The sequence below is a fragment of the Hylobates moloch genome, unplaced genomic scaffold (genome assembly GCF_009828535.3).
Source record: "Hylobates moloch isolate HMO894 unplaced genomic scaffold, HMol_V3 SCAFFOLD_9, whole genome shotgun sequence".
NCBI lineage: Eukaryota > Metazoa > Chordata > Mammalia > Primates > Hylobatidae > Hylobates > Hylobates moloch.
Genome location: NW_026652284.1, coordinates 61814284 through 61870611, shown reverse-complemented (window position 1 = coordinate 61870611; position 56328 = coordinate 61814284). Strand labels below are relative to the sequence as shown.

The window sequence follows — 56328 nt, the reverse complement described above, 5'->3', positions numbered from 1 at the left end:
CAAAAAAAACAAACAAAAGAGTTACCCAACCTCTCAGTCTCCTAAACACTCTGTAAGTACTTCCTGGCCTCTAAGCCATTCGCCATAAAATCTCTTCCTGGAATTACACAATATCATTTTAAAATCAGGGTTTCCACTCAGTAAACTCTTCTTTGATCCTGAAGAAAATTACTTTTACCTCTCATTGGGCTTCCATTATACTTAAGATATTTTTCTATTTTAGCACTTGAACAGGTCACTGCAGTTATTTTGATTAAATGCTTCTTTCTCCCACCAGACCACATGAGGTCTGGGATTGGGTCTTATTCATGTTTGTATTTACTCTGGGAGAAAAGAGTGCCAAGTGCATTTGGAGAAAGGTATGTTACCCAAAATTAAGCAGGTCTTTCTTTTTTCTTTTTAACTGCAGAACTTCTCATTGCCTGACTCATACAAAGATATTAAGAGACCTTCTTCCCCATAGTTCTCACAATTGTCTGATCACTCTCCCTCAGTAATAGATTGAATGGTAACCCTCAAAAAAATATGTCCATACTCTAATGGGAGAAACCTAGGGGTGTGATTTAAGCCCTAAATCTAATGACAAGTTTCCTTATAAGAAATCAAAGAGGAGAAAGCAATGTTAAGATGGAGGCAGAGGTTGACATGATCCAACCACAAGCGGGGGAACCTGGAACCACCAGAAGCTGGAAAAGGCAAGGCCAAATTTTCCCCTAGAAACTTCAGCGGGAGCATGTCCCTGCCAACATCTTGTTTTCAGACTTCTACCCTCCAGAACGTCGAGTACCCTCCAGAGCTTCTAGAGAACACATTTCTGTTGTGATAAGCCACCCAGTTAACGGTAATTTGTTACAACAGCCCTAGGAATCTAATAAACTCCTCCCTTTTCAGTTGCCTCCATTATTTGTTATTCTGATGCCTCCTTATATGATAGTTTTCCCCATAGTTCTGTACCTGCTCCTCTTACTTTACACTGTAACCTGGAGTGAACTTACCTACTCCAGACCACCACATATTTTTCTGATCCAGATCTTTATTTCCTGTGCTCTATATCTGTTTAGCCAACTTCTTGTTAGACACTGTAAATGTACTAACCTGTAGGTTATTCAAAATACACTCATCTCTTTGTCTCTCTCTCTCTCTCTCTCTTTCCTATAAAACTCCTTTTGGATGGCCTATTTTCTGCCTGGTACCATTGGGAGGGCACTTTACAATAATTTCTGATATGAACTCTTAATCCTATCAGCATCACAAGTCCTTGTTGAACATATTTTTTAAGACAGAATTTATTCTTCTAACTATAGAACAATTTTAGATAAATTGAAATTATTGAAAAATAGAAAGAAAAACAACTTACTCATAACCTCACCATCTAAGACAATCACCATTAACCACTGAGTGCACTTTATTCCAGTCATTTTGTTATATAATTTTTTCATATTTGTGATCAGGGTATACATACTTTTACATACTTATAGATTGATGAGAACATCTCACTTGTTTTCAGAATTGTCAGTATTTGTTTTAGACATCTCTGAAACATAACTTCTCATCTATTACCAATAATCTCCTAAATTAATTTTAAAATAGTGCTTGCTCATCATCTTCACTTTGACTTGAACCAGAGCCCAGGCGCTAAACTAGTTTTCCACCTTGTGTTACTTTCCAGTAGAGCCATAATCATTAAAATAGCGTGAGATGATGTAGTCTGTCATGAAATCTACTCTACATTGCCCAAACCTGCTGAAGAATTATCATATGCAATTGTTTCTGGAATGTCATCATTCAGTTTAGATTTCACAGTTGATGTTAATATGGGAGGGATAAATTGCTCACATACTGCCTAGCCTGAAGCTGATTAGTTTCGTAAGTACATGTATGATCACAAAGCCAGAGATGGAAGTGCTCTGCCTTCAATGACAATGTCTTTTACAACTGGATATTTCATTGTAATTTTTAGACTCCAAAGTGTGAAAATGTTAAGCTTAAAAGTCCTAAATGGAGATTATATCAGAATATTTTATAAAGCTTTTGACAGAACAGTGGATTTTCTTCCCACAGTTTTCGCTGAAGTCAACTTTTAGAGCACAAGTTGCCTCTTCCACAGCAGCAAGGGGTCAATGCTCTCAGGTATCCTTTGTCCTCATCACCTCCCAACCTTGCCAGCTATCCTGACTCACCAAATTTTGTAACTGTTTTAATCACTGATGTTGTGAAAGATATTAATCTCATCTCTATTCTGCTCAAAATGTGGGAAAATCTTTTCTCAGTTCATCAGCAACAAGATTAGACCTTTTCAAAAGAGGAGATTAGAAATCAGACACATAAAAGTTAGAAATGGGTGCATGCGTAAATATGGATTAGTGACCCAATGGCTTGTCTGCAGATCACTGCAACTTGAGTACACTCTGCACTCCCAGAGAGTTGCATATTGGTTGTCCATGACCTATCCCCAACCTGTAGACTTGTGGGAATATCCAGCCCCATCCAGAGCTCATTCATCACTCAGAGAGATGTGGAATCCCATAAGCTTCTCCCTATGTCCTCTCACCAGGTTGGTTCTAGCTTTTGGGTCCTTGTAGGGCTGCCTCAATTACCTCCAAGTCATTTGACTGCTGGTCTTCCTGTTCCCTTAAAAATCCCTGTGCCATGGTCCCATTCAGACCACATTTCCCAAAGATGATAGTTGCCAAGATGCCCCAAGGTGAGTGCCCAGTGTTACCCTATATAAAGCAAGAACCCCCAGGCTCCCTTATGACAGACTGAGTCAGGAACATTTTTAAGGAGTAATTCTCCTGATTTTTAAGAGTAAGTTCTCCTGATGTTTAACTTTCAGCATTTCACTTCATTCCCTTTCCCCAAGAGAAGAAGGTCAAGACCAGTAGCTCCCGGGAAGTTTCCATTTTCTCCATACTGGCTGGGATTTTATAACACTCCATCAGCAAATTGTCTTTACAGAGTCAGTAGGTTCTTGTTTTTGAGACTTCACTGACACAAAAGTAAAGAAAGTCTGGCCCTGGAGGAAATTGTTTACCTTTCTAGTTTTATTCCCAGGACTCTGGTGGCTCCTAGACATCACCTCTAGGCTCAGATCCTGTTGAAAGATTTTCTTTGTCTTTTTTTTTTTTTTTTTTAAACACTGGGGCTCCTGGAAGTCCAGTCCTATTTGTTGAACTGTTGATTGGGAAGTATTTTCTACATGCTGTCCTATCTCTGGATACTTCCAAGTCATGGTTGGATCTGGCAAGTAAAGCACAACATCTGAGGTTATAGTAACAATGATAAAAATACAAGTACTAGTCAGCATGGGAGACACATGGAGACTTCTAGAAGGCAGTACTTAAAATACCAGGCAGGTTGACCGTCAGCAAGAGGGAAGCCTGTGGCAGGTAGCAGGTCCACAGGCACAGAGTAAGGGATCAAAGGCAAAACTCCATTCAGTTAAAAAAGAAAAAACCTTGCAAACACAAGATATGGTCTGAGCCTCATCAGGGGTGTTACTATGCAAGGACTGAGGCCAAGGGAATTGCTCAGAAACTTAGCAGTCAGAATTAGTTTGCAAACTGAGCATGGGGGTCTCGAAAGTACACAGATGCTCAATAATCGAAACTGATATGTATTTCAGGTCCAGACAAGAGTGAGCTAATGTTAATTCCCAGGCTGATGGTAAACAGCAGGGCTTCTCAAATTTTATTGTATGTTTAAACAATTCACCAAAGAAATCTTTTGAAAAATGCACATTTTTGATTCAGTAAATCTGGAGTTGGTTCTGATCATCTGCAATGCTGACAAGCTTCCAGGTGATGCAGATACTGCAGATCTGTGATACACACTTTGTGTGTGTGTCTTTTTATATTCGTTTATTCGTTTATTTGTTTATTTATTTATTTATTATTTTTTGAGACAGAGTGTCACTCTGTCAACCAGGCTGGAGTGCGATGGCACAATCTCGGCTCACTGCAACCTCCACCTCCTGGGTTCAAGCAGTTCTCTACCTCAGCCTCCCGAGTAGCTGGGATTACAGGCACCCACCACCAAACCTGGCTAATTTTTTGTATTTTTAGTAGAGACAAGGTTTCACTATCTTGGCCAGGCTGGTCTTGAACTCCTGACCTCGTGATCCATCCGCCTCGGCCTCCCAAAGTGCCGGGATTACAGGCGTGAGCCTCCGCGCCTGGCCTTGATTTGTTTTTCAATGTTGAAGTAATTTTTAGTTTACAGAGAAGTTGCAAACACAGTACAGAGCTCCTACACACCCTTCAACCTGCTTCCCCTAATAACATCTAATGTATACATTTGTCAAAACCGATAAATGAACATTGCTACAATACTAGCAACTAAACTATAGACTTTATTTGGAATTCTCCATTTGTTCTACCGATGTTTCTTTCTGTTCCAGGATCCAATTTGGGATCCCACATTGCATTTGATCATCATGTTTCCTTAGTTTCCACAGATCTGTGACAATTTCCCAGGTTTTCCTTGTTACTCATGACCTTGACAGTTTGAAGAGTATTTTGTAGAATATCCCTCAATTTTGTCTTCATATATCTGAGATTACATGAAGATTAAATTTGGGTTATGAGTGTTTAGGAAGACCACAGAAGTGAAATGCCTTCTCATTGCATCCTAGCAGAGGGTACATGATGACAGCATGACTTTACACTGGGGATATTAAACTTGATCCTGTGGTTAATGTGATATTTACCAGGTTGCTAAAGTTATTATTTTTCCCTTTTCATACTCTGTTCTTTGGAAGTGAGTCTAGGTGTGGTCAATGGTTCTCAAATTTGAGCATGCATCAGAATCACTTGGAGGACTTATTAAAACTAGGCTCTTTTTTCAGTTTCTGATTCAGCAGGCCTGGGGTGGGGCCAAGAATGTGCATTTCTAAAAAGTTCTTTGGTGATGGTGATGCCACCTAGTCCAAAGGCCACACTTTGAGAATTACTGGTCTAGAACATTTGTCCTTAGTTGCTGAGCCTTAGACTTGAGTCAGAATTGCCTGGGAATAATTTTAGAAATATATATTCCCAGGCTTTGTCCTTGGCAGTTCTGACCTATGCCGGCTCATAGGAGTTGGCATTTTTACAAATGCAAGTCAGGCTTGAGAACCATGAGGTTACTGCTACTCTGCAATAATCTGATTAAAGTGTAATTGGCCGAGAGCCTGGGGACAAGTGCTCAGGCAGCAGGTGGGGTCACAACAGCTCCAGCTGTAAGAAGCAAAGGGTGGGAGAGCCTGGGAACCCAGCAGGGTCTGAATCATAGGCCTTCAGGCTGCCTGGGTCTGACCTTGCTGTCTTTATTCATCCCTCCAGGAATTCTCTGTATTATTTTGATTTGTCTGAATCACATGATTGCTCAGAAGCAGACAGCACCAGCAAGCCAGCACTCAACCCTAAGACCAGCCTTCAGTGAGCAGTCTGCTGAAATTCTAAAACAGAGTAAGGCATAGCATAGTACTGTTTACCAGCATCAACTAATTTATTTTATTGCCTAAATCTTAAGTTCTTCAATACTCATGCAAAAGATGTTGTATGATTACAAAGATTCCAAAAGAAAATTGGTGGGAGGGGGTGGTGAAGGAGGGAGAGATTAAAAAAAAAAAAAAACTAAAGAAGTAAGGAAAATGTTTTGCTTACATGAACTTCAGAAAAAAATTTAATTTATATAATTTTATCATATAATTATTATAGTTGTTATTATTCAGCCTTTTATTCCATTATCATAAAAACTCACTATTACTTATAAAAATTACCTTTATCCTTGGTGAATATGATGAAAACTATTACCATTTTTAACTGACAAAAAACAATTCTGTGTAATAAAGACAATTTCAAATAAGTTTAAATGATATTTTACATAATAAAATAAACTTTTTATTTAAAACATAAAGGTAGCCAGGCTTGGTGGCTCACACCTACAATCTCAGCACTTTGGGAGGCCGAGGTGGGCAGATAACTTGAGGTCAGAAGTTCGAGACCAGCCCGGTGAACATGGCAAAATCCCGTCTCTATCAAAAATACAAAAATTAGCTGGGTGTGGTGGTACACACCTGTAATCCCAGCTACTCGGGAGGTTGAGATGCGAGGATCTCTTGAACCCAGGAGGTGGAGGTTGCAGTGAGCCGATATTGCACACTGCACTCCGGCCTGGGTGACAGAGCGAGACTCCATCTCAAAAACAATAAAAAAATTAAAAAGTAATAAAAATTTAAATAAAACGTAAAGGTCCCTAAGATTCTTTAAAATGAGATTTTTCTCTGTATTACTTTCCTGGGGCTGCCACAACAAATTGCCACAAACTTAGAGGCTTAAAACAACAGAAATGTGTTCTCCTACAGATTTGGAGGCCAGAGATAGAAACTAAGGTGTTGGTAGCTTCTAGAAGGCTCTGGGGGAGAATCTTTTTCATGCCTCCCTTCCGGCTTCTGGTGGCTGCTGGCAATCCATGGTGTCCCTAAGCTTATGGCAGCTTGTCAATTGCTATCTTCATGTGGGCTTTTCTTTTGTCTCCATATGTCTTAAATCTCCCTCTCCTTTCTCTTATAAGAATGTATGTTATTGAATTTAGAGTTTGCCTAAATCCAATACTGTCTCATCCTGAGATCCTTAATTAGTATCTGCAAAGATCCCATTTCTAAAGGTCACATTTACAAGTGTACTGGGGGTTAAGGCTTGAACATATCTTTTGTGGTGGACACAGTTCAACCCACTACAATTTCAGATATAGTTTGGGTGCTTACACCCTCCAAATCTCATATCGAGATGTAATAATCTCCCTTGTTGGAGGTGGGGCCTGGTGGAAGGTATTTAGGTCATGGGGGCAGATCCTCCATGAATGGCTTGGTGCTGCCCTTGTAATAATGAGTAAATTCTTGCTCTGAGCTCACACAAGATCTGGTTGTTTAAAAGAGCATGGCACCTCCCCATCTCTGTCCCTTGCTTTAGCTCTTGCCGTGTGATACACCGGCTCCCTATTTGCCTTCTGCCGTGATTGTAAGCTTCCTGAGGCCCTCATCAGAAGCAGATGCTGGCACCATACTTCCTGTACAGTCTGCAGAACCATGAACCAATTAAACCACTTTTCTTTATAAGTTACCAGTCTCAGGTATTCCTTTATAGCAACACAAAAATGGTCTAACACAATTCCCAACCCTATTAAAAAAAGGTGAAGTGTGTGAAGAACGTTGGCATGGAGCAGTGCCATGTAACTGCTTGCTTGGAAGACCACGTGCCTCATCCCAGCCATTCAGCTCAGCTTCCTGTCCGCTGCCCACCTCCGGGTGTGCATTTGAGTAGTAGCACCAAGGCAGAAACACCCTGAGCCTCATGAATGGCCAAGTTTCCCGATGTTCTTAGCCAAAAAATACTAAGAGATGACCCAGTTCCCTTAACGCACTTCCTACAAAGCCCGCCCAATATAAGAAGAGACTCATGCAGATATTTAGGTCGCTATTTTTTGTTTGCCACAGCACTTAAATTTTTCTAGTGAACTTTCTCCATTTTCAATAAATTTTACTTTAAAAAGCCACTGTAAATTTTTTTCCTTACAGAATGGTTTTAATCCAAGTGTATTAGAACCACATGGAAAACTTGAAGGCTTAATATCGCTAAGGTGATAAAAAAAAAAGTAGAAGAATTTTATAGATACTGAGGGCTATTTCTGAAGAAACTTTATAATTTGACAGGTTGATTAACCACTCCAGTTTAGACTCAGGAAGAAGCAGATAGCAGGACAGCTTTTTAAACTAGGTTTCTTTCCTCAATTTCCTTACACAATTAATTTTTGATTCTTGTATCTTTCTGTCTTACAGCACTTAGAGTGATTTTAAAAATATTCCATATATTTGACTGATAACCATCTCATGTTACTTTTATAAATGCCAGAATTTGGCTCCTTATGTTAATTTTTCTGTTGGCATTATCCATGACATAAATATAAAAATGTCTTTTGATGAAAAATCTGTTAAATGAAAAATGGTATCCACCATTCTTCTATCCCAAGAAAAGAAAGCCTATAGTAGTTAAGTTATGATCCCCAGTTTTAAAAATTCACACTTGAGACTCTAAAACAGGGGTTGATAAATATTTTTTCTGTGAAGAGCCAGCAGTAAATATTTCAGGCTTTGCCAGTCATATGTTTGTTATAACTACTCAACCTCACTATTGCAGCACAAAACAACCATAGATAATATGTAAAGGAATAAGTGTGGTTGTGTTCTAATAAAACTGCAGCTGGATTTAGTATATGGGTCATAGTTTGCCAACGCTGATCTAAAATATCAACTTGTTCTCCAGCTGTCTACTATATTGCTAGATATCCACAGGGAAACATGAAGGAATTCAGTGTAGTTTCAGATTCTCTTTCACAGAGATGGAAACATTTTGGATGTCTATTTCAATCCCCATTATATACTCAGTGGTGGGAAAGACCTATCCTAGGGATCTTTCCTTTAGTAGGCACTCAAGTGTTTATTGAGTTAGTTGCAAATGAGTAAGGCCTGAGTTCTCCTTGCATGCCAATACCTACAGAGTGCCCACTACGTCTTGTCCAGCTCCAATACACTTCAAATTGCTTCGCTGAAATAACTCAAGCTTAATATGCCAAAAGGCCGGAAAATCTTGCATGCTGGGGCTTTCCTCCCCTGCTTTGTAGGAAAGTTATGAGATCTGTACTTCTGTTATGGATAAATATAGTCACAATACTTTTCTATAGAAAGAAAAAGTGTGTGTGTGCATGTATATGTGTATATACGTCAGAAGAGCAACAGATAATTATGTTCCATATTTACTGGGCCATCAGGAATGCACTGGTGAGAGGGGCCACAGCATCATTAAGAGTTTCAGTGGTTACTCTTGTTGGGTTGTTAGAGTTCAGCTCATTGGTAGCAATGGGAATGAAGAGAATTTGATGCAATCTGGGCCAGATGGCAGCACTTTACTGCCAGAAACTGGGGGATTAATTGCACTTCACCATAAAATAGGGCAAGGCTGAAGGCACAGCTAAGGGTGTTTGACATGAAAGGGGTTACGGAGATGATTAAAATAACACTGAATCCATAGAGGCAAAATAGATGATTAGCCAACAAGGGTGCTGCTTCATACCTACAATCAAAAGAAGGCAAGAATGGATGGGCAGCAGACTAAGGATGAGCACCGCAGTAGAAAGTCATGATCCTTTGCTCAGATTCCAGATCTGAGCCAATTTTCAGACCCAGAATCCTTTGTCTCAGTAGGTGACAAGCCCACAGAAGGAAGAACCCTGAGATACCATAAACTGTTAATTTCCCCCAAAGGAGGGGGAAATTTTCTCCTGCAAAGGAGATCTGTTATCGTTTACTTGAGAAAATATGCAATGACGAAAGAGGAATATCCAGATATTCTGATAGCCTCAGGTCTGAATTATTATTGATTCACAGAGTGCCAAATCATCATTCACAGAGTGCCAAATCATCATGTTAGGGTGAAGACATACAGCAGCTAGGTAGTAAATAGAATCCTTGCCAAAGTCTAGGTCTCAGTAGGTCCAGTAGGTCTGTGGATTCCTCCAGAAGTCATTTTCCTAGGCCCTGAATGTGTAATTGGGATTGACTCCTTGGCTGTTGGAGTAAGCTCCACCTTTCTCATTTTCTAATTCAAACAAGAATTATCATAGTGGGGAAGGCAAAATGGAAGCTTCTGAAACTGCATCCCCATACTCCCACCTTCTTCACCGCTATCCTCTCTCCATCCCTTGATAAGATGGTGAATAAAAAACATTGTATTTGGTGGCAGGGGAGGAGTGAGGAATGACAGAAATTGGGGCTACTCAAAAGGACTTTAAGACTGCAGAAGGTGGTGGTTCATATCATAGCACCATTTAATTCATGAGTCTGATCACTGCAAAATCCAAATGAATCTTAGAATATTTCTAGCCTAGTGAAAAATCAACTAATAACTCCAATGATGGCTACTGTGCTTGATGTGTTATCTTTGTTAGTGCAGATTAATACAGTGTCAGGTACATGGTGTTCAGTCAGACCATATTTCGCATTCTTTCCTACCTCAATTGGGAAAGATCAGAAACCATTTGCATTTGCATGGAACAGACAATGATATATGTTTACACTTTTTTGTTTTTGAGTTGGAGTCTCACTCTGTTGCCCAGGCTGGAGTGCGGTGGCGTGATCTTGGCTGACTGCAACCTCCCAGGTTCAAGTGATTCTCCTGCCTCAGCCTCCCGAGAAGCTTGGATTACAGGTGCCCACCACCACACCCAGCTAATTTTTGTAATTTTTAGTAAAGATGGGGTTTTGCCGTGTTGGCTAGGATGCTCTCAAACTCCTGACCCCAGGTGATCCTCCCACCTTGGGCTCTCAAAGTACTGGGATTACAGGCATGAGCCACCTGTAACATAGTCCTGTGGCTATGTTAACTCCTACTCTTTATCATAATATAATCAGATGAGATCTAGGCTGTCTGGACACTTGGCACAATATCATGTTATCAGGCAGGATGAACAAGAAGTGGCTAGTATACTGGAGGCCTTGGTAAGACACATTCAACACAGAATATGGGAGTTAAAGTTGGTAATGATTGAGGCAACTTCTAGTAAAGTTTTTAGGGGTCCAGCTTGACCAGGGGCATATAAGGAAATCTTTTCCAAAAGACAAATTGCTATATTTTGCCTCTTTTATCAAAATTCTTGTGGGACTCTTTGGCTTATGGTGGCAACATATTGCACATTTAGGCATGTGCTGCAGCCCATATACTGGATGGCATGAAAGGCTCCCTGCTTTGAGTGGAGCCCAGAGCAGGAAAGGGTCTGCAGGAAGGAAGGGCTGTGATATGAGCTGCCCTGATGCTTGGGTCATGTGATTGGTAAACTCCACGATGCTGGAGGTGTTCGTGAGAGGAAAATATGCAATATAATGTGTATGGTGTGTGTGTGTGTGTGTGTGTGTGTGTGTGTGTTTGTGTGAGAGAGAGAGAGAGAGTGTGTATGTATGTGTGTGGGTGAGCATCATAGCACCAATGTCCGGGGTTGTGAAGAAAGATCATGCCATCTGTAACAGAGACTTATACACCTATTAAAACAGAGTGCCTAATGTGTTACTGGGGCCGCATAGAGACAGAATTCTTGACTATAGGATATCAAGTAACAATGTATCTGGAACTGTCCATTATGAGCCGGGTTCCATCAGACCCACAGAGTCATCAAGTCAGGTATGTCCAGCAGAAGTCCATCATGAGATCAAATTGTGCATCTGGGGTCAAGCCTAAACAAGACCAGAAGTCCTAAGGTAACTGCATGAGCAGGTGGTGCAGATCCCCATGTCACCCACCACTGCAGCACCAGCACCCCTCCTTCAGATCACGCCCCAGACAGTACGTGGGTCCCATGTGACCAGCTAAAGGAGGAGAAAAAACCTGAGCATGTTTAATGTACCAGCCAGCACAGGGTGTGGAGGCAAGTTAAAAATGGGCAGTGGTTTCACGACACTTGGGGTGAGGGGGGGACTTGAGGAACTGGTAAGGAAAATCATATCAATCGACAAAGCTCAGAGTCATGCACCTGTTCCCTATTTCATGTGGAGGACGCAGTGTCTTGGAATGGGAACATATATATACTCATGGGTGGAAGCGAATCATCTGAAAAGCTGGTCAGGGACCTGGAAGGAGAAGGACTGAAAAATTGCAGACAAGAATGTTTGGTGGAAAGGAATGTGTGTGAACCTATAGGAGTAGGCAAAATATGTGAAGATTTTTGGCTCTCATATTCATGAACACTAGAAAGCATCAATCACAGAAGAGGCACTGAACAACAGAGTAGACAAAATGACTAGGCCAGTTGACATTAGGCAGTCTCTGAGGTGATGTGATTGACACATGAACGGAGCAGCCACAGTGCAGAGATAGAAGCCATACATGGGCTCCGTCTCACACCTCAGTACTGACGCCTCTGCAAGTCTAATCTGTCAGCAACAGGGAAAAACACCGCTCCCAATATGACATCTTCTTCAAGGAGGTGATCTTCAATCGTGATTTTCCTTGTGGGAGGGGATCCATGTGCATCCAACATATGTGGCAGCACATTCGACATTTTCTTGAAAAATCCTGGGAATTTTAGTGCCTTCAGTGCCCAGATCACCCTCAATGTTGGGTCATTTTCTGGCTTCAGCCTCGTGCCTATTAAGTTGAATGAGCACAGTCGTACAAATTACTCAGGAAAACCAACCAATGAACTAAGGCTTCTTGTTTTGTTTTGTTTTGCTTTTTTGACACAGAGCCTTGCTCTGTTGCCCAGGCTGGAGTGCAGTGGAGTGCAGTGGCATGATCTTGGCTCACTGCAACCTCTGCTTCCCGGCTTAAAGTGATTCTTCTGCCTCAGCCTCCAGAGTAGCTGGGACTACAGGTGCGTTGCACCACGCCTGGCTAATTTTTGTATTTTTAGTAGAGACAGGGTTTCACCATATTGGCCCAGCTGGTCTCGAACTCCTGACCTCATGATCTGCCCGCCTGGGCCTCCCAAAGTGCTGGGATTACAGGCAAGAACCACTGCACCCGGCCAAACTATAGTATCTTTACCAACCATATCTGGAACATTAAATCAATAGTGTATGCAAAATTTTTGCCTCATATTAGGCATATAATGCTAATTGTTCTATAAATGTTAGTTGAATAATTATCAGTAAGACTATTGGCCTGGATAAGATATTAGAATTTGGAAATTTAACATTTTAATGGGAATTATTATAAAATGCCATGTTCCCATTCTTGTCTTAAAATAATTTTATAACTTCAGTATTTCTTAATAACTTTGTGTCAACCTATGGACATCAAGCTCTGCCTAGAATTAACAATGATGTCCTCAGGGGCTGATGGAATGTATAAGAGCATGTTTGTCATTTACTTAGCATTTGGAGTCCTCTCTTTTCTAGCTGATGGATTTGCTGTTATATTCCTTGACCCCTGTTCTGACTTACAGTTTTCAGTGGACACTGAGATGTTACAGTCAGGGTTGAAAGGAACAGAAACTAGCCTAAATTAAAGAGGACTTAAAAGATATTTGGTGTTCTCATGGCAATGATGGCTCTCTAAGCTGTTGGGAAGTTGAGCTGGCACCTGGAAAAGTGTCAGTAACAGGGCTGTGTGTGTGTGTGTGCATGTGTGTGTAACATGATCTCTTTCCTTTCTTTTTTCTCTGTCCCATTCTCTTTTTCATTGTGCACATGACTTAAAATGGTTGCTCTAGCCCTTACTAAACTTAACTTTTTACTTCAAATGTCAAGTACCATCTATGAAGTCTCTCTGGTGTTTAGTTCAAACTATCAAGAATGAGAATGATCTTCAAACAGCCAATAAATTGGCTTTTTCTGAATCATCATTGGACAGAGAAAGAGAGAGACCTGGGCGCAAAAGTTTCATGGCATAAACACAGCTGTCCAGGCCCAGCCCTTACACATTGCTTTGTGCCTGGCAGGTCCTAGGGAAGGGAAGTAACATTTAGTTTTGATCCTAAATTAGTGTTGGAAAAGGTATATCTAGTTCTGCTAAACACTGTACTATGTTTCCATTTTCATCCTGATTTATTTACATTTAAGAAAGCTTTTCTGCTTTAGATGATACTCAAGGAACATTGCAAGGATTAGAGTTCCTTATTTTATTTCCTGACTTTTCTAATCTCATTCTCTACCCAGAATTGTATTAAAAACAAGTTCCCATACTACTTCAGGGAATACCAACATACACATAAAACTGCTTTTCTCTGAGATCAACTTATCTCAGACAGAATGATTGACCAGCTCCAAGGAACATGGAAGTCCATTTCTTGTGAAAATTTCGAAGAATACATGAAGGAGCTGGGTGAGCTATGTTTACTTGCATATCATATCCAGTAAAAATGGGTATTTGATAGCACAGAACTTGCTCTATATAAAATAATAGTAATCTTGGACTCCCTAATTTTTCACATAGGAAAAAATAAATATTGATTCATTACCAAGATACAATTCTGTGCAAAACTACGTTGGAGTTGCCAATCATCCCTGATATAAGTTACCATGAATTTACATAAACTAACTAAACAGCAAGTGATTTTAATAAATGTTTTAAAACAAAAAAAAACTATTTTTAAAGATGATTATTTTGTAAACGTTTGCTCTAAGCTTTAGGGGGATCTTCAGAATAAAGTTCAGAGTAGATCTTGGTTTTCAGCCTCTGCTGGCTGCTGGCTTTCCTTAGTGTGTGCCAGCAATCCTCCAAATTTTGCTCCCATTTTCACACTGCTCTCTCTTCTTCTGTAGTATAGCATCCCTCTTCCTCTGTCTTAAAAGGAAATTTATGATTATGTTTGAGGTCTGCTCTGATAATCCAGGATAAACTCCCCATCTCAAGATCCTTAAATTAACGACATCTGCACCGTCTCCTAACATGTAAAGGTAACATTCACAGGTTCCAGGGATTAGGACGTGAATATCTTTAGGAACCATTATCCAATCTGTCACATCCTGTGATCATGTTTTATGATATGAATTCCATGAACTACATTATAGTATTTTCCCAATATATCTTCCCTTATAATTTTAACTTAGGTATTGCAGTATATATAATGCTATTTCTGCTGAAAATACTCCTACATGTGCTGCACAGAGCTGTGTATACAAGAATGTTCACTGCATAATTATTTGTGATAATCAAAATGGAAACAAATGAATTGTTCATCAACAGGGAGACAGACAAAATAAATTTTGGTCTATACATACTGTGGAATACTATGTACTATGAAAAAGTATGTATCTATATGGAGTGACATGGAAAATTTTCAAGATGGGGAAAAAGCAAGTTGAAAAACAGTAGATATAACATATATTTTAAAATCCTATAAATAATGGTGATGCTTGCACAACAGTGTGATGCTCTCAATACCACTGAATTGTAACTTCAAATGGTAAATTTATGTTATGAATATTTTACCGCAATAAAAACATACATCATTGAGGAAACAAACCCATATATGTATACATGTAAGAATATAAGTGAAGAGCTAAATATCTGGCAAAATCCATACCAAAGTACTTTGTTTGTATGTGAGTGGATATAATTTTAAAATAGGGAGATGGTTGATAGCTTTAATCAGATTTTCAAAGGGGTTCAAAAATCAGGAAGATTAATAGCTACTGGACTAGTGAAAAAGAATACTCACTAAACAAAAACTAGAGACAGATTTTTTTTCTGCAAAAATAGTCTATTTTAACATGTAATGGTGGAGCTGCTGGCTTGGGATATGTGAAGTCATGCACCATTAAATCTGTTCAATTCGCAAACCTCCTAGTTAGCAAAGAATTATACAGATAATGTTGAGTTTTTGGAGTCAACAACAGATTTAAGTATTGCATTGTAATGTAATGTATTTGTAAGTCTTTATGCAAAAAGATAATACTTCTTTTATCTGGTTTCCAGGTATAGGAAGAGCCAGCAGGAAACTGGGCCGTTTGGCAAAACCCACTGTGACCATCAGTACGGATGAAGATGTCATCACAATAAAAACCAAAAGCATCTTTAAAAATAACGAGATCTCCTTTAAGCTGGGAGAAGAGTTTGAGGAGATCATGCCAGGTGGCCACAAAACAAAGGTGAGGCCTACGACAGTCTTTCAGACACATTTCAAAAGAATATTAGATATCATCCTAGGTAAGTAAGCAATTCTAGCAAACGTATCTAAAGTCCTTAAGAGAAACTTTGGTCTAAAACATAGGTCCAAGGATGTCACATGTGAAGATACAAATCTTCTGGGATGCTTGTGAAAAATGCCTCCTTCTCACTACCAGAGGCCCTGAAAATTGCATTTTTAATGAATCTGATGCAGACGCTTAGCAGACCACATTTTGAGAATCATTTCCCTAGATTACTGTTTAGTCCTCTCAGAAACAAAAGTTTTCCCTATCCATTTTGTAGCAGTTTTCCACACATAGAATTACAGTGAATAAACCTCGTATTAGCTGGTATAGGTAAGGTTATGCCACTATAACAATGAACCACAAGCCTGGAGTGAGTTAACACAATGGGGATTTATTTCCAACTTGCAGTACATACGTAGTGTCGGGTGGCGTTGGGGAAGTTTGTGTGTGTGTAGTGGAGTAAACAAGAAATCTGCTCCTCCTAATCTCTCAGGGATCCATGCCAAAAGAGGTTCAACTACCACCCGTGGACATTGTGGTCTTCTCCAACACCAAGATAAAGAGACATGGGCTTTTTATGGTCTCACCCTGAAAGTGCCACACAGAGTTTTCATTCATATCTCAAGGGCACATATCTCAGGAATATATTATTTATTTATAATATGTAATTTACTTCTATATGTATTGTTTACAGTCTTTTTCCCTACACCAGAATGTAAGCTCATCCAAAACAGGATTTCCTGTCTGTTTCACAGAATCCCGTGCTTGGTCACGACAGTTGTTCAATAAATATTTATTATTTGAATGAATGAACTCAATAGAGGATTGTTAAACTATATGGAGGGTAATATCCTGATAAAAGGAACTATCATGCCACTGTGATAGACAGTTACTAAATGAATACGAGAGTTTAAATTCTTGTACCATACAAAATGGAAGAAAATTTTTGACTTAAATGCTTAATATGGATTTCTATGCTAAATTCTTAAAAATCTACTAGAATAAAAAAGCTAGATTGGGTGCAGTAGCTCATGCCTGTAATCCCAGCACTTTGGGAGGCCAAAACGGGAGGACTGCTTGATGCCAGGAGTCTGAGACCAGCCTGAGCAACATAGCAGGATCCCGCCTCTACAAAAAACACAAAGATTAGCCACTGTGGTGGTGTGTGCCTGTAGTTCCAGCTACTCGGGAGGCTAAGGTGGGAGGATTGCTGGAGCACAGGAGGTTGAAGCTGCAGTGAGCTGTGATTGCACCACTGCATTCCAGCCTGGGTGACACAGTGATACCCTATCTCCAAAAACAACAACAACAAAAAAACTGGAAAATATTATTGGGATAAGAAGAGGAAAGAGGCCTTCTTTCTTTTAAGTAAGCTCATATAATGGGAGTTTGAATTAGTTTCACATGTATTATTATTACTATTTTTTTTTTATTATTGAGACAGGGGTCTCTGTTGCCCAGGCTGGAGTGCGGTGGTACAATCTTGGCTCACTGCAGCCTCAACCACCTGGGATCAAGTGATTCTCCCACCTCAACTTCCCAAGTAGCTGGAACTACAGGCATGTGCCACAACACCTGGCTAATTTTTTATTGTTTATAGAGATGGGGGTCTCACTGTGTTGTCCAGGCTGGAGTTTCACACTTACTTTGAAAGTTAAAATATATTTGTAATTCTTTATACAAAAAGATAATACTCTGCTTACACAGTCAAAGATAAAAAGAACATTTCATGGCCAGGCGTGGTGGCTCATGCCTATAATCCTAGTGCTTTGGGAGGCCAATGTGGGCAGATCACAAGATCAGGAGATCAAGACCATCCTGGCCAACATGGTGAAACCCCATCTTTACTAAAAATACAAAAATTAGCTGGACATGGTGGTACGTGCCTGTAATCCCAGCTACTTGGGAGGCTGAGGCAGGAGAATTGCTTGAACCAGGGAGTCGGAGGTTGCAGTGAGCCGAGATTGCGCCATTGCACTCCAGCCTGGGTGACAAGAGCGAAACTCTGTCACAAAAAAAAAAGAAAAAAAGAAAAAGAAAGAACATTTTACTTATGCTTCAAGATAATATTACACATTTACTCTTGTAAAACCTTTTTTCTTCAGCAGAATTAGCCAACAATTTTACTGCTGACAAAGTCTTAAAATAAATAGGGTTGTCAACACCATGCTAAAACTACCTGAGAGTATTACAACAGCTAAAAAGAATTTGCCACCTGATAAAAGTTGAGTGTTGAAATATGACAAGCTGATCTGAATTTAGTTTCTTCTGTTTTTCAGAGTAAAGTAATCTTAGATAACGAGTCCCTGGTTCAAGTTCAGGACTGGGATGGCAAAGAAACCACCATAACGAGAAAGCTGGTGGATGGGAAAATGGTGGTGGTGAGTTAGCCCATCCTCTCTTTCTTCCCACCTTCTGTAACGACTAATATAAAAACACAACTTGTTCTAAAACAATGAAAATGAATGCCATTTTCCTTGTTCTCATAGTTTAAAAGAATGAGAAAAAAATTATGAGATAAATGTAGAATTATAAGCATTATATAAAATGTGTGTGGATTGAGGAACTAAAAAACTAAAGAGAATGAAAATATTATGCAGCCTAATCCTTTGACTCACAGGTAAACCAAAGCAAGCATGTATTTGTGCAATGAAGATTTTAGCAGCGGTTGAGGGTTGTTGCCAATCCTCTACTCCACTCCACGATTAACTTCTCACTGTTTTTCCATCTCAACACCAAACAAAAACATGAAAAGGAATTCTAGACCAGGGATAAGAAGCTGAAGCGGAGTTTTTCTTTGGTGTATGAATGAGTTAATACATGTCACTATCATGTCCCTATGTTTTCATATATTAATATTATTTCCCCAGTTTCCACAAGAATCCTGTAAGGTAAAGCTTAGTATCCCATTTAACAGTGAGGAAACTGAAATTCAGGCATTGACTTACCTAAGGATATGCAGCTAGAAAAATGTGGTGGTACTGGGATGAGCAGTCAGGTTGTTTTCATTGAACAATCTATATATTACAGAATCCATCCTGCTCCCTTTCAGATGGTTTCCCAGGTCACCTTCCCCACTTCTCCAGAGTAGAAGGATGTGTATTCATGATTTTCCTCCTCCCAAACCCCCACCTATACCAAAATGAATAAAAAGGTAACTTTCTACATAATATAAAATAGTTCTAAGGGAATATGCAAGATTTGTGTGTAGGTTTCTTAAACCTAACCTTGTTTCTTAATACAGTGATTTTTTTTTCTTTCTACAATGAAGAGTACATTTTATTCCTTATGAAGTCACAAGGGGAAGACTAAGGATGATTGATTTTATTTCTGTTTATAATGACATTAGCCAATAAACAGAAAGTTTTTATAGTTCATTAGGAAGAACACTACACTCAGAATCCAAGGATGTGGATTTCCACCCCTGCCATTCAGTACTTATGTGATTTTGGACAACTCATTTAATCTCTTCAAGATTCAGATTCCTTGCCTTCAAGATGTAGACAGTGTCTTTGCCAAGGTTTTCTGAGAGAATTAGTTATCGTCATGTGTATATTAGTGCCCTGAAAACCATAAAATACTACATCAATGTAAGCTAGTATTATTATCATTTAGAAAATGTAGAGTATGTATAATAGCAAAATGCATCAATGTTGGCATTTAAAATATTTAAATAAAAACTTCAAATTCCAAATTGTATACCTTGCTTTATAGATATATAAACATTATATATACCCTAAATATACCACATATATGTGATTTGCCATATATAGGTTATATAGAACATGGAAAAACCAGCTAACAGATAGGTCCTATCTATAGACTATATAGATCTCTCTCTCTCTCTCTCCATATATATATATATATTTTTTTTTTTTTGAGATGGAGTCTCACTCTGTCATCCAGGCTGGAGTGCAGTGGTGCAATCTTGGCTCACTGCAATATCCACCTCCCGGGTTCAAGTGATTCTCCTGCCCCAGCCTTCTGAGTAGCTGGGACTACAGGCACGTGCCACCATCCCCGGCTAATTTTTGTATTTTTTGTAGAGACAGGGTTTCACCATGTTGGCCAGGCTGGTCTTGAACTCCTGACCTTTGGCAATGAGCCCACCTTGGTCTCCCAAAGTGTTGGGATTACAGGTGTGAGCCACTGCATCCGGCCTCTCTTTCAATATTTTTAAGGAATGTATGTGTGGGTAGTACTTAGTTCGCACTTTTCTAAACGTTAGTTTCCCTAACTATACTGAAATACCTTATATTTCTTTTGTCTTGTAGGAAAGTGCTGTGAACAGTGTTATCTGTACACGAACATACGAGAAAGTATCATCAAACTCAGTCTCAAACTCTTAAGGCTTTCTCAAGCTGTCCTCCAGACTACTGAGGTGGTTTAAATAAAACTCCAAAGTACAATATTACGACTGTTAATATGAGAGAGCCTTTCTTTCACAAGCATCAATAATTTTGCTTGCCAAGTTGCACATGCCTGTATCATGTAGTACTTTGGCATTCGCGGCCATGAGAATGCAGGATGATATATCCTGTTCAATACAAGGCTGGGATAATATTTTCAGAGGGGCACTTCATGTTGGTTTTTTTCTTATTATGCATTTTATGTCCACCCTCTAAATTCAACATAATCTGCACTTTATTGGGAAAATAATATTTTTAAATAAATAGAATACAGTGCACCTCGCAGGTACACCTCAGTTATATATGAAAAGATAAGAAACATGTCTAGAACTAAGGCAGTAATTGACATTCTAATGTAATACCAAACTGTTATGACAGAGAACACCATATCCACTACTAACATCACTGAAAGCCACCGCAAAGAATATTCTATTAGCACAAAATCTCATGCACTATTAGGCTTAGGAGGGATTTTAGAAACTGTGTGGACTGAACACCTTATTTTGTGGATGGGGGAACAGGCCCGAGTCAGTTAACTGTACACTTTACTATCACTCAGATGGTTTCAGGAAGAATTAGAACCAGAATCCATGTTGCCCAGTTATTAACCTTACAACCACAACAAAGTGAACTTAGATTGGAACAGTTAGGTAGAAAGAGGTTCATGGTGTACAATTATGAACCAAGTGTAATACTACATTATACTAATGAATAAACAAGCTTCTATTTGTCTTAAAATGTGTAGCAGGATGCCATAGCTGAGTCCAGATGAGGATATAGAATTTTACCATTTGAACCTGAGGCCTGTCATTGCTTATTTGTCTGAATTGATATATGGGGGATCTCGGTAATCTGGTAGATGTGGGAGAAGTGCTTGTTTATTTTTTGGTGTACTGAAATGAAAAAGAGGACAATGGAAGGCATAGAAAGATATCTGTACCCTGAGCTACTTGGACTGGACAGAGAGAGGATTCGAGGCAGATGCTGAAGGAGCTGTTTTCCTGAGGCCCTATGCATGGCCGTGGATGTGAGCAGCTCTACTACAGGCCCAGGTAACAGCTTGCTACAAAGACGGAGGAGAAGCAGTCCCCCTATTGGAAAGGAGCCCAGCACTGCTCTGACACCTCCACAGTCAGTAGCTATGGGAACTTTGAAAAACAGTGCTCCTGGCTTTGGCATTATGGTGTCTTGCCTGCTGTGGTCATGAAGATACTCTCGTGGGCAATAAGAACCAATGCAGGAAGCCTTGCGCGGAAGGGATAGTTAGCAGATACCAGGAGAACCCAGGAAAGACATCCCTGATGACTCTCAGGAACACCTGCAGGCCAGGGGCTGGGAGAAGGATGGACTTTCAAGGGCTAGAGTTTTTCATGAACAGGAGCATGACATTGGATGTAGATGTTAATATGATTTAATTTGTCAACAATCTGATAAAATCTAGGGATGTTTGAGTACTCAATTGAAAAAACGACCCAAAAAATACAACAACAGCAACTGCACATTTCCAGGAGAGATGGATGCCTCCTGTCTTCTCATTTATGCAGTTGAGAATCATTAAAGTAGAAAGTCATTCACTGTGGTTGATCGAAGTGCATATCTCTCAGGGATGGTTGGGAAACTGATCTAAATAAACCAAATCAGACAAGACATACCACAGCTCCAGAGTGATGTTGTAATTCAGGATTTGCTGCACATCTGCTGTGCACCAGGCACTGCATGAGAGCTGGGGATAGAAGGAGAATGAAGTCATGCTTGCTGCTCTTGATCAACTCCATAGAGAAGGGATATATTGGAAAGACATCACATGGGTGTACTAATCTCCAGGAATGTATAAGCAACCGATTATAAAATAAATGTTTCTTTTCTTTTTTCTTTTTTTTTTTTAGATGGAATCTTGCTCTGTTGTCCAGGTTGGAGTGCAGTGCTGCAATCTTGTCTTACTGCAACCTCTGCCTCCCAGGTTAAAGCGATTCTCCTGCCTCAGCCTCCCTAGTAGCTGGGATTACAGGTACACACCACTATGCCCGGCTATTTTTGTATTTTTAGTAGAGACAGGATTTCGCCATGTTGGCCAGGCTGGTCTGGAACTCCGGACCTTAACTGATCCACCCACCTCGGCCTCCCAAAGTGCTAGGATTATAGGTGTGAGCCACACGTCCAGCCATAAAAGAAACGTTTCTACTTGGAGAGAAAGATCTAAGTCCACTTTCTTGGTGAATAATTGCCTTGCCCAGGATGGAAGACAACTAGCAATAGAGCGGCAGACATATCAGCATGAATGGACTCCTATCACTCCTTTTCATGACATCTCTCTTTCTGGGCCACAGCCTCAGTGCAGTTTGCATTGATTCAGCTCAAGTCAGTAATCATCAGTCAAGATATTTAAGGAATATGGAGTTATTCCTAGTGAGGCATAACCTGTTCTTTTTAAGCTGGGAAAAGTTTGGGGTTTTAAACAAAATCATATTATTTGATTCAGATGTAGCCAAAATATTGCTAGAACAGTAATTTTAAAAACACCGACTAAAGCAAGAGAAGGCGGAGACGTTCTTCGCCAAGAGTCCTCGGGGTTTCCTGCTTCAACAGTGCTTGGACGCAACCCGGTGCTCGTTCCCCACCCCGGCCGGCCGCCCATAGCCAGCCCTCCGTCACGTCTTCACTGCACCCTCGGACGGCCCCAAGGCCCCGGCCGCCGCTCCTGCAGCCTCTCCTTAGTCGCCGCCATGATGACCGCGTCCACCTTGCAGGTGCGCCAGAACTACAACCAGGACTCAGAGGCTGCCATCAACCGCCAGATCAACCTGGAGCTCTACGCCTCCTGCGTTTACCTGTCCATGTCTTACTACTTTGACCGCGATGATGTGGCTTTGAAGAACTTTGCCAAATACTTTCTTCACCAATCTCACGAGGAGAGGGAACATGCTGAGAAACTGATGAAGCTGCAGAACCAACAAGGTGGCCGAATCTTCCTTCAAGGTATCAAGAAACCAGACTGTGATGACTGGGAGAACGGGCTGAATGAGATGGAGTGTGCATTACATTTGGAAAAAAATGGGAATCAGTCACTACTGGAACTGCACAAACTGGCCACTGACAAAAATGACCCCCATTTGTGTGACTTCATTGAGACGCATTACCTGAATGAGCAGGTGAAAGCCATCAAAGAATTTGGTGACCACGTGACCAATTTGCATAACATGGGAGCACCTGAATCTGGCTTGGCAGAATATCTCTTTGACAAGCACACCCTAGGAGACAGTGATAATGAAGGCTAAGTCTCCGGCTAATTTCCCCATAGCTGTGGGGTGACTTCCCTGGTCACCAAGGCAGTGCATGCGTGTTGGGGTTTCCTTTACCTTTTCTATAAGTTGTACCAAAACATCCACTTAAGTTCTTTGATTTGTACCATTCCTTCAGATAAAGAAATTTGGTACCAAAAAATAAATAAATAAAAAATAAAGCATTAAAAAAAAGAAAGAGAAGGCGTTTAGGTTTATTTAAGCAGTAGAATTAATGTTGAATATTTCCTGTCTGTAAGTTTGGGAAAATCATGTTTTATTTGAATAAGTCAATTGACAACCTGAGGTGGAAAATGAAATAATAACAATGATAACAACTGTTGTTGAGTCTTGCTAAGTGCCAGGCACTGTGTTTAAACTTTCTATGCATAAATTCATTTTCTCTTTGAGATTAAACTGAGACTCAGATAGGTTAAATGGTTTCATTAAAGTTCCTCAGCTAATCAATACCAAGGCCAGACTTCAAAATAGGTCTCAATTTCTGGAGAAGCATGCCATAATGCATCTCCAGAAATCAAGAAAATAATTATTAGTGTTTCTTTTATAGTCTTTTTATGTAATAATGAATATGATAAATGAATGCATTGTTAAAACCACTAACCTGAACTTGTAAAGAAAGCCTGAGAAATCCACCCTACATGAACTCTCATGCCCTGAACTGATCAGAAAGATTACTTTTTGGAGCTGAAGATTTAAGAAGCAGAAAACAGCCGGGTGCAGTGGCTCACGCCTGTAATCCCAGCACTTTGGGAGGCCAAGGTGGGCAGATCATTGGAGATCAGGAGTTTGACACCAGCCTGACCAACATGGTGAAACTCCATGTCTGCTGAGAATACAAAAATTAGCCGGGCATGGTGGCACACACCTGTAATCCTAACTACTTGGGAGGCTGGGGCAGGAGAATTGCTTGAACCTGGGAGGCGGAGGATACAGTGAGCCGAGATTGCACCATTGCACTCCAGCCTGGGTGACAAAAGCAAAACTCTGTCTCACATAAAAAAAAGGAAGAAGAAGAAGAAACAGAAGCAGAAAACAACCAAATGTTGATTAATTGTGTTGTGGTGGCACCTCCCACCATGGTATCCCGTCTACACAACAGTTACCACAGAGCTCTTTAAGGACACTCATGCTCCTGTCACTTATTTCTCATACTTTAGTGAAGGAAGTATCTTCTGGGCCTAGCATATGACTGACTATTCCCAAATTCTAATTTCCTTAAGATTTTGGATTCCTTCTCTATGTCAGACCAAGAAAATTCTAGAATCTGTCTCATTAAATATCAGTCTGCTGTTGAGCCCAAGTTTCAACTAACCAAGTCAATTAACCAAGTAAATTGTTAGAGATAAATTGTTAGAATAAATTGCTAGCTGCATAAGCTAACAGTTAAATTAAGAGTCTCTGGTAAATGAAGTCATATGAATAAAGTTGGACTGATCAAGTGTTGTAGTTCATTCTCCTTGGTTTAATATCCTTAGAATCCACTCCAATGTGTATTACCCAGATCTCTGTCAATGTAAATGAACATCTTTAAATTCTTTTAGAGTATAATGTTTCCTCCAGGGTCAGACCTCACCCTTGTGCTCCTAGAACATGGGGAGATCTTATCTAATTTTGGTTGTAGTGGCAACCATGTATGGTTGCAGTGAGTCCTAGGGAGAAAGGCACCTTCTTGCAAGGCAGCTGCTCTAGGTAAGGCCATCAAGCAAAAAGAGTTAGTCTTTTCAGACACTGAAAGGCAGTTTTCTTCTACTGTCAAGAGAGGCTCAGAGTGATTCTAGAGCTCCAAATTTTCAGCTTCTTCTATGATCACCCAGGTGTTCCCATTCCAAGTGTCATTATTTCACTCTTTCCCAATGAATGCCCTAGTTTTCAAGTGAGAAACTTAGTGAAGATGTGAATTCAACTTACATTGTAACTCTACCCCACACAACTAAATTTTGCATCTCATTGTCAGCAAAGTCAGCTCTGCCATTATAAAAATATTAATTTTAGGTTCTTGCAGATGCTTTCTAGTTCTCTGAACATAACTTAAACTGAGAGTATAGTGATATGAGTTTGTCATTTTCTTTGGATAAGAGCTCCACAGTATTCAAAAGAAGTCATTCCACTCCATTCTTGCCTTCATGGACAAGTGCTACAGTCATCAGGATACACACTTCATCATAATCAATACAGATAATAATTAGGCTAACTCTGATACCATTACCACTTCATTTTCTATTATCAAGGAGCTCAAACCTACTTTGAAGACCAAGGATGCAACCAACTTAAACCATAAATCTCATCTGCTATGGTTTGAAAGTTTGTACCCACTAACACTCATGTTAAAACTTAATCCCCAATGTGGCAGTATTGAGAAGTGGGACATTTAAGAGAAGATTAGGTCATGAGTGTTCTGCCCTCAAGAATAGATTAGATCATTCATGGATCAATGAATTAATGAATCAGTGAATTATGGTGGCTTTGTAAGAAGAGTATGAGAGACCTGAGTTAGCATGCTCAGTCCCCTCACAATGTGATGCCCTGCACTGCCTCAGAACTCTGCAGAGAGTACCCACCAGCAAGAAGGCTCTTGCCATATGTGATCCCATAACCTTGGACTTCCCAGCCTCCATAACTGTAAGAACCATAGAAGACCCTGAATAGCCAAAGCAATCTTGAGCAAAAAGAAGAGGACAAAGCTAGAGTCATAACATTATTTGACTTCAAAATATGCTACAAGGTTATAGTAACTCAAAAACAGACACATAAACCAATGGAACAGAATGGAGAACCCAGAAATAAATCCATGTATTTATAGCCAACTGACTTTTGATAATAGCATCAAGAATATTCAGTGGGGAAAGGATAGTACTTTCAATAAATGGTGCTGAGAAAACTATATATCCACATGTAGAAATCAAAAACCAGACCCTTTTCTTTCACCAAATACAAAAATCAAATCAACATGGATTAAAGCCTTACATTTAAGACCTGACACTATACAACTACTAGAAGAAAGTATTGGAGAAATGAATTGGCCTGGGCAAGATTTTTTGGGTAAGACTGTAAAAGCACAGGCAACAAATGCATAATTGGACAAATGAAATCACATCAAGCCAAAAAGCTTCTGAGTAACAAAGGAAGCAATCAACAGAGTGAAAAGACAACATACAGAGTAGGAGAAAATATTTGCAAACTGTTCATCCATCAAGGGATTAATAAACAACGTATCTATGGAATTCAAACAGCTCAACAGCAAAAAAGTAAATAAACTGATTAAAAATGGGCAAACGATCTGAATAGACATCTCTCAAAAGAAGATATCCAAATGGGAAACAGGCACATGCAAAAATGCTCTGCATCATTAGTTATTATGGAATGCAAATCAAAACCACAATGAGATATCATTTTACCCCAGTTAAAATGTATGTTATCAAAAAGACAAAAAAATAACAGGTGCTGGTAAGGATGTAGAGAAAGGGGAATGCTAATGCACTGCTGGTGGGAATGGAAATCAGTACAGCAATAGTGAAAAATAATATGGAGGCTCCTAAAAACTTAGATCTAAAAATAGATCTACTATATATTTCAGCAATCTCACTGCTGGGTATATATTCAATAAAAAAGAAGTCGGTATATCGAAAAGATATCTGGATGCCCATGTTTATTGCAGCACTATTCAAAATAGTCAAGATATGGAATCAGCCTAAGTGTCCATCAATGGATGAATGGATAAAGGAAATGTGGTATAGATGCACATTGGAATACTATTCAGCCATATATAAAAAATAAAATCTGCTCATTTGCAGCAACATGGATGGAACTGGAGGTCATTATGTAGGTTGAAATAAGCCAGGCACAGAAAGACAAATATCACATGTTCTCATATGTGGGAGATAAAAACGTTTATCTCATGGAGGTGGAGCATAGAATGATAGTTACTAGAGGCCGAGAAGAGGGTGGGGGTGATGAAGAGAGGTTGGTTAATGGGTATAAAAATACAGTTAGACAGAAGAAATAACTTCTAGTGTTTGATAGCACTGTAGAGTGACAATAGTTAACAATCATTTATCGTATATTTCAAAATAGCTAGAAAAGAAGATTTTGAATGTTCTCAACACAAAGACACGGTAAGTATTTGAGGTGACAGATATCCTAAATACCTTGATTTGATCATTACACATTATATATATGCATGGATCAAAATATCACATGTACCCCATAAATACGTACGGTTATGTATCAATTAAAAAAAATGAAAACGAAAATTCCTTTTCCTTATAAATTACCCAGTTTCAAGTGTTTCGTTATAAGCAACAGAGAATGCACTCAGGCATTATCTTTAAAAACTTACTCCTAGTACTACTTTCTATATCGCTCTGGGTTCAGTCAGGACTTAGAAACCATACTAGTTATATTATGTAATACTAGGGAGAATTTAATGTGAAGATTTGGTAACAGGTATAAAAAGCTTAAATGGCATAAAAAGAACACTAAGGTTTCACACAAGTAGCACCTTCAGAAAGCAGGTGACACTTAAGAATGTGTGTGTATGTGTGTGTGTGTGTGTGTGTGTGTGTGTGTGTGTGTGGAGACTGGGTCTCTCCACGTTGCCCAGGCTGTTCTTGATCACCTGGCTTTCAAATGATCTTCCCACCTCAGCTTCCCAAAGTGCTGGGATTACAGGCACAAGCCACTGCAACCAGTAAGAGCTGAAATTTAGACCTCAGAGGAGGCAGTGCTCCTATGGGGCCCCATTGGGTTGGGTCTGAGATGTATGAGAAGAGGGAGAAGGTTCCAGATGGTTTGTGCTTACAGTGGGGATGAGAGTGGGGAGAATGAGAAGTAGTAAGAGTTTCTAAGTTAGAGCTACAGAATGTATTGATGGATTGGATTTGAAAGCAGAAGAGAGTTAGGAGTGATTTAAAAGTTTTTGGTCTTACATCCTTGAAAGCTGCATGTCATTGAAGGGCATTATATCTCAACTATGCCAAAACAGTTGCCTGATTTTATAAGTACACTGAAAAACTAAACAACATGAGACAGAACCTATTGAACTCATCTTTAAAAAGTGGCTAACCTGTTTGCTTAGAAAACATTAGAGACTTCCCTTTCTAGCCAAGATGGAGTAAAAGGGGCCAGATTTATCCTTCCACCTGAAACAACAAAAAATGGACAAATTATATGAAAATTGTTTTCAAGACAAAGGATATCACCCAAAAAGAACAGTGATTCCAGAGAGAAGAAAAACAAATGAAATCAGTTCATTGCCCCAGCCTCTTAGTATACCTTTAGGAGTACCAGCACCAGCTCAGCCACCTGCTCTTCCTCTGAAGTCTTAGTCCCAGCTTCATAGGACCCCTCCTCCAAGCTTTTACATTCTAAAACTCCGTCCCTTTCTTTTGCTCCTGCAGCCATATGGATAGTAGCTGAGTCCTGCTATTACTCTGTGTTACCTCTGTGTTATTTTTTTAGTTCTCCAATACCAGCTTCAACACTTCCTTGTTTTAAAATCTCTGATGTGTGATTTTTACTTTTCTGACTGGTATAAAATGTCTATGACGTGTTAAACAATGTACTAAGTCACTTACACTATCTTAAAAATTTTTAGTAAAACACAATTTGGTAGATAAAAACCATGCTTATTTCATAATTAAGAAATTTATGTCTCAGAGAAGTTAAAAATGATGCTTATAGTACTTCCAGGATTGCAGTCAATTTCACTGTAAAGGCTTCATCTCACTGTAAGTGCTCGCTATCACTAAGGAACACTGTAGCTGGACAAAGGGCTTTGGAAAAAAAAAAAGTGAGGCTTTTGGCATTACTTCTAGGGTTATGGCTAAAGCCAGGATTATTTCTATTTGCTTTAAAAATTTCATTTGAATGACTGTAACTAGAAAGCAACTCTTCTTATAAAAATGCATTCCAAAGCTAAGCACTGGTAGCAATCTCCTCCATGATTGGATGATCTACTCTATTTTGGTAACTTCCTAATCATTTACCTCTGGTAGATATTGAAGGCTGGGGAAGGGATAAAAGATAAGCTGGCCTCAAGAATTCTATAAATATTATTCCAATGCCTACAATGAAGTATTACTAATCGTTTTTTGCTTGATTTTTGGTAGTGGTAGTTTGGTGACCTTTGAACACCAAGTGCAAGTTTATCAAATGTGGAACACAGAAGTTCTTACATGCAAGATACTAGATCTAATACTTGGCAACGTTTGTCTATTCTCTTGAGGGGAATCTAAAAAGTGTTTCAAAATAATAAAGTCCTAGAAGGCCACTACTTGGAAACATTTGGGTAACTTAGAACAGTTCAAGTCTGCATCATTTTGAGTCTAGATTCTAGCTACTTTCTTCCCTTAAGATACTGCTCTTTGTTTTGTTTTTGTTGTTGTTTTTTTCTCCTAGACGGTTACTGACCTAAGATTCCCAAATCCTATACAAATATTGAAATGTAGAGAGTTGGCATATTGTGGCATTGAGGGTTATAGACATACCCCTTTTCAATTCTCTATTCCAGCACCTGCTTCCTTTCCCACTACTCCAGGACTGACAGGGGGAAAGAGCTCTGTTCTTCACCACCTCCTCACATTAGAACCTCAAAGACATTTTCTTAAACAACGTTATAAAAATGGAAGATATGCATTACTGAAATGAGCTTGTATTAATGCTACACTGCATGCATAGATGAGATAAAGAAGAATGTTGGGACTGGATTCTAACCGTGATACAGTCACAAGGATTCGATTTACTCTCATCCCCTAAGTGGCTAAAATACTGAACAAAATATATGAAGAAGCTATTTTCACATATTGGAGAACGGGAGATGCAGGAGGACCATGACGCCTTAGGAAAGTGTAACATTGGAGGTGAACCTCCACCATCCTCCCAGCTTTCTGCCTTGGGGCTTATCCCCAATGGCCACGCAGGGAGCAGGGTTACAAGAAAAGTGCAGTGGCCTCACTGAGGTGAGGAGAGATATTGAAAGGAAGAGATTCTGGAGAGGAAGATAAAATCTGTGGAATAAAGACCTCTAGAAATAAGTATGGAGAGTCTTCTTCACTCTTGGCAAAATCCCTAGCTGTGCCTGCATAGAGTAAAATTTCAAGGAAGCCATGGAAAGAATGACCAGAGGGCTGTCAACTGAACAATTCCCAGGGCTTATACAGGGCAGAGAGTTGTTGAATCTGTGGCCAGAGGGGAGATGGTCGGTACTCAACTGGGGCATTCAGAAGAGACCTCAGAAAGGTATTGTCTTGCTACTAGGGCTGAACTATCCTTGAGTAAAGGCTACGCTAGACCCACCTTAACAAAGCTTAAAAACAAGCATTGGAAAGAGAAGCTTATCTGCAAGTAACGTAGATTCCTGTCAGCACAAAGACCAATGCTATTTAAAGGAAGACAACAAAATTCGGGCATTCAATAATATTACAGTCACAATGTCCAGGCATCCAGTCAAAAATTATTATACAGGACAAGAAGCAGGAAAATGAAATCTATAATCAGAAATAAAATCTCTTAATAGAAACAGACCCAGAAATGACAGAGATGATGGAATTAGCAGACACAAATTAAAACATATAAATATGCTCAAATGCTCAGGGATTGAGCATAATGAAAAGATAAAAGTCCTAGAAATAAAAAAATACTATAACTGAAATGAACATTTGCTGGATAGGATTAAGAACAGATTAGAAACTAGAGAAGAAAAGATTAGTGAACTTGAAAATGCAGCAATAGAATCTATCCAGGCTGAAGCACAGACAGAAATGAAGACTGAGAAATCCTTTGGCTAAGAAGAGCTCCCTTGCCCAAGTTTAAATACATTCCCAGAGGGAGGGGCAGCCATGACCCAGTGGCTGTCTGATATGAGGGTATAATCATTCCAGGATGTGGGCACAGCTGTCAGCCTTATGCAGCGTGCGCTCCTGGCAGCTGGGCTTATGTGTGCCTCATCTTGGACATGGGATAAACGAGTACAAGGCAGCATCCACTACATTGTTTTTGTTTGTTTGTTTTTGCCTTTTTGAGAAATCTTGGAATTGACTGTGGAGTGTTACAAATAAACTCTGATTTATGCAAATCTCTTCTATGAAAACTCATTTAAAAAGAAAAATCACAATAGTCTTTTTTGTTTTTGATACAAAGGGCTTCCTTTAAATTCTTACTGCATTTTTTTAAAAGTTTGTAAAATGAATTTACAGACAACCATAAATTATTTAAAAACAAAGCTGCTTTTCTTGACAAGTAAGCTCTAAGAGGGCAGGGATTTTTGGTTGTTGCTTTCATTTATGCTTTGCTGTTGTCCCAACAGTGTCTGGCATACCTAGAACTGCTAAGTATTAATAAATACTGAATGAATAAATCAGTGAATCAATTAGGCTCTGTTAAACATGAAATAGTATTTTCAATTGTTTTCCTCAAGGTGGTGCTGTGTAGTACAGTTTAAGGGCCACCTTTAAAACTGATTTTTTTTCCTAATGTAGCTTCAATATTTCTTTTATTATGTAATTTTTAAATCTTCCCATCTCTCTGATTTTCCAATTTTTTAGATTTACATTCTTTGTAGGCAGAGGCTTACCAGATTGTCAGAGGCATTGGTTTTCTTGCCTTTTCCTCCCCTTGTTTATCTCTACCTAGTTGTACAAGTAGACTTGCCTTTGAACACTTCCTGAAATATATTACAGCTACTGCTTTATTTCTACCTACTATCTCTATCATTTATTATAGAAAGATTTATCTAAAGATTTATCTAAAGGTTTTCATACATTTAATGTTGAAGTTTTCACTTCTCTGTCTCTTCTTTTTTCTAGATGTATTTTCTATTGTCCAGTATTTTTCTCAGGCGAATTTTAAACTGACCGGTTTCTTTGTTAAATAACTTTATTGAGATGTATTTGATATAGAACAAACTACACATATTTAAATTATACACTTTGATATATTGTGATCTATGCATACACCTGTGAAACAATCACCACAATTAAGATAATGAGCATATCCATTACTCCCAAAAGTTTCCTCCTGCCCCTTGGTGTCCCTCTCCATGCCACTCCCCCGTCTTTGCCCCACCCCATCTGAAGGCAATCACTGATGATCACCTCCCATTCACTATAGATTAGTTTTCATTTTCTAGAGTTTCATGTAAATGGAATCATACACTCTTTTCTCTTTTTTTTTTCCTGGGTTTTTAAACTCATCATAATTACATGTATCCATCTTCATTTCTTTTTATTTCTGTGTAGTATTTTTTTGTATAGATACCATAAGTTGTTTATCTATTCACTTATTGGTATATTTTAGGGTTATTTTATGTTTCTGTCTATTGCAAATAAACCAGCTATAAACATTCATGCATAGACCTTTCCCTGGACACTTACTTCTCTTGGATAAATACCTAGGGATGGAATGGCTAGATCATATGGTAAGTGCATGCTTAATTTTAAAGAAATTTTCAACCAATATTTCAAAGTGGATATACCATTTAACATTCTCACCAGCAGCGTATGAAAGTTTCAGTTTCTTCACATCCTTGCCAACATTTGGGTCACTCTTTCATTTTAGCTATTCTAACGTGTGTATAGTAGTGACTGTCCTCTTTTTATTATAATTTTTTAATGTTTAGATACATTTCCAGATTTTCATAAGTTCTATGAAATCTTATATATACTCACCCTAATTATTAGACATAAAAGTAAAATGTATGAATGAAGACAATGACTTTTAAGAAATTGGGGGAGTAAAATTATGGTGGGCTATTCTCAAAAAGATTGGCTCTAGAGACAATAAGGTCCATGTATTAAGTATTAGCCTCGCATATAGGAGAAACTAGTATAGGTCCAGGAGGAATAATTTGAGAGATATCATGAAACCTTTTCTTCATTCCCCTTCTCCTCTGAGATCGCCTATCAGGACAACTCTAATGACACATTTTCCCTTTGGCTCTTCAAAATGTTTCTATCTTCAAGAGTTCCCTTTTGAAACCAAATACTACTTAAAGGAAAAGGACTACCTTAGGCCCAGTTGTCACCTAACACCGGATGAGTTTAAGTTTTGCAAGGTCTTGTGGGCAAGTAGCCTTATGGTCTACAGGCTATTGATGTAACTGCACTATCAGGGCAGTATCTCTCCTCTTTGCCCTCCTTACAAAACTCTAAAGATTTCAGGCTACTCATAAATGCAAATACCTGACTGCGCTCTGTGGAGCTAAAATGTGCTATGCCCGTTCCACTGCTGCAGATACTCTGTTTTACCATAGATATTGTGCATTCTTTCACATTGTTCATGAAAAATTAACAATCTAAGCACAGGTGAATGCAAATATAAAACAAGTTCATCATAGCAAATATGTCAATATTTGTCAACTCTATGAGCACAGATAATATCTCTGTTTTTTATTAAAAAAATCATCTTTAATTGATTCCTCAGAAAACTTTTTTTTCCAGATTGTTCTTATGTTTTCTTTTTGGCTGATATTCAAATTCAGGAGATACACAAATTCAGATTCAGGAGATACACAAATAAAATACAGTACATACACAAATGAAATGCTAATAAAATCATCTCTATGGAACAAAGGCAGCATAGTCTATTAGAGGAATAAAAGCAAATGTGAATAAGGGATTTTTAGTCTCCAAAACTATAGGCTTCATTTGGCCTTGAGAGAGCCACTGGGCAAGGCATCTTGTGACAGAAGCCACAGGGATGTTGGTAGGGCTATGAGATAAGAGCAGTATACATAACCCTCACCTAGAACGAATGGGCAGAGCTCAGAAAGAGACATGCCATTGAAAATGCTTTTCCTGGCCACAGGGTTTTCTGTGCAGCCTCCCGTGGATCAACATACCAGTTGGTCAACCCACACATCAGTATTTTCATCCTTTAGAAGCAATGATGGTATTTGCACTGGGAACTGTGATATATGTATTAATGGGGCAGCATGAGTCAACTGTAGTAAATTTTCTAAATATTTATTTACTTTTAAAATACACTTTATTTTTAAAGCAGCTTTAAGTTCACAGCAAAATTGGGTTGAAGATACAGTGATTTCTCATCTACCCCGTCTCTACACATGTATAGCCTCTCCCATTATCAACATCCCCCACCACAGGGATGCAGTTATTACAACTGAACAACCTACACTGACACATCGTTATCGTGCAAAGTCCCTGGTTTATGTTAGAGTTCACTGTTGGTGTTGTACATTATATGGGTTTGGACAAATGTATAATGACAACTATCTGCCATTATAGTATCATACAGAATCGTTTCACTGCCCTAAACATCCTCTGTGCTCAGCCTATTCATTCCTATCTTCCCCCTAACTCCTGGCAACCACTGATCTTTTTCATTTGTTCCAGGATATTATATAGTTGAAATTGTGCAGTAGGTAGCCTTTCATATTGATTTCTTTTACTTAGTAATGCATTTAAGTTTCCTCTGTGATTTTTCATAGCTAGATAACACATTTCTTTTTATCACTGAATAATATTCCATTGTCTGCATGTACCACGGGTTATCCATTTACCTACTAAAGGATGTCTTGGTTGCTTCCAAGTTAGAGCAAAATTATTAATGAAGCTGCTAAAACATCTATATGCAGGTTTTTGTGTGGACATACGTTTTCAATTCTTTGGGGTAAATACCAAGGAGTGCAGTTGCTTGGTATGGTGATGATGGGGAGAGTAAGTTTAGTTTTGAAGTAAGCTGCAAAACTGTCTTCCAAAGTGGCTGTACCATTTTATAACCACTGGCAATAAATGAGAGTTCCTATTGATCCACATCCTCACTAGCATTTGGTGTTGCAGTGTTCTGAATGTTGTTCATTCTAATAGGCGTGTAGTGGTATCTTGTTGTTTTATTTGAAATTCGCTGATGACATATGATGTGGAGCATCTTTTTATATGCTTATTTGTCATCTGTTTATCTTCTTTTGTGAGGTATCTGTTCAGATGTTTTGCCCATTTTTAAATCAAGTTATTCATCTTCCCATTGTTCAGTTTTAAGTTATTCGTACATTTTGAGTAACAGTGTTTTATCAGATACATTGTTTGCAAATATTTTCTCCCAGTCTGTGGCTTGTCTTCTTATTCTCTGGATAGTGTCTTCTGCAAAGCAGGCATTTTTTAATTTTAATGAAGTCCAGCTTATCAATTATTTCTTTCATGGATTGTGCCTTTGGAGTCATATCTAAAAAGTCATCACCATAACAAAGATCAGCTAGATTTTTCTCCTATGTTTTCTTCTAGGAGTTTCATAGATTTTGCATTTTACGTTTAGGTCTGTAATCCATTTTGACTTAATTTTTGTGAAGGGCATGAGGTTGTATCTAGATTTGTTTTTTGCATGTAGATGTCCAGTTGTTTCAGCACCATTTGCTGAAAAGACTCTTTGTTTTATTGTGTTGCCTTTGCTCCTTTGTCAACGGTCAGCTGACTATATTTATGTGGGTCTATTTCTGAGCTTTCTGTTCTGTTCCAATGATCTATTTACCCTTTCTTTCACCAGTACTGCACTGCTTTGATTATTGTACTTTATAGTATGTCTTGATATCAAGACTTGATGTCAATATAGTATGTCTTGATGTCAATACAACTTTTTCTCCTTCAATATTGTGTTGGGTATTCTGGGTCTTTTGTATCACCATATAAACTTTAGAATCAGGTTGTCAATATTTACAAAATTACTTGCTGGCATTTTGATTGAAATTGCATTGAATCTATAAATCAAGATGGGATGAACTGACATCTTGACAATATTGAGTCTTTCTATTATGAGCATGAAATATCTCTTTATTTATTCAGTTTTCCCTTGATTTCTTTCATCAGTTTTATAGATCCCCTCATATAGTTCTTATAGATATTTTGTTAGATTTCTGTCTAAATGTTTCATTTTTAGGGGTGGTGATATAAATGGTATTGTGGAGACTAATTTAGACTCCACTTGTTAATTGTTGGTAAATAGAAAAGCAATTGACTTTTGTGTATTAACCTTGTATCCTGCAACCCTTCTATAATTACTTTTTAGTTCCAGAAGGTTTTTTTTGTTAATTCTTTTAAATTTTTTACATAGGTGATTGTATCATCAGCAAACAGAAACAGTTTTATTTCTTCCTTCCCAATCTGTATACCTTTTATTCCTTTTCTTGTCTTACTGCATTAGCAGATAACATATCTTAATGTATATTTGTTATCCCCCTTCCTCACCTTCTCGCTTTTCTTGATGCCTGGCACATGATGGTGATGGTAGGATTATACCAAAAAGCTATTTAAAATGAATTACATCAACCGGGCGCAGTGGCTCAAGCCTGTAATCCCAGCACTTCGGGAGGCCGAGGCAGGTGGACCACAAGGTCAGGAGATCGAGACCATCCTGGCTAACATGGTGAAACCCCCATCTCTACTAAAAATACAAAAAATTAGCTGGACATGGTGGCGGGTGCCTGTAGTCCCAGCTACTCAGGATGCTGAGGCAGGAGAATGGTGTGAACCCGCGAGGCGGAGCCTGCAGTGAGCCGAGATCGCGCCACTGCACTCTAGCCTGGGCAAAAGAGCGAGACTCCATCTCAAAAAAAAAAAATAAATAATTAAAAATAAATAAATTAATTAATAAAACGAATTACATAGTATTTTGAAGTTAGCAAGATGATAATTAAGATTTTGATAGAGTTTAGCAAGTATTCAGAGTAGGGGAAAGAATAATTGAATGCTGATATTATTATGTAACCCTCAGTGGAAATACTCAATGACTTGGTCTGTACTTAACTTGGGCTTATGTGTAAAGACTCTGGTGCCATATACCACCTTTGTCACTTTGATCAATCTACCAAACATTTCTGTGCCTTAGTCTGTCCTGCTGTAAAACTGGGATAATGATTGTGCCTACTTCGTGAGGTTGTTGTGAGGATTAAATTGTTTAGTCTACACAAAGCTCTTAGTGAATTCCCTGGTACATAGTAAGCACGATTTAAGTATTACTTATAATTATTATTATGGTGGTACAATGTCAAAAACATTGCCTCTCAACACTAAAGAAAATACAAGAGGTACAGAGGTATAGTGAATTAGATATTCCAAACTCAAACCATTTGATGAAATTAACATCTTTCCTATCTCAAAATTAATTTTTAAAGACAATTTTGAGACAGGAAAGATTTAACATTTTTTCAGAAATCTTCTTATTTCTGACTCTGTTGATCTATACTTGATGTTAGCATTTATATTCCATTTCTGAAAAGTGGTTTTATGCCCAGGTACTGTGACTTTATTGTTTCACTTTATTCATGCCTTTAGCCCTTTGCATTGTTGCTATAGTTAAGTACCTTGCTTTCCTCCTGGCCTTGTAATGCAACTAATTCCTTCAACATAATCTTTGTTAATTAAAACACAGTCCAGAATTATTGCATAATAGAAACATTTATAAATTTTCCAGTATTTAATTAGTGTTTTCCAACTCTAGGGTGCCTGTTGAAAAATCAGAACCTCTGAAGGCATGGATTACAGCCTAGGGACCAGAATTTTCAAAAGAGTTTGCAATCCAGAGAGATATGTATAAGTGCAATTTTGAAATAATTACTTTTATTAATTAGGGATAAGCCTTTCTTTTTTTTACACAATTTTAGCATTGGAAGAGGTCTTCAGAATTCTCCCATCCTTCTCAATTTCCTTAATCCAGAAAAAGTATGTCAGTTTCCCAAATACAGTTTAAGTGGCAGAAGAAAGGCCAAAACCTCTAGATTTCCAGTGCTCTTTATATCATATTCTTCTTGCCATCTTAATTCAATTTTATTATTGTTAAGTCAATGTAAAGTATTTTGAAATTTAAAAAAATTATTTTATTTTTCTTTCTTTGGGTGATAGAAATAACACTGTTAAACAACAAGCAGAACCAGTTAGGTATGTTGATCTGGAGGAGAAAAGAACTAAAATTCACATACTTGTATTCTTTTCTTGAATGAATAAACATGTATTTTAAAAATCACAATGATTATAGTCTTCATTGTGGTCATCATCATCATCACCATCAATCAATCCTTACTTTAGTCACTAAATTTGACTAGTTAATGACAATCTTTGAAAATGTTAACAGGTCTCTAATACCAGTGAGTAATTGATAATTACTGGTCAAATATCACAAGAACATCACACAAGCTAGCTGAGTCAGAGGACATTGAAAAACAGTCTTAGTCTAGTGCTGTAAATACAGTTTCCCAGTTCAGGTCATTACTTGAAAGCCAAAAAATAAATCTGGGATTTTCTGTCAGTTAGGAAGACTAATCCTGTAAGAGAAGCAGGTTTATAGAGAAGATGTTATTCCAAATTTCTCTTGATTTTAACTGTACCACTGAGCATCTAGCCTGGAGGGGGTTTTGGTACCAGGTAATATCTGACAAAATAAGAGTTCAGAATGGAAAAGACTTATTTTACCTCAAACCAATTATGATCTCCACTTCATTGATGCAGGACCAACTTATCCACTAGGCACAGTAGTACAGCGCACATGGCCGGTGATACTTTTAGGAACCCATGAGAATCTTACTTAATTTCAAAACCAAAAGAAAAAAATAAACTTTTAGGGTCAAATAATGTTTTAATTTTTTCTCATACTGAGAAGTACAATGTTTTAGGGCCCACACAAGTTTAACAGAGAAACAAGATTTTAAATATTTAAAGTTATATACAAAATAATTTTTAATATTGATATTATTTTGGTGGGAAGGACCTATGAAGGCAAAAATTGCAAGAGTCCATGAAAGTCATATGTTGCCCTGCATTGATTCATTATCTTTAAATATATTTGCTATTGTTTGATGGATTAACCATCACCACACTTTTGGTTTCAATATTTTTATGATGGTGAATTCTAGTAATCTCCCTAGGAGAACAATGCTGTTGCATATAACCTTTCGATTGTTTTCTAGTTATTTGTTAAATCATAGCCAATAGAATATTTTTCATATCACTTGCTTTCTTAGCTCCTTATTTGTTCCCTAGTCCCCATCCTTTCCTGCTTTCCTTTCCTACAAAGCACACTCTAGAATACCCAAATAGTATCAGGTAAATGATCAAGAAAACCTATTATGGGATCAAATAATAATTTGTATTTAATAATATTAAATTATTAATTATTAAATTATTGATTAATATTAAAATAATTAATAATTATTAATAATTAATTAATAATATTAAATTATTAATTGATATTAAAAATAATTATTCAAATTTAATTAATATTCAGCCATTTGAGCAATTATGGAAAAGGGTCAAGTTAAGGTAATGGTGGACCACTGCAAAGCAATTAACCTTGAGAAAGATTTATGGGATTTCTGTTTGCCACATTTGTTTTCCCTGAATGCATAGAGAACTTCCAGAGAAACACCAGAGCTCACTCTGAAAATGCTGGTCCTCCAATCTGGGCAACCCCTTGACATCACTCAAATTCTCCAGTGGATTTCTCTATGTAATTATCTATTCAGGAGATTACTTTTCTTCTTCCAGTTATAAATCTTAATGCCTCAAGTTTCAAGAGTTTGAGTTTAAAATAAGAGAACAACAGATTACTTAAAAAAAAAAAAACACAGAGACATTAAAGCTGACAATTAGATAATATTTAGGCATCTTCTCATACCAACTTTGTTAAGACTAAGGGCTGTTTCTTGCAATCCTACATCAAGGGAACTCATGACCAGAGACTCCCAGTATAATTTAATGAATAGCCCTGATGTAAATAGAGGTGTTGTTTTGGGGGTAAATTGAATGCTGCCTGTTTCCATGTCAAAAATAATATCTACTCCGTTCTCATCCATTTTCAGGGCACCTTGAGAAGGTCTGTCTTGCTGGCATACTTATTTCCCTAGTAAGCAAAGACTGGTTATTTCAACTTAGTATTTTTTTAGTTTAATTAAAATTTCTTTGTAACCAGGAAATAATTTATACTTTTTTTGGGGGGGGGGACAGTCTCACTCTGTCCCCCAGGCTGGAGTTCAGTGTCTGATCTCGGCTCACTACGACCTCTGCCTCCTGAGTTCAAGCGATTCTTGTTCCTCAACCTCCTGAGTAGCTGGGATTGTAGGCATGCACCACCATACCTGGCTAATTTTTTTTTTTTTTTTTTGTATTTTTAATACAGACAGGGTTTCGTCATGTTGGCCAGGCTGGTCTTGAACTCCTGACCTCAAGTGATCTGCCTGCCTTGGCCTCCCAAACTGCTGGGATTACAGGCACGAGCCACTACACCTGGCCTATACTTTTTTTTTAAATTAAAGAGTCTAGAGAGCTAGACACAGGAGATTAAACTGCATTTAGCTAATGAAAGCCAAACTCCTATGAGTTTAAATCTATCAGAAACTAAGCTTGAAGTCTTCACCTATTAGGCTTTTCAGAGGATCTGATTCACATTCATTGACCATGCACATTAAAAGGATCACAAAATTGTTTGCAATGATAGTTTACCTAGTATGGTCAACATCACGGTCATCAACAAAGACAGTCCTTGCTCTCACGATGGCAGTCATAACAGGGACTTAACAAAGATTGTCACCACAAAGCAATTGCTGCATTGGGCCAAAGCAGTGTTGGGACCAAAAATGCTTCAAGGTTTGGAGAAGAGAGAGAGTTTATTCTCTCAGTAAACTCACTTGAGGACAATTTCACAGAGGAGGTGGATCCTACATGAAAGAAGAGATTTTACAGTGGAATTTGGGTGAAGGGGATGGTGTAAACACAGAAACAGAAATGAATCATCAGTAATGACTGATGTGAAAAATAAATATTTGAATGGCAGATTTTAGAACCTTGGGGTACGGAAAGAGATCACCAGATCTAGCCTTTGATTCTAAGGAGGTAAGGTTTTATTATCTCATTTTGCAGATAAAAATATATTTTAAGGACAAACCATCTGGAGAGGTTAAATTAGGTGACTAAGTCTTTAGTCCAGTGATTTTTAAAAATAAGTTTACTGCATAGGAATCACCTACAGAGATTTTTAAACATGTAGATTTCGAGCTAAAACCCTCGGGAGTCTGACTCAGTAGGTGGGCTAGGGCCTGGGATTTCCATTTTTTTATAAGACCCTCATATGGTCACCAAATGTGGGAATTTCATTTGGAAAATGGTGCGTCGCTATTACAGATAACGAGGCAACATCCTGTGCCATATTCCTATGTTAAGAATAATCCTGATAAATTGACAAATATTTATCTCATCACTGGTATTCGTTACCTGTTTTCCTAGTTTTCGAAATTTCTTTTGCAGCTGAAAAATGGAAGCCTGCCATCATTGCTCAGGAATTTGAAAAGTTCTGCAAATATTTGAGTCCAGGAAGAATGTATTTCGTTTTAGCATCCCACTTAATGCGTTTTTTTTTTGGATCCTATGCAGAGAGCTAGGCAGCTACATCCAAAGCTGGATTCAAAGCAGGGAAGCAAATCCTATCTCAAACTAGCTTACAAATGTTGCAAGTTAGAATGTGATGAGGGCAGTGGTATTTCAGAGAAGGGAGACTGCTATCAGTCATGTGGGTGTGGGAGATAAGAGGACATATATTATTTGAAAACAGCAAATGATAGCAAATTATGATGCAGTAATAAAGAGAGGAGAGTATGAAAAAAAATCACAGGATTGCAAGTCAAGAAGCCTCTCTGTGTGATCATAGTCAACTTGCTTTAACTTCTGGTGCCTGCTTCATCCCCATCCTAATTCTCCCTGTCTTCATTTTTGTTTTTTTCAATTAGCAATAATTACACCTCAGATAAACCTCATTGGCTATGTTCTGCCACTGAACAAAACTCTCTCTCTTTTTTTTTTTTTTAAGATGATTTCAGTAGCCTTCTAATTTGGTCTCCTAGTCACAATTGCCAGTTGCTCCTTAAACTAAACCACTCTGCAACTAGCAATCACCTTGTTAAAACTTTAACAAGGCCAGGCACAGTAGCTCACGTCTGTAATCCCAGCACTCTGGGAGGCCCAGGAGGGCAGATCATCTGAGGTCAGGAGTTTGAGACCAGCCTGGCCAACATGGTGAAACCCCCGCTCAACAAAAATACAAAAATCAGCTGGGCGTGGTGGTGGGTGCCTGTACTCCCAGCTACTCAGGGAGGCTAAAGCAGGAGAATTGTTTGAACCTGGGAGGTGGAGGCTGCAGTGAGCCGAGATCCTGCCACTGCACTCGAGCCTGGGTGACAGAGCAATAGTCTATCTCAAAAAACAACAAGAACAAAAAAACTTTAACCAGATTTCTAAACAAATTTTCTCACTGGCAATATGGGATGACTTCCCTGTTGCTGAGGGACAAACTCCTTAGCATGACCTACAGTTACAAGATCGCCTGTCCCCAAAGACTGACACCTCATGCCCTGATCTCCACCCTTCCGCACACTTTCAGCACTAGGTTGTTTTTTTCTTATTTCTGCCCGTGTACTCGCCCCGCCTCCTTGCCAGCCTCCTTACACTTCTTTTCCTTCTGGTCGGTCCCTACAATGCCCTTTCTCTCCTCCTCCACTTGGCAAGCTTGTATATATTCATCGTTCTACATTTAGCTCAGTGACACTTTCTCAGGGAAGTCTTTCCTACTCTCTGGATGGAGTTGGCCCTTCCCTAATAATTCTGGACTACGTACATCTAGGTTGCAGTGGCATTTATCTTTTGAAGACCCTCCTGGAATTTCCCAGCCAAATGGGTGAGAAACACTATTACTGGCAGGTGTGGGCTTCAAAGGTAATTCTCCTCTTGTTCTCATTGGAGGTAGAACGGATCAGTCAGTTATATTCTTGTGCTATTCTCTTTCCATGAATGTGTATAAACAAGAGGAATGAATGGGAAGGCTCACATTTCACTATAGATGATGATCATCCTCTTTCCTGCTTCAAGGTCTGAAAGATTTCTTGCTGGAAGCCTACCTATTTTTCCCACCATGGTGAATTAAAGCAAAAACGTTGGGCTGATACCATTACTCATTTGAAAGATATTTCAAGACAGTTCCTTCATCATCCCAGCTCACAAACCAGTAAAATCTCCCTTGAATACATTTAACAGAGTTTCTTATTGAGCAAAGAGCTTGAATAGGCACAATCATGGAGGAGTCATGAAACCAGGAAAAAATAAATAGTGGAGCCAGATCGACTTTAAGTGGTATAATGCTCTGTTTCTGCAGGATTTTCCACCTCAACTCCTTAATCTTATTTTAATCTCTATTGCAGTCATTAGATTCTAATACCATACACGAGGCCCAGCAACCTGTTTTGTTGCTGTGGTTTTATGCTAAGTGGTTGATGTGGCACCAGGTTTGGGAAACATAAGCATGGAATTGATAACTCTCATCTGTGTAAGCAGCTTCATCCATTCTTCCTCTGCCTGAACTCCTACATCTACCTACCAAGCAGGTCCATGATTGTATTAGATCCTTTTTAGGCTCAATAAACTCCACATTCCCTAGCAAGTGAGCAATGCAAAAGTGATGATCCTTGCTTTCTGAACTGGAAACAGAGGCATAACATGGTTAAAGGGAGTTCCCCCTTGACTTCTGAGGCAAACGAGAGAGGAGCTAGAAAAGTGCCTGATGCAAGTGATTAGATCAAAGGGAATTCTTTGTCCCATGTCGGGTGCTGTTCCACATAATGCACACCTTGCAGTGCACAAAGTTAATAAGTGCTGTGGCCATCCGTAGCTGTTCCTCCTCAAGGCCACCTCCTAATAGCAATAAATTGTGAGATGGACCATCTCACAGCTAATTAAGACCTTTCATCTTAGCCTCTTTGTTTTTCAAATCTTTCTGTGGCAATTCAATAAAATTACAACTCAGCTATCCCTTTGTAATTACACAAGGAAAGGCTTGTGAACTAATTATTTCATGTATTCAAGCAGCAGAAGGGTAATTTATCAGGATGACAACACTGGGCAATTGTTCCTAAATCTGACTAAGCATCCGACTCCAGGTGTGCTCTTGCTGTGTCAGGACTCCCTGCTTGACCCTAGGCCTCCAGATCTCTAAAGGGAGGGGATCTTAAAGGCTATTTTTTAAAAGTTACCCTTGCCGGTTACATGTTTAGTTCTGTTTCAGAAAGACTTGTCTAGTGCCCTCTTGCAGGGCTTCTTAACATCAGTCTCCCCTTGAGAGGCTGTAAAAAGTGCAGATTTCATGTCCAACTCCGAGGGATTCTCATTGCTGGGTGGTGTCTAGAAATAGGCATTTTTAACAAGTGGTCCAGGTGCTTTTGAAAAAGGTGGCCAGTGTATTTCACTTTAGGGGACACTGCTCCATTCAGGGTTTGGCCGAAGATGGGCACGGGGGAAAGAATACGACACATTTGTGAGGCTCAGCAGTTGTCTCTCCAAGGCCAGTTGCAAAGCACTCCTCCAAACATTGCATCTACTTGCGTCTAGACACACCAGTGCCAGAGAGAGAATGAGGATGGGGAAGACAACTGTGGGGACAGGGCTGGGCTCTTCCTGGTGTATCTTGCTGTTTAAAGGCACAGAACCAGGCAGACATTCACGCCCACCTGCCTCATCTGCTGTAACAGCTCCTTCCCAGCGTTACCTGCAATGTCTTCCCTCCCTTTCCCCAATTTGATTTCAGCTCCAACTTTTATGTTCCTACTAGAATTATTTTTATAAAAGGGAACTTTTGTTTCTCTAGGACTTAACACTCTTCAAGCATACACAATAATTTTTCCCTACCAAATCCAGACTCCTCTGCAAAGGATTTCAGGCCGTTTGTCATTTGGCCTCTTGTACATTTCCAGCTTTACCTTCTGTGCTGATTCAAATAGCACGAACAAATGCCTCTGCCTGCAACGTGCTTTCCATGACTGTTTGGGAGACTCTTCAACTTTCAACCTTAAACTAAAGCATGATTCATCATGTGAAAGCGTCTATGACCTGTCCGAGGAGAATTACTTTTCTTTTTGAATCTTGTACATACATATGCCATAGCTCCTATTACTCGATATTATATTTATTTATTTTAAAGTCTATTCTGCACAAAAGACTGCAAACATGTTTCAATATTATTTTATCCTAATGTTTATTCACATTAATATTAATACTTATTAATATTAATAAGAGTAAAAGTAATAATAGTAGCTATTCAATGATTGCTAATTACTGTGGCAAGCTTCTATACTTTATGAGTTATGTGAATTATGTCACTTAATCCTTTTGCCATGTTAAGAAATAGGTTCCACCCATAAAAAACAGCCAGTTAATGTTAGACAAAAGGTCTGACTTCAGAGTAGGCACTTTGTATTCAGTAGACTCTTAGTAAATATTTGTTGAATGAATAAATTACTGGTATATAAATAAATGAATGAATAAATGATGCCAAGTTTTCAGAAGGGTTGTTAAGTAAAAAGTTATGGCTGTTGCTACTAGCAAATGACCTGCAGGGGGTTCTTGGGCAGTATTTTTATTAGCAGAGAGAGCAAAAAGAGGTACAAAAAGTTGTTTATTTTTTTTCTGTCTGAAAATTGCTTCTTCAACAATGAGGCTCACAAAGAAAACTAGAAGATAGATATTGAAATAAACTTCATGTGTGAAGAAATAAACAGGAAAAAAATGACCTTAAAAGTTAAGTCAGGGCCGGGCGCGGTGGCTCACGCTTGTAATCCCAGCACTTTGGGAGGCCGAGGCGGGCGGATCACGAGGTCAGGAGATCGAGACCACAGTGAAACCCCGTCTCTACTAAAAATACAAAAAAAATTAGCCGGGCGTGGTGGCGGGCGCCTGTAGTCCCAGCTACTCGGAGAGGCTGAGGCAGGAGAATGGCGTGAACCCAGGAGGCGGAGCTTGCAGTGAGCCGAGATCGCGCCACTGCACTCCAGCAAAAAAAAAAAAAAAAAAAAAAAAAGTTAAGTCAGTGGAGGGAGGGCAGGACTGTGCACGGTATTTTGACCTGTTTATGCCCTGGTCACTCAGTGTCCCCCTCCCCATGGCTGAGGCCACTCCATCCTTTCAGGAGTCTTAGCCTTGCCTCCACTGCTGGAACAAGCCCTGTCCTGGGGAAGCCCAAGTTTGACTGAGTCCTTGTTCAGAGACAGCATCATCTCGCCCTCTGATCTTGCAGCCCAGGCTCCAAGGCATTAATGTCCCGCTTCTGGTAGTTGGGCTTTCTTCTTGTTTTGGGGAGCCGGTGGCTATTTTGTGTAATAGATCCAGGGTGAAATTGCTGTCTTACCCCAGTGGCTGGCCTCATGTTGTTAATCAGACTCCTGGTCAAGTCCCAAGTGTGCCTTGTCCTAGAGATCCTGCTACTGCATAAGAGGCCCACCCAACAGTGCCTGCTCACCTGGCTCTCCGAATGTGCTTGGCACTCTAGTAAAGGTACCACATGTTGCACATCAGCTTAGATTAGCAAGTTCATCTGGTTAAGTTGATGGTAGTTTGTCACCATCTGCCATGACCTATTTAGGTTTTTTCAGGAGCTAGACAGGTAAATGGAATAGGAATAGGATAAGGACCACAATCTCTGCATTCTTAAAGTCTTTGATGGTGATGCCAATACAATCCTTTTAGGAATGCAGTATTATTTATGATTTACCGTCTTGGCTGCTGTGGAGGCTGGGGCAGAGGAAATAGCCGAAGGCCCAAGAAACAACAACAAGAAAATCTAAGTAGATGCTTAAATGTGTCCAGTACAGAGGGTGAATATTATAACTGCCAACAAAGTATACATCAGACTATAATTTAGGAAAAATGGAAAGACACTAAGAAAATAAGGTTTCATATGGAAGAGAACATAAAAAGTTAACCCTGTTTTGAAGCTGATTGACTCAGTATCTGTGCGACTTTGAACAAGCCATATAACATACTGGGACCCTATTTTCTCATCCATAAAATAAAGAAAATTCATTGGAGGTCAATAACAGCAGCATAATTCCATGATTTTTAAAATTATTTTCTTAATGTCATTATAAAATCTGAGTAATTAAAGGAATCTAGGGGAAGAGTAAAAAGTAGTACATTTATAAACAACAATATACTTTATACTTCATGAAAGAAAAATAACACTTTGGAAAAATTAACTTAAAAATATCAAAAAGTAAAGCCTAAATACTGTGTGTAAAATTATCATATACCTTCTTCTATATATTTAAATTTTTTCATTTGCACTTCCAAATCATATTATTAGACAAGTTTCTAACAATTAAAATAAATAATATGCTTTTAAAAAGATATGTTCACTGAGGTTTTATGTTCCAGATATTTCTGCAGCTATGAAATAATTGTGTTATACTCTTGATTACTATTTCTGTGGTAAGAGTTATTTTAAAATAAAGGCAATACGCTTACTTAAGTAAAAAAACATGAATATGGGCTGAGAGTGTGTCACGGACTTGATTTAAAATAGTCCATGTTCTGGAGTTCAGAGGAACTCAGAAGTATGTCAAAGGGCAAGGGGGAAAAAAAGCCATCCAGAAAGAAGTGAGGACAATGTCCCTTGCTCTGGTTTGTGAGAAAGTAAGAATTACATTTGCAGAGTTTGGCAAGACAACTAGGAAAAAGAGCAAGAGCTGGAATAACTGCTTCCAAGTTCCAGGGCAATCAGAAATCAAAACCCCAGAGGGACCTGGATAAAGGGTAATTTCACTTTGGAATTACTGGGAATGTTTAAGCTCATAGTCTTGCCCGATAATCTTATTAAAAGGATTCTGATTCTTTCCTTTGGCTAAATCAGAAAAGGAAAAGAAACACAGTCCTAAAAACTTGGACATGTTAAGGCAAAGAAAAAAGCATTTCCAATTAGATGTTTTCCCTAAGCCAGAACTCCTTCCTTTCAGAATTTAAGAAATAAATAAGACAATTTTAAAGAATATAAGTATATTCCAGGGAATATCTTGGAGCTGCAACACAAATATTAAAAATGTAGAGATAAACTTCAATGATTACATGAAAAAGCACAGGCTTCAATGTACAAACGAACTTACAACCGCCACAATTTTTTTGCCAAAACATTAAGTGATTTCCCCAGAAAAAAAGGACATAAGAGAAATCCTTGAAAAAAATCAATTCTGTCAAAGTAATGCATGATTCTTTACACACACATGCAATGTTAATCTACTCAAATAATCAAGGGGTTCTCTTTATTTGCACTAGATGAAACTGTTGCTACCTAGAATTTTCATTCATTATTATTTAACACTAGTAGCAATTATTAACAGAGATTTTAGAAGAAATTTTTAAGCATTTGTATTCATTGATATACCTCTGAAGAATGACTGATATTTTTGTTTGGGCAAACCAAATTAAAATTCTTGGTGGAATTCCTTGCTCTCTGCAATACTAATGATTGGAGGCCGCTTCATGATGCACACAGCTATGGGAGGGTTATGAAAAGGACAGATGGTCCCAAAGGTACACTCTTTGTCATGGAAATCATAATGTTAGGAAACACAATCAACAGTTTCCTGAAGGTTAAATCAGTTTTTATGCTGGTTTTTCTCGGTTGATTTCCATGTTTAAGGAAGTACTGTACTATTTAAATATGCCTTTAATTGTTGTGTATTTATTGCAAATTAGCTCTTAATTTGATTGGGCTACCTAGTTCCCAGACTGATAAACCTGTTTGTACAACATAGTCTTTAGTACATGTAGGAGACTATCTAATAAAATGCGCTTCAGAGAATCAGCATTAAAAGAGAATTAAAATCACAAGGTCTTTTTATCTCAGAAAAAAATTTAATATTTTAAAACGATTTCCTATACCTACTATGAGAAAAAAATCACCTGCCTTGAGAGCTATGCAAATTCCCAAGCACACTTTCTAAGGTCTGTTTTTTTTTTTTTTTTTTTTTTTTCTGAGATGGGGTCTTGCTGTGTTGGCTAGGCTGGTCTCAAACTCCTGGGCCCAAGTGATCCTCCTGATCAAACTCCCGAGTAGCTGAGATTACAGGTGTGAGCCACCATGCCCTGCTGTAAGGTCTTGAGTGGTCTTGAGAAAGTAGTTATGACTTAGATACAGTCCCAGCAATTTATATGCCTCATTATTTCAGAAGCTGATGAAGATACACAATTGAAGGTTGTAGACTTCACCTCTCCGATTGAAATTCGAAAAGATCCCATCATCTGCTCTAAGACTTTTCAAGAGAAGTTGCTTCAAACTCTTCACTCACACACTTTTAGCAGAAGACCATGAATACTAATGTTTACGTATAATGTTACTTAATTTCTCATTCAATTATTTGCCCTTTCCCAAGCTGGGTCCTTGATGATAGATAGCCAGATACTCAGTCTGTCACCAAATATGTGTTGACTGACTGTTGACTACTGTGAACCAGGGTCTGTGCAAGCTTCTGGCTCTTGGTCTAGGACTCAAGTTTGTGTTTTTTAAATCTACTTGCTTTGTGCCCATTTTGGCTATTTCAAGTGATAAGTCCCATTGAAAGCAAGCCCCATTTTAAGCCAGTTCCTCTGAGAGGAAATAGGTCATCTATTGGTAGGAGTTTAAAGAACATTATCTCTTTGGAGGGCACTTCAAAACTTTAAATATATATCAATGTTTAAATGTATATAACCATTGGTCCATCAATTCTACCTCTAGCATGAATTATAGCAAAATATTTACACAACTAAACAAAGGTATATATGTACGAGAATGTTTACGAAAACAATTTTTAATAATGAAAAGCCAGAGTATTGGTTAAAACATGGCACACACGTAAATGGAATACTTGGCAGTAATTTTTTTAAAAATGAGACATATCTATATCCACTGACATGAAAAGATGACCACAGTGTATTACTAAGTGGAGATGAAGGTTATGGAAGAGTGTATACATACATAGTCTTGATATTGTGAAAGAAAAATAAATCTTGCGGCCCCCAAGTCACTAAGCTAAAGGGAAAAGTCAAGTTGGGAATGGCTCGGGGCAAACCTGCCTATCCTTCTATTCAAAGACACCCCTCTGTTCACTGAGATAAATGGGTATCTGATTGCCTCCTTTGGAGAGGCTAATAGAAACTCAAAAGAATGCAACCACTTGTCTTTTATCTACCTGTGACCTAGAAGCCCCCTCCCTGCTTAGAGTTGTCCTGCATGTTTGTTTCGAGATATCCCACCTTTCTGGACCAAACCAATATTCATCTTACATATATATTGATGGATGTCTCATGTATCCCTAAAATGTATAAAACCAAACTGTGCTCTGGCCACCTTGGGCACATGTCATCAAGACCTCCTAGGCCGGGCGCGGTGGCTCAAGCCTGTAATCCCAGCACTTTGGGAGGCCGAGGCAGGCGGATCACGAGGTCAGGCGGATCACCTGGCTAACATGGTGAAACCCCGTCTGTACTAAAAATACAAAAAATTAGCCGGGTGTGGTGGCAGGCATCTGTAATCCCAGCTACACGTGAGGCTGAGGCAGAAGAATGGCGTGAACCCGGGAAGCGGAGCTTGCAGTGAGGGGGGACCCCCCCCCCCGCCCCCCCCCGGGGGGAAAGGGGGGGCCCCCCCTCAAAAAAAAAAAAAAAAAAAACCTCCTGAGGCTGTGTCACGGGGGCGTGCCCTCAACCTTGTCAAAATAAACTTTCTAAACTAACTGAGAGCTGTCTCAGATTTTTGGGGTTCACGATAGTATCCAATGTCTTTAATAAAATTCATATTCCATGTGTATGTTTGCATATGTATTAAAAAAGACTGAAAAGTGTATTCATGGAATTGTTAAAACTTATGATCACTGAAGAATGAGACAATTACTTTCTCTTCTATATAGTTTGAATTTTTGTATCAAATATATATTAATCTTTAAAACATCAAAAATATTCTCATCTGGAGAAGAAAATTTTCCACTATGAAAAGAGGAGAGTGTTGACATGGTATTATCTCTTAAGGAAAAAAATCTTGTTCTGAGTCATGGATATCAAAAACTCATTTTGAATTTTATGAATTTCTATAGCTGAGATTAGTCTCAAAATTAAACTTTCACTCCAGAATTATTGCTAAAGAAAGCTCAGTGTTTTGAGAGTTTGGAGACCAAAGATGATGCTCAGAAAGGCTATCCTGCATCAGAAAAACTTTTCCAATTTTTCCCAGCCCAGGACACACAACCCCAAGTTTGTGGTTTGTCTTCTAGGACTATATTATTATTATTACTACTATTATTAATATGAGCTGCCACCTGCTGAGTAAGGGATATGTTAAGGAACATATGCAAGTATATGCTAGGCAACATGCAAAATACTTGGCATTTAAGATTGCTAATCTAAACAATAGCCATAAAGCATAGGTTTTCAATTTTACAGATGAGAAAGCTGAGTGTCATAGAAATTAACTAGCTTGCCAAGGGTCACAAGCTAGTGAATAGTGGCAATCAAATTTCAACATGTCTTAATACCAGAGCTCATGGTCTTTTTATTCCATAACACAGTTTGTAAGACAACCAAGAAAATGTCACAGGTATGTTCATGTCCATTGAATATAAGCTTTAATACAATGACGAAGTTGTAAAGAATGATAGTCTCTTCACAGCACAGAATTGCCATCAAGAATCTTGCAGCAGAAGGAATAACATCTAGATGTGGAGAATCTTGGCAAGCCACAGAATAAATGCAGGAATACACATTTCACCCAGTGAGAGAGGATTTTCGTCAAGAGGGAAGTTAACACCCAGATGGCAAATGTATTTCACAGATGCCTGATGTTTGTGGTTTCTTACTAGGTCAGAGTTCACTGGGGGAAATCTCACAGCAAAAGTGCCTCCCAGAAAGAATACTCAGTGTTTCCTTGTAATCAAAATTGTTCCTGGATGAACTGCTCCTGTTCTGTCTCTTTATCAGCATCTCATCACAGTTAGTGCCTATCATGGCATCTGCTGCTATCTGGTGTTTTCATTCTAGCACATGGTTCTCACTTTGTCTGCAACCTTAAGGTAACTGTATCTTCATCCCAATGTGCTATCTCTCACTTTTCCCCTTCCCCTCTCATTCGTCTTTACTTTTTTTCTCCTTATTTTTCTCTTTCTCTTTCTCTCTAACCTCTTCCCCATTTTTCTCTCTCTGAAACATTATTTCCCAAGTGTCTACTGTGAACCAGAAACTCTGCCTACTGTTTGCCAGAAATGCTCCGGATGTACAGTTCCCCCTTCAAGAAGCTCACAGTCTGAGGCTGGATGAGGTGGCTCACGCCTGTAATCCCAGCACTTTGGGAGGCCAAGGTGGGTGGATCACTTTAGGTCAGGAGCTCCAGACCAGCCTGGCCAATATGGTGAAACCCCATCTCCACTAAAAATACAAAAATGAGCCAGGCGTGGTGGTGCACACCTGTAATCACAGATACTTGGGAGGCTGAGGCACAAGAATTGCCTGAACCCGTGAGGCAAAGGTTGCAGTGAGCTGAGATTGTGCCATTGCATTCCAGCTGGGCAACAGAGCAAGACTCTGTCAAAAAAAAAAAAAAAAAAAAAACAAGAAGCTCACAGTCTGGAGGTCAGAAACATAACCACATATAGTTATGATGTGCAAAGTGCTATGAGATCATAGAAGAATTATGGCTTTTGAGAGAAATTGAACTAAAATCTCATGTTTCTTAAATCCATTTGCATGTTACACTCTATTTATAAAGTTTATGATGTGATTAAAAACTGTTTTGCTTATTGATTAAGGAGTTCCAGGCTTTCTGGAAGGACAAGCACAGATTAATGGAAAGAGTAATGGACTCAGAAAACCTGGATACCTTGAGTCCAAGAGTTCAAGACCAGCTTGGACAACATGATGAAACCCATGCATCTACTAAAGATACAAAAAATTAATCAGGCATGGTGACACGTGCCTGCTGTCCCAGCTATTCGGGGAGGCTGGGATGGGAGAACCACCTGAGCCTGGAAAGTCAAGGCTGCAGTGAGCTGAGATCAGCCCAGGCAATTAGAGTGAGACCCTGTTTACAAAAAAAAAGAGAAGAAGAAAACCTGGTTACTAGGGCAACTCTGCCACTATTGTTTGTCTAACCTTGGTCCATTTTCTCATAAAAAACTAACTTCACTATATATGTATAAAATATCTTCTACTTATAATATTTTGAAATATCTTGAATTCTAAAGGGTCCGAATGTTTTTAGGACATATATCCACATGAAATAAGATGGTCAATTGGTACAAACATTTTGGAGAGAAATTTGACAGTACATTTTTAAAGCCTTAAAATATCTATTTATTTGACCCAACATTTTCATTTCCAAAAAAGTATCCAACGGATATCATTGGAAATATCTGTTTTGATATTTGCATAGTGATGGTCACCGGGGTACAGTATTCCCTATTGCAGCAAAAAAGCCCTGGAAACAAACAAGATGTTTTATTGTAAAATATTGATTATATGTGGCATATAATACAGTATACATTCTATCAGTGAATACTTTGGAGTCATTAAAAATGGTATGGTACCAGTATACTTATGGACACATAATCATATTTAGAGTACATGGTTGTATTCTCAGTACCCAGAATACTGCTTGACACATAGTAGATTTTAAATACATTTTATGAATATGCTTTAAGTGAAAAAGTCAATTCTAAAGCAGTGTGGACTATAATGCCATTTAGAAAATGGTATATTAATATATACAGAAAGTCTGGGGAATGTATATCGAAATGTTCAGTGGTAATTTCTGGATGAGTATTTATTAGTAAATTTTATTTTCAAATTTCTCCCACTCCAATCCATTTTCTACTCTTCATCCAAGATATTCTTGGAAAAACTTAAATCTGACCATGTTACTACCTCACTAAATTTCCTCAGTTATTCTATACTGCTCTTTAGCTAAATCTACAATGTTCAACCTAGTTTGTGAGGCCTTCCGTGCTCTAAACACTAATTCTCTACTGCCCCTCATACACACTCTTGCCACTCAGCATTTTTCCATTTGCCATAAGGCAGAGCCTCCCTCATGTTCCCAGACTCCCATTAGGTGCCCCCATAAACTGTTCTCTCTGTGTAGAACAGTACCTCTCGGCCCCGCTCTTCCCAGCACACTCTGAGCCATCCTTCGGCCTTATTCTGGATGTCAGGGCTTTGGGAAGTCATTGCTGATCCCCTCCACCCTGATCAAGGCTGCATGAGGTACTATTTCACTCCCATAGCATCCTGTGGGGTTTTTTTGTTTGTTTTGTTTTGTTTTGTTTTTTTGAGACGGAGTCTTGCTCTGTCGCCCAGGCTGGAGTGCAGTGGCACGATCTCGGCTCACTGCAAGCTCCGTCTCCCAGGCTCAAGTCATTTTCCTGCTTCAGCCTCCCAAGTAGCTGGGACTACAGGCGCCCGCCACCATGCCTGGCTAATTTTTGTATTTTTAGTAGAGATGGGGTTTCACCATGTTAGCCAAGATGGTCTCGATTTCCTGACCTCCTGATCCGCCCGCCTCGGCCTTCCAAAGTGCTGGGATTAAAGGCGTGAGCCACCGCGCCCAGCATTTTTTTTTTTTTTTTTAACTTATAATCCTTTGACCTCATAGTGGTCCTTGTGTGCCTTTCCCCACTTGTTTTATCTATCCTTGGACCAGAGCATCAAGCACAGTGACTGGCATTTACTAGGCATTTAGTGAGTACATGGCTGAATGTCTTCTTTGCATTTAGCTCTATTTGTGTAATTTAAATTACAGAACATGTATGTTATTTTAAAAAGCAGATAAAATGTAAATGGACTGAGATTGGGCAAAAGTGAGGCTATGAACAGAAGTTTGGAAGAGACAGTGTATGTTCCTTCCTTGTGTATTGAAAACAATTCTTATAAAAACAAGTAGCAGTTTACATACTATCACAGCTTCGGAGGGCCACACCTGGAATTTTTCCCTTGACTCTGTCACAAACAACACTGGGGAGGGGGTCAATCAGGATTTAAATGCAAATACTTACATCTGCCATTTATACCTCAATTCGATTTAAATTAACCGGATTGATTTTCTCCTATTTCAACAATGAACTAGACAGAACTACCACGTCAGACATAAGCCTTGGGGATACAAGGATGCGTAAGACATATCCCTTATCCCCAAAGAGCTCACGCCTGGGAATTAGAAGGGGAATAACTTAATGTTACATAAATGCAAAGAAGAGAACAAACGTGAAATGTTCACGCGCACGCATGTGTGTGTGTGTGTTTCTGTCTGTCCCCTTGGACATTTTCTAGGGATTTGTTCTCTTTGGCCCACAGTCAGTTCATAATGAAGCTTGCTTTATTATATAAAGACAAAGTAGGGCATATTACTTTACACTCAGTGCGCTTTGCCAGCTCTTTTGTTAGCTCCTTGTACCCACTACACTATGTATGAAAAGTCCCTTTAATGAGTAAGAGGGCAAGTGAAGTGTTGGGCAACACTTCAAGGCACAACCTAAGTCTATAATTAGCCTTGAACTGATCCATAGCCTATGGCTTACTCACTCTTTCCAAAACTGTCACCATTTTGAAGTTAGAGTCAAGAGTCAGTGACCACTTACTGTGCAGTAAATGACACACAAACTTGTACAGAGCTACCTTTACTTTGCCTCTTAAACCCAGGATAAGAAATGTAAAGCAATTCTCATCTTAAATGTTCCCACTAGTCCATGGGGAGAGAGAATCAAATAAAATATGCTTGATTTTCCTGTCAGGGTTTCGTCTTAAAACTCTAACAAATCCCAAAACATTGGTAATAATAACGCAGTAAGAAAGGAACTTTGTTTCAAATAAAAGGAGAGCCTTGGCATGAACCTTTCCTTAACCTATGACATACATGCTGTGAAAACACTCCCTCTCATCAGGGCTTTGTCCCTACTCCTCATCATCCAGAGAGAGGGTATGTTTCCTCTTCAACTTAAAAATTGTCAGAAAAAAATACTCTCATTTCCTCCAAAAGAAATAAACACAGGCAAAGGTCAGAGGGACGCATTCCATGGAAGCTGTCCATAGGAGAGCAAAGTGCAAGGCAGACGGCCTGAGCCAGGGCTATTAAGCACTGAGGGTCTGGGGCTATGTCCCCAGTCTCCACATCCTCAAAGAAAAGCAAAACTCTG

At 38.9% G+C, this 56328-nt stretch overlaps 2 protein-coding genes across 5 annotated transcripts; both read left to right on the top strand.

The window, feature by feature from the left end:
- The first annotated feature begins 11178 nt into the window (after positions 1 to 11178).
- On the top strand, positions 11179 to 29979 carry FABP12 (fatty acid binding protein 12). Of its 4 annotated transcripts, XR_009214965.1 has the most exons (7): positions 11224 to 11454; positions 13685 to 13850; positions 15447 to 15619; positions 17944 to 18045; positions 19939 to 20045; positions 21960 to 22081; positions 29881 to 29979. XR_009214965.1 is itself a non-coding variant. In XM_058444478.1 (5 exons), the coding sequence occupies exons 2-5, from the start codon at positions 13778 to 13780 to the stop codon at positions 20011 to 20013; spliced, it is 423 nt and encodes a 140-aa protein (XP_058300461.1). In that variant the 5' UTR covers positions 11179 to 11287; positions 13685 to 13777; the 3' UTR covers positions 20014 to 20088. The 4 variants fall into 4 exon arrangements, 2 of the variants coding, with proteins under 2 accessions (XP_058300461.1, XP_058300460.1); XR_009214966.1 differs by lacking the exons at positions 21960 to 22081; positions 29881 to 29979 and adding an exon at positions 18717 to 18818 and having other exon boundaries at positions 19939 to 20088; XM_058444478.1 differs by lacking the exons at positions 21960 to 22081; positions 29881 to 29979 and having other exon boundaries at positions 11179 to 11287; positions 19939 to 20088.
- On the top strand, positions 21089 to 23405 carry LOC116813825 (ferritin heavy chain-like). The gene is made up of 2 exons (XM_058443677.1): positions 21089 to 21204; positions 22553 to 23405. The coding sequence occupies exons 1-2, from the start codon at positions 21089 to 21091 to the stop codon at positions 23346 to 23348; spliced, it is 912 nt and encodes a 303-aa protein (XP_058299660.1). The 3' UTR covers positions 23349 to 23405.
- Positions 29980 to 56328: the final 26349 nt, after the last annotated feature.

Excerpts from the sequence above, each read along its gene's own strand:
- FABP12 (XM_058444478.1), top strand. The coding sequence starts at position 13,778 with ATGATTGACCAGCTCCAAGGAACATGGAAGTCCATTTCTTGTGAAAAT. Across the intron at positions 13,851-15,446 it reads AGAATACATGAAGGAGCTGG|GTATAGGAAGAGCCAGCAGG; the intron begins GTGAGCTATGTT and ends TCTGGTTTCCAG. Across the intron at positions 15,620-17,943 it reads CAGGTGGCCACAAAACAAAG|AGTAAAGTAATCTTAGATAA; the intron begins GTGAGGCCTACG and ends TCTGTTTTTCAG.
- LOC116813825 (XM_058443677.1), top strand. The coding sequence starts at position 21,089 with ATGGCCGTGGATGTGAGCAGCTCTACTACAGGCCCAGGTAACAGCTTG. Across the intron at positions 21,205-22,552 it reads ACTGCTCTGACACCTCCACA|ATGTAGCCAAAATATTGCTA; the intron begins GTCAGTAGCTAT and ends TATTTGATTCAG.